This window comes from Schistocerca piceifrons, chromosome X (assembly GCF_021461385.2).
Source record: "Schistocerca piceifrons isolate TAMUIC-IGC-003096 chromosome X, iqSchPice1.1, whole genome shotgun sequence".
Lineage (NCBI taxonomy): Eukaryota > Metazoa > Arthropoda > Insecta > Orthoptera > Acrididae > Schistocerca > Schistocerca piceifrons.
Genome location: NC_060149.1, coordinates 120,162,495 through 120,234,583, shown reverse-complemented (window position 1 = coordinate 120,234,583; position 72,089 = coordinate 120,162,495). Strand labels below are relative to the sequence as shown.

Sequence of the window (72,089 nt, the reverse complement as noted above, 5' to 3'; positions counted from 1 at the left end):
GCTAGTCGAACTCCGCAATGGTGCAATGGGTCGAGCAAACACAATGCTGAGGGCGCCACCAAACCATAAATCACACTCCCATAGTCAAGGTGGGATTGAACAAGGTGTAGCAGCACTACTGTTAGGGATAGGAAAAGACAGTTTTGGTGCAATATTTCGAAGTGCACAAGTTACAGTCAGGCGCAGGCCTGTTTACAGTGAGTTACGCTCGCCAGCAGTTGCAAAGTAAAATAGACGCCACACAGGCATAGAGCCACCAGAAAAAGTACACGCAGCGGTTTGCATGGCGCAAGTTACAGGCAGAAAGGGCCCACTGACCTACTTAGGTGTTATGAGTACGTGACCAGGAGTGGCGCATTAGCAAAACAGAGGTGCACAGCTGCATATAAATAGGTGCCGGTTCTCTAATAAGGCATTCAAGTGTGGCAGCTCTCCTGGATGGTGGGGTGTGTCACACAACTGGCTACACACAGCAGCAGATGGGGTGCCAGCATTCCAGTCCCTGGAAGGTCACTGGTTCGACCCTCTGAGGCTGATGCAGGATCCGTGGGCAGCCAGCGACGGGTCACTCCACGGCTGGCTACCGATGGCAGTCGTCTTGGCTCCCAACATGCACTGGAGACATCCAGGGCGAGGGCCACAGATTCAGACGCCGGATCGAGGGCACTTGTTGTCGCCGCATTCTTAGTCACACCAGCGAGGTAGCATGTCGCGGGTCACCTTGCAGCGGGCGGTGCTGAGGTGGGACACCGCAACTCCACTGCCGTACAATGCCGACACACAGCAGTGCGTGCATGGGTCTCTGAAGCAGCCATTCTGCACCAGGCCATTTCACAGACAGCGAAATGGTGTCCTCAGCATTGCAGGACCCCGTGACGCAGACCGAGAGGAACGGGGGCACTGTAGTTGGGTACAATAAATCACTTGGGAAGCTCAAACAAGTCTTAATACGGTGCCTTCTCCCCCTTCCTGCTACATTTGGTGTTGCTGTTACATTTGGTGGCAGAAGTTGCCGCTACAAAGGGCTCTGTAGAGCTGCAGCAGCATGGAGCAATCTGCACCCCAGTTGGTGTTGATCAGGCAGTGGGAGACATTGAGGTGCTGCCAACACTTCCATTTAAGCCGACGAAAATGAGGAAGCCAAGTCAAACGAGTGTTGAAAACCAGACCTAAGAATCAATATGTCTCCACTACAGTGAATGGATCGTCATTAAGGTAAAGTGCTGGTTTCTGATGAATGGCATGCTGCCTACAAATGCATGACACAAGTCTTCATGGCAGAAAACTGGAAGCAATGGACTAGAGCCCATGACTGCGCCTTGTGGATGGCTCCAACTGGAAGCCATGGACTAGAGCCCATGACTGCGCCTTGTGGATGGCTCCCTGTAGGCAATGCTCAACAATACCAGTACTGGTGGAGCAGTAGGAAATGCAGAAGTCGTCTGCATACAGAGAGGGTGAAACGGACAGCCCTACAGCTGCTGCAAGACCTTTAATGGCCACTAAAAATAGAGAGACACTCAATACAGATCCTTGCGGGACCCTATTCTCCTGGGTATGGAGGGAACTACAGGAGGCACCAACTTGGACACGGAAAGTACGGAGCGAAAGGAAGTTTTGGATAAAAATCGGGAGCAGGACCTGGAGACCACACTCATACAATGTGGCAGGGATATGATGTCGCCAGGTTGTGTCGTATGGTTTACATAAGTCAAAAAAGATGGCAACCAGCTGTTGGCTTCTGGAAAAGGCTGTTTGGATGGCAGACTCGAGGGACACAAGATTATCAGTGGTAGAGCGACCATGGCAGAAGCCGCCCTGGCATGGAGCCAGTAGGCCCCATGACTCCAGGACCCAACTGCCGACACACTATACATTCCAGCAGCTTACAAAGAGCGTTGGTGAGGCCGATGGGCTGATAGCTATTCACATCAAGCGGGTTTATACTGGGTTTGAGCACTGGAATGATGGTGCTCTCCCGCCATAGCAATGGAAAGACTCCATCGCACCAGATCCGGTTGAAAATGATGAGGAGATGTCACTTGAAGTCAGATGAGAGATGTTTAATCGTCTGTGGACCCAATCTGGCCCAGGAGCTGTGTTGGGGCAACGTGCAAGGGCACTGAGGAGCTCCCACTCTGTAAATGGGGCGTTATAGGATTCGCTGTGGCATGTAGTGAATGAGAGGACTTTCCCTTCCAGCCGCTGTTTGAGAATGCAAAAGGCTGGGGGGTAATTCTCCAATGCAGAGGCTCGAGGAAAGTGCTCGGCAATTGTGTTTGCATCAGTAGATAACACGCCATTTATGGGAACACCTGCTATGATCTGGTACCTGAAAAGACGTTTGATCTTTGCACAGACTTGGGAAGGTGACGTATGGCACCTAATGGTCGAGACATCTCTCTCCCAACATTCCTGTTTCCGCCTTTTGATAAGCTGGTGGATGCGGGCAAGGAGCTGTTCAAAGGCTATGAGGTGCTCCAGGGAAGGGTGCCACTGCAAAGCTCGCCGACGCTCCTTAATTGCTTCAGCGACTTCTGGAGACCACAAGGGGACTGTCTTACGCAGGAGGCACCCTAAAGAGCGAGGAATCACGTTTTCTGCCGCATAAACAATTGTTGTAGTCACCTGCTCAACTATGACATCGATGTTACCATGTGGGGGAGATTCACCGGTAACAGCAGAGGTGAAAGTTTCCCAGTCCGCCTTGTTTAAAGCCCATCTGGGCAGGCGTCCATGGCCCTGACACTGGGGCAGTGACAGGAAGATGGGTCAGTGGTCACTATCACACAGGTTGTCATATGCTCTCCAGTAGATAAAAATGGAAATGAGCGTTTCGCGTCTTTGGCCGGGAGGCCGCTTACGAGGCAGGTCCACCTGCCTTGGTGCAGGTCTTATTACATTCGACGCCACATTGGGCGACCTGCGTGCTGGATGAGGATGAAATAATGATGAAGACAACACAATACTCAGTTCCTGAGTGGAGAAAATCCCTGACCCAGCTGGGAATCAAACCTGAGCCCCTTAGGACGGCAGTCCGTCATGCTGGCCATTCAGCTATCGTGGCGGACTCCAGTGGATAGATGGGGGAAGTCCTGGGCTGCAAATTGATAAATCAATGGCCGAGTAACTATCATGAGCCACACTGAAATGTGTGGCGGCCCCAGTATTTAAGAGGTAGAGGTTGAATTGAGACAGTAAAGTTTCGACATCTCTGCCTCGGCCAGTAAGCACAGTGCCACCACACAAGGGGTTATGGGAATTAAAATCTCCCAAAAGGAGGAAAGGTTTAGGGAGCCGATCAGTCAGTGCAGCTAATACATGCAGGGGGTACTGTACCGTATGGAGGAATATATACATTGCAGACAGTTATTTCTTGTGTCGTCCTTATTCTGACAGCCACAGCTTCAAGAGGGGTTTGAAGGGGCACAGTGTCACTACAGTCTGAGTTTAGGACATAAATGCAAACTCCACCTGACACTCGATTATAGTCGCTACGGTTCCTGTAATATCCCTTATAGCTGCAGAGGGCAGGGGTCCGCATCGCCGGGAATCGGGTTTCCTGCAGGGCAATGCAGATAGCAGGTGTAAAGCTTAACAGTTGCCGTAGCTCAGCCAGGTGGTGGAAAAATCCGCCACAATTCCACTGGAGGATTATGTGTTCGTAAGACTGGGAAGGCATGGAACATTCAATGAGGCAGTTTACACCTCAGGGTCACTTGCTGCCACCGACTTATTGCCTGAGCAGTCTGTATCCATTGTGCCTGAGCGTCTGGTGAGATCTAGATCCTCAGCAGACGCCAGGATCTCCACTGCATCCTCAGACGCAGAGCTTGTAGGTACATCTACATCTACATGACTACTCTGCAATTCACATTTAAGTGTTTGGCAGAGGGTTCGTCGAACCACAATCATACTATCTCTCTACCATTCCACTCCCGAACAGCGCACGGGAAAAACGAACACCTAAACCTTTCTGTTCGAGCTCTGATCTCTCTCATTTTATTTTGATGATCATTCCTACCTATGTAGGTTGGGCTCACCAAAATATTTTCGCATTCGGAAGAGAAAGTTGGTGACTGAAATTTCGTAAATAGATCTCGCCGCGACGAAAAACGTCTTTGCTGTAATGACTTCCATCCCAATTCGCGTATCATATCTGCCACACTCTCTCCCCTACTACGTGATAATACAAAACGAGCTGCCATTTTTTGCACCCTTTCGATGTCCTCCGTCAATCCCACCTGGTAAGGATCCCACACCGCGCAGCAATATTCTAACAGAGGGCGAACGAGTGTAGTGTAAGCTGTCTCTTTAGTGGACTTGTTGCATCTTCTAAGTGTCCTGCCAATGAAACGCAACCTTTGGCTCGCCTTCCCCACAATATTATCTATGTGGTCTTTCCAACTGAAGTTGTTCGTAATTTTAACACCCAGGTACTTAGTTGAATTGACAGCCTTGAGAATTGTACTATTTATCGAGTAATCGAATTCCAAGGGATGTCTTTTGGAACTCATGTGGATCACCTCACACTTTTCGTTATTTAGCGTCAACTGCCACCTGCCACACCATACAGCAATCTTTTCTAAATCGCTTTGCAACTGATGCTGGTCTTCGGATGACCTTACTAGAAGGTAAATTACAGCATCATCTGCGAACAACCTAAGAGATTGTCACCCAGGTCATTTATATAGATCAGGAACAGCAGGGGTCCCAGGACGCTTCCCTGGGGAACACCTCATATCACTTCAGTTTTACTCGATGATTTGCCGTCTATTACTACGAACTGCGACCTTCCTGCCAGGAAATCATGAATCCAGTCCCACAACTGAGACGATACCCCATAGGCCCACAGCTTGATTAGAAGTCGCTTGTGAGGAACGGTGTCAAAAGCTTTCCGGAAATCTAGAAATATGGAATCAACTTGAGATCCCCTGTCAATAGCAGCCATTACTTCGTGTGAATAAAGAGCTAGCTGCGTTGCACAAGAACGATGTTTTCCGAAACCATGCTGATTACGTATCAATAGATTGTTCCCTTCGAGGTGATTCATAATGTTTGAATACAGTATATGCTCCAAAACCCTACTGCAAACCGACGTCAATGATATAGGTCTGTAGTTCGATGGATTACTCCTACTACCCTTCTTAAACACTGGTGCGACCTGCGCAATTTTCCAATCTGTAGGTACAGATCTATCGGTGAGTGAGCGGTTGTATATGAGTGCTAAGTAGGGAGCTATTGTATCAGCGTAATCTGAAAGGAACCTAATCGGTATACAATCTGGACCTGAAGACTTGCCCGTATCAAGCGATTTGAGTTGCTTCGCAACCCCTAAGGTATCTACTTCTAAGAAACTCATGCTAGCAGCTGTTCGTGTTTCAAATTCTGGAACATTCGATTCATCTTCCCTGGTGAAGGAATTTCGGAAAACTGCGTTCAATAACTCCGCTTTAGCGGCACAGTCGTCGGTAACAGTACCATCGGCACTGCGCAGCGAAGGTATTGACTGCGTCTTGCCGCTTGTGTACTTAACATACAACCAGAATTTCTTCGGATTTTCTACCAAATTTCGAGACAATGTTTCGTTGTGGAACCTATTAAAGGCATCTCGCATTGAAGTCCGTGCCAAATTTCGCGAGTCTGTAAATTTTAGCCAATCTTCGGGATTTCGCGTTCTTCTGAACTTCGCATGCTTTTTCCGTTGCCTCTGCAACAGAGTTCGGACCTGTTTTGTGTACCACGGGGGATCAGTTCTATCTCTTACCAATTTGTGAGGTATGAATCTCTCAATTGCTGTTGCTACTATATCTTTGAATTTGAGCCACACCTCGTCTACATTTGCATAGTCATTTCGGAAGGAATGGAGATTGTCTCTTAGGAAGGTTTCTAGTGACACTTTATCCGCTTTTTTAAATAAAATTATTTTGCGTCTGTTTCTGGTGGATTTGGAAGGAACGGCATTGAGCCTAGCTACAACGACCTTGTGATCACTAATCCCTGTATCAGTCATGATACTCTCTATCAGCTCTGGATTGTTTGTGGCTAAGAGGTCAAGTGTGTTTTCGCAACCATTTACAATTCGCGTGGGTTCGTGGACTAACTGCTCGAAATAATTTTCGGAGAAAGCATTTAGGACAATCTCGGAAGATGTTTTCTGCCTACCACCGGTTTTGAACAAGTATTTTTACCAACATATCGAGGGAAGGTTGAAGTCCCCACCAACTATAACCGCATGAGTGGGTATTTATTTGTTGCGAGACTCAAATTTTCTCTGAACTGTTCCGCAACTATATCATCGGAGTCTGGGGGTCGGTAGAAGGAGCCGAAGTCAGCGCCGCTTGCAGCTTTGAGCGAAGGGATGCCAACTCAGCCCTCATCCGAACACAGCAATCACAGTCCCTGTCCATTCTAATCGATGTTGAACAACAATTACTGAAACACGAGTCAGTGCCTAGATAACGCAAGGGAAACACGCAAAGAATATATTAACTAACCTGTACAAATGCCTAACGACTGCGCTACAATCTGCCTGAATTTACGATTACAGTAACTAAAACTCGAAATTACACCTCCTATACGAAACTCACACGCAATTTAAGTAAGAATCTACGAAGTAAACACTAAAGCGCGATGCTACAACTCTCAAATACTATAATACGCCCGAAATTTATGAATTAAACAATGCAAGTACCCAAAAAGACGCAAAGAAATTAAGAATTAAACTATGTAACAAATAAGTAAGCTAGGGTTATACGACTTGCTGCTGCAGCTGCTTATCCAACGGCGGCAGGGAGCACACTGGCTGTGACCAACCGGTGGTGTGGGTGCCACTACAATTTCCGTGGTCTTAGGGGTCTTCTTTTTTTATTTTTCTTGTTGCTCCTTGGGTTTCCCTGGCTGGGAGGACTTCACTGATTCAGTCTGTGGGACTCAGGATGAGCATGAAGCCCTAGAACCAGCTGCTTTTGAGCTCCTCAGTCACTGGCGGGTGTCTTTTTTCCCAATAGCAGAAACCTGGGAAAGGTGTGATCCAAGGGACCCCTTCCTAGCGAGAGAAGCCGAAGACGACTTACACTTTCCCGGCTTAGAAGTGGGGACAGACGTCCCTGATGGTTGGGGGGGTGTTGCTCCCAAATTAGGTGGTGTGGGAGCAACAGGGAGGGAAACGCCCCCCACCATCAAGGGGGCAGGTGTAGTCTTCTGGCTCTGAGAGGTTACTGGAGTTGGCAGAGCTGATGGGGCCAGAACGGTTGTAGCGGCGGCCTAAGATGATGTCATATGTATAGAATGTAGGCATTCAAATTTTCTCTTAGCCTCAGTGTAGGTCAGTCGGTCCAGGGTCTTGTTCTCTATGATTTTTCTTTATTTATGGAGAATCCTGCAGTCTGGCGAGCAAGGCGAATGATGCTCTCCGTAGTTGATACAGATGGGAAGCGGGGCACATGGAGTATTGGGATGTGATGGGCGTGCATAATCTTGACATGCGATGCTGGAGGTGCAGCCAGAAGACATATGGCTGAACTTCCAGCACTTAAAGCACCGCGTCAGGGGAGGCATATAGGGCTTTATGTCACAGCGGTAGACCATCACCTTGATCTTCTCGGGCAATGTATCACCCTCAAAGGCCAAGATGAAGGCACCGTGGCAACCTGATTATCCCTCGGATCCCAGTGGACACGCTGGACGAAATGTACACCTCGCCGCTCTAAATTGGCGCACAGCTCATCGTCAGGCTGCAAAAGAAGGTCCCTGTGAAATATGACACCCTGAAACATATTTAAGCTTTTATGGGGCGTGATGGTTACAGAAACATCCCCCAGCTCGTCACAAGCAAGTAGCACCCGTGAATGGGCAGAGGATGCTGTTTAGATCAAGACTGACCCAGATCTCATTTTGGACAATCCTTCCACCTACCCAAACTTGTCCTCTAAATGCTCAACAAAAAACCGAGGCTTCATCATCATGAAAAATTCCCCATCAGCTCTTGAACATACAAGGTACTGGGGCGAATAAGATCCGCTGCCGTCATTAGCCTGACATTCCTCCCACGGTGTGGCCAGGGAGAGGAACAACTTGGAGTCATACTTCTGTGCGTTGAATTGAGCTCGTGAATGCTTAGAGACTGCTGGTGATTCACCACCAGCAATAGATGATGGACTACGCTTCATCGCATGTCGTCCGCCCTGATGCCACACACTCTGACCAGGGGCCCTCCCCACAGATGCCACCCAGCCACAGCGAAGGCCACCTGGCATTATGGCCATTGTCGAGAGACCCAATGCCCCAGGGCGATGGGCATCTACCCCTTGGCATATGTGGGGAGTTAACAGCACAGGCATCAGCAGAGTGATCTCTGTGTGGTCAGGGGGCTACAACCAACAGGGTACATGGTGAACCCACCACAACGGACTAGCTACCGTGCTGGATATCAGGTGCAAAGAAGTCCATGGTCATCATCTACGCAGGAAGTGACACTGCATAGTGCGTTGTGGAAAACACACCCAGGGTGTCCTCGCCTAAGAGATGGAGAATGAATGGGACTGATATGCGACGATGAGAAAGTGGGCTAAAGATCTCAATGGACGATGGACACGATGCACTATGTAAGACGCCCTTCCCCAATTGGCTTACTCTTTGGGAAAATTTTGAAGAATGGAGGTCAAACCCTACAGGGGACCATCACAAAGGCCGAAATATGTGAGACTTCTTTTAGTCGCCTCTTATGACAGGCAGGAATACTTCAGGCCTACAGGCAGGAATACTTCAGGCCTATTCTAACCCCCAAACCCCCCAGGGGGGATGGGGGGGGGGGGGGGGTTAGGCATGTTGAGATGGTGTTCTGTCAATCAACTGTTGTGCTGAGCTGATCATGAGAACAAAATTGTTTCCAGTTCTTCATACAAAACACTCACAATGGGATGGAAGGGCCATATGGGGGACAATACCTCCCACTCCTCCCTCTGGAGACCAGTGACTTGTAACAGCACTAAATACTTTAGATAATGTTTCTGATTGCGAAAAGAAAAAAAAAAAAGTCTCTTGAAAACATGTATTAGGCTAGCTAAAATTAGTAAGCTCAGAAATGAGGTACTCTTCATACAGACAGGACTTGGTGTCAAGTTGCAGTTAAATTTCCAAATTAAATGAAGATTACCAAATTACGAGAGCATGCTGAAAAGTAATACCTCAAAATTGTTTGCTCCATTCTCCATATCAGTTGCAGTATTACATGTGATGGATATTACTCAGTTAATTTTCCTGCTTCGCTGACCAAAGTTGCTACCCTCTGCTGCCAGAGGGCTCCACGTTGGTGTGTAGCGTAACTATCAGTGCGTGAGAAACAGTATGCTCTAACAGATTTCCTAACTTCAGAAAATAGGCCTCCAAATGAAAGTCATAAAAGAATGGAGGCTGTGTACGATGATTGTATCAACATCAGTAATATGACATTGGCTTGTTTGTGCTCAGATCAAGAAAACGGTGGTGCTAACCTCCATGTGTGCGACAGCTCTGACTGGATGACCACTATGGCAACAGACAAGACTCATCGGAATCAGGTTGATGAACTTATGAGACAAAATTGTCAGATAATGCACATGCAGCTCTCAGGTAAGTGTGGCATATCACGAGATCATTTACAGGCCATTATTGCAGAACATAAAACAATGTGCATGGTGGGTGTCTCAATTGCTCACTCCTGACAAACAAAGGAGAGTGGGCATCTGTCAACAATTTCTTTTGCATTTTGAGCATGAAGCATGAGGGTGATGGGTTCCATAACAACATTGTGTCATGATGAAAGCTGTGTTCACCATTTTGATCCCAAAAGCAAGATCATCAATGGAGTTAGACCACAAATGATCACTGATGGGGGGGGGGGAGGGGGAAAGATTGAATTCATGCTGGAAGGCACTACCATAAACTCTACAAGATACTGAGAGACCATCAGAAAACTGAAGCACAAATTCGAGGTCATCCACGCACAAGTTCTGCAACACTCTGGCACCTCGTGTTCACTGTCATTGATCATCCCCCATACTGTCCTGACTTGGCCCTATCAGATTTTCCATCTGTTTCCAAAACTTAAAGAACATCTTTGAGGACTTCTCTTAAATAGCGATGAAGTGGTGAGGTTGTGGCTCTGTCAACAAAGTTATGCAGTGACAGTAACAACAAACTGGTGTCTCCCTGGGAGAAATGTATTCATTGCCAGGCTGACTGTGTTGGGAAAGACGTAGAATGTCAATAAAGTTTAAAAATAAAGCTCTTGGGTTTTCACAGAAATTCAGAATCATTTTTCTGCCCACCCTCATGATTAAAAATATTTTATTTGAAAGAACAAAAAATGCTACTTGGTCACATTAAAGTCTGTGTTGCTTGGATCCTCCTTGGCATGCTGTCCACGAGGCAGTAGAAACATTGCTACTTCAGCCTGTCCCTAGATGGTAGGCTTGTGGGTCTCTGAGATGATCTGCTGCAAGTTTCAACCTGTTCTAACTATGCTCAGGCCATTTCTTGCAAGCAGTTACTACTACTACTACTACTACTACTACTACTACTACTACTACTACTACATTGTTATCATCATCCTATATTCGGCAGTGAAGAGAAGCAGACTCCATTGATGCCATGTTATTACTAGTGAGGTGACGTTCTATTGCAGATGTGCCCTAGCCCACCCTCATGTACCATTTTGCTACAGAGGTTTGTTCTATTGTTAGTAATGGGTCAACACAGGCCTTCTTGCCACCTCCAGAAAGACAGTGCACAGTTCTGTCTGAGGTACGTGAGACCATAATTTGTAGGTGGTGTCACCTAATGTTGATTGCAGCCAACCATCACTTGGCATATCTTCAGTATTCTGTGTTTCACAACAGGAGTTGATTGAATGTTGTAGCTGTGGCGTATGCCAATTCTGGGTTAACAGTCCTTACTGTAAAGTCTAAGCTTCAAATTATCATTCGAGGCCTGGTAACAGACTTAACATTGCACATAAGCTGTATCGTTCCATTCTAAATTGGAGATGCAGTGCACCCTACCGAACTATTGACAATCCAGGTTTACTCCTGCCTCCATCAAACAGATGGATTAATGCAGTGATCTCTTAAGATCATCTTTGAATTTCATCTGCCTGAAGGTGACCATTTCCTGACTCATGGACTCAAGTTGTTATCATTCTTCTCCCTTATGGGTTGCATGGGTAAGATCTTTGAGCAGATGGTCAACTGTTGCCTTATCTAGATCTTGGAATCCAGGAAGTTCCTCTGTCACTATCAGTTTGAGTGCAAGATATATCACTCCACTAGTGGGAACATGGCCCTGTCGAAGACTGTTGCACGACCTAATTTAATAGTATTTGGAAACAACATTCGCCAGTTACTTCACGACATAGACTTCAAATTGTGTCTTTCCATTTTTATAGTCCTGCTATTTTAAACACAGAGACTACGATATCCTGTCTGACTGCTTTGATAAAGAGAATGGAATCCCTCTAGGCAGTGTTTAAAGTGTGACTCACTGAAATTGTTGTTGATGGTACAATGACCACTGTGAGACGTATTGTCCAGAGTTGCTTCTTTGTGGATGATTGGATCTGACAACTAGGAGGCTAAAAGAATGGGCAGAGAAGGTTTTTCTCAACTGAGCGCAGTTGCCACATTCAGGTTTCTTTTTGTTGGGGCAATTGTGGAAATTGGGAATTAATTTGTGCGAATAGTCCATGAAAATAAATTTCAAATGTCAATTCTACAGCACTGTAATTGACACTCAAATTCAAATAAATAAAAGGGTGTGCCCATATCTATTGCCACTTATTAAATAAATACACCTTTCACCTTTACATAAGGAAGTACAGTACATTTCTAAAATGAGACAAATATATTTTTAGTTTCTTGTATAGATCATTACTTCCTTTGCATAATCACGAACATGTTGCCCACTCTTCTGTCATTAACACTGGCATCACATGTGATTCTCATTAAGATAAAATAGTAACTAAAATAACAGCTGTTTGGACACTGTTTACTTTATTTTGATGGCAGCATCTCCTAAGTTTAGATTTCAGAAATACCTCGTTATGTACAACAAATGCTGCTTATGATCTTGACATGAAAAATATGTAGATCCTGTTAGCCTTCACAAAGATAAGTAGGTTACTGATAAATGAGCTTTTCTTGAAGAAACTTGGCGAGGGAGTTGTTTGGCAGTGAAACAGGTGCCTCCTCCTAAAGTGAAAGTTTACTGCATGATTCACACTTTCTTAATTTGTTTTTTGTGGGTGCAGTGTAGAATAATAATTGAATAAGTAACACAGATGGACATTGTAATGGTTCCACATCAGCTCTTACATATATTTATATAGTTTTGCGCAATTCGCAATTTGTGGGCAACATGTCACAATACTGTATATCACACTATTTAACTGCAGAAATGGTAGTTCTGAAAATGGTCAAAATTGACCAACTAAGTGAAACTAAATTGAACACGTGTAAGCAACAACCAAGGTGGAACCATTACAATGCCCTTCAACAAATCTAAGGCTGTGGTACCAGACAGGAAGAAAATGATTATAACACAGTATTTTATGATAACGGCATACACGATATTTATTACTGTACAGACATTCCATGCAAACATACATCACTGATAAAAACAACTTCAACAAATAATTTTCAATTATGTAATAACTGTAGGTTTGTCACGTCCAGTAAATTCTTGCAATCGAGCCAACTCCAAAGCGAGTGAGATAAGTGGCTTGAGGACAACCTGAAATCAAAATAAGAAACTATTATAAGGCAACAGCAGCAATGCTTTTAAAATGACTACACTGAGGATATTAAGACTGAGTGGATTCTGGTCCACTGTCGCTCATAGAAGACATACAATCTAAACTTTTATTAAAAAATTTTTGTTGACTACCGTAAGGACAGAACTGGCCCTATGATCCCCTTTAAGAAAGGATGTCTTATTTTTAATACAACTGGAGGGAAGGCCATATGTGGCTTGAAACATATGACATGTTGCATTTAGAAGTGATCTCAATACATGGTGAGAACAGTGGAGTCTTGCTAGAGCTTTAGATTTTTACAGTTCTACTTGTTATCATTTTCTTGCTATCCTGTACATATATTTGTGTTTATGCTGGTGTGGATGTGCAGGAAAATGGGTTCAGTAACTCGTTACTGCTTTTTTTCCTTTTTTGGCAAAATATACTTTAAAACTGAAAAGTTGACTGCTTGTTCAGTATTGTTGTGAACAGCATTAATTCACACAATTCTCACACCAAAAGTGAAACATTTCACAACATTTTCACCGACATTGTTGAAAGACTCGTGGTTTGAAATAGATGATTCTGAACACTGAGGTGTATGTTAAAATACAGTTGTTGACAACCACGATGTCAGTGGCACTGATTGTGATAGTAATGATAGAAACCTCCAGGTTTGGGTGCAGATGTCAATCTGTGGTCACTTGGGTACTGTATGATGTTAGTGGTAGACATGTGAAACAGATATTATAATAAAAGAAAACTTTGCATACAACAAGATGCTTCGAATCACTCTGTTTGCAATGTATTTTACAATAAGATGATTAATTTGGTTATGACTGAGGCCAACAGAAATACTACACAGAGGACAACCGTGCAAGCCTAACCGAAGTGACTGTCACATTCTTGAATACAAATCATGTTTTGAATAACATTTTGGCAACAATAAAGGGAAGAAATTACTGTAACGCTTTTCCAGTATTCGTGTTTCACTGAGATGCCATTGTAAGCAAAAAAATTTTCACTAGACTGAGCTGTAACTTCTGTATTCTGATGGTGAAATGAAATGATTTTATTTATATTATTTCCAAGTATCTTGTTATTGTAATGAGACACAGCAGCGAATCATCAGAATGCTTGTCGTACTAAACATGTTAAGCAATGTGCAATTAATAGAACTGGTGGAAAGATTTCCACGGTGATCCTCCAGATGCTCCAGTCACACCACTGAACAGCAATATTTCCATGGATCCAGTTTAATGATTGTGCAGTGGGTTTCAGTGAGACTCAGTATGTATCAGCTAGCATAGTGCATATTTTGCATTTGGAGCTTTTCATCCTTTCATAGTCATGGCATTATGTTGGTACAACTAATTCAGAAACAAAACGAATTGTTTTGAAAGCAATAATTTGATCTAGATACTTAGCAACAGTGGCTACCAACAGAAACTTTCTCATATAAAATGCCTCCCACTGCACCTACTGCCATGCATTCTGTGTAGTGTTCGGATCTGTTCTTATGGCACACAGATCAGTTTGCAGTTATTTGATACTATCACACTTAAACCAGTAACAGAGAGCTGGATATTTGGAAGCCTGTGGAAACATGCTTCATTTTGGTAGCTCAATATTAGAAGTCTTGACTAGTGATGGAATGCAGTTCTGCGAATTGGCCTTTATGTAAAGTATCAACTATGTGTCTTAATTTTGAATTAGGCTAATCCAACAAAAATGAAGTGAGATGCAAAATGAGTCTACTTGCAACACAGAAAATGCACAGCATCTTCAAATCACAACTGTAAAGCTGAGGTAGGATATGATATGGTGTAACAGGAGAAGGGTAAAATCACTGTCTGGCCATCAGTTTTGGGTTTTCTTAGGTTACTCAAAATCTCATAGGGTAAATGCCTTTCAATTTGTTGCTGTATCGGCAGCTGGTGTGTCAGCTTCGGTACTTGGATATTCATGCAACTTCTCATTTGGCATAATGAGGCTATGTGGAGCCCGTACTATGTCATTACATAAAAGGAATGTCTTGTGTGGTAATTTAACCTGGGATCTCAATGTAACTAATCAGTGAATCTTATTACTAGACTAAAGACATGACAATACCTTCCCCTCATTGATTTCCAATTGATCTAGGGGCTCTCTGTAACACCTCACTGTTGGCACTAGTTCCCCAAAAAAACCAGAGGAACTGGTATGCAAAGGATCTTGTGCCATCAAAACATCTCATCACTAAAGCAGCTAAGATTTGAGCCTTCTTAAGGGGACCACTGACAACATAGGACACTGCCCATGGGGATTGTTTTGAACCCTTAAAAGTAACTGCATCTGTGTACCAATTACACCTGGGAAAAAATTCCATTAAACATTCATGAAGGAAAATGTGAAGATGGTAAATGGATAGCTGTTGAAGTGCTGAACTTCAAGAAGTCATGGAGAGAAGCATTTGGAAAACCATTACTTTGTATTCATTTCTCAGAATCTTCAGAATGATGATTTAACATAAAAAGCTGGTACATACACTGCACCCTGAAGGGGAGAAGGTATTGAAATGAAACTTCACAGGTTGAGAGGGTATGTGATGTTATTTAAGTGATTACAAAATCGAGTCAAATGTATGAGTAACTTGATAGTATAAACTTATTTATCAGTATGATGTTGCACCATCTATCGCTGGATATATGCACCAACTCAGCTGGGAAGAGGGTCATAAAACCATTGTATCCTTTCCTAAAGCAATCTGGCTCACATTGGGTACTGCCACTGGGATAGAGTTGATACCTGAGATGGTCCCACACATTCTATCAGGGACAGATCTTACCGGCCATGTTAGTACCTCAAAATCCACAGGCGACGACAGGTCATAGAGACATGTATTGTGTGGATGAGCATTACCCCGATGCAAAATAGCACCACCTTACTTTCAGACGAGAATGCAGTATGTTCGTGGCATATAATCGAGCTGCCCTAGTTCCTGCATTCACTACCAACTGTGACCTGCAAGTCTTAGTCATTTATATACTCGTGTATTCATCCAACATGATAGATTTGTGCATCACTTTTCAAATTAATATTCATTCTTATGCATAAATTATTTCACATCAGGGTTTGTGATACTGCAATGATTGAACATCATAGCCCTCTTAAAACTGAGATATCAAATTTAGTGAAACTTAGAAGTTTGAAGAAATCTGTATAGATGAGTGGGTTGTCGACAAATCTGAAAGCTCCTCACGAAGCAAAATTAATAACAGAGGACACCATGAAAACTAGGAAATATATTCTGCTCTACTGTGCAATCCCTTGCCTCTAATACCACTTAATAATTGACTTACAATGTATGTATCCTCAATGTAGTCCTTTTTCATGCTTTTATCAGGCAAAATTGGTTTACTATTTGTATGATCAAACCCATTTATGTCAACCACAAATGTAACATTAATTAAAACCTGCAGCTGCATAATAATGTAACTAAAGATACTTCATAATAATCCACATAGTTCTGGAAAACATGTTATGTGCCTGTAACTAATGTTTTAGGAAACAACTCTTCCACTACCACACTTTATTTATTAAGTCACAACTAGTTTCACGGCTGAAGCCTCATTGTTAAGTTCTCATGCAAGTTGTTATCATGTTATGTGGCATATATATCAGTCAGATCACAACTAACACATATTTCCTAACTAGTCAACAGCCAGACAAAAATCAATTTTTGTAACGTCTGTTTCTCCCACTGTAAAAAAGAATTGTATTGTTTTGGTCATTTAGCTGTTTGAACTCAAGAACTCTTAATATTTTTTGCAATGAAGTTTTTTTGTGGTTCACTGCTCTTTATTTACATGTTTGATAGTGTTGCAAAGAAATCTGTTACTACCACATTCACAATCACCTCAAATATCATTCCAACGATATTTTTTTACCATTTTCCAAAAATGAATGCTAAGAACACAGCTCTGTAGAAACTGTTGACAAAATAATTCATAATTTAAGGTACAGGTCTAATTAGTCTCAAGAACTGTATATGTGTTTTATGTGAATAAATTGGAAGTAAAATCGGTTTTTCATGAATGACAGAAAAATTACTCAAATCACCAATCTCCTTTTATTTATGAATTAAAGTCCAATAATTGTATTCTGAGATACAAATATAGGTAAAATATGATGTATATTTCACTTTTTCTCTGTGCCTCATGAAATCATGACAGATTCATTTAAAAAATAAATCATCTTTCTTTAATTCCATAATATGGTATACACAAAGCCAGAAAATATCTAATAAGAAGAAATTACAATAATTTACAAGTATAGTAAATATATTACTTACCTGAGGCTCTTCTGTGTACGCTTGTGGCTCATAGCTCTCAATATACACTCTGACAGTAGCACCACTACTGCCAGTACCACTAAGACGATACACTATACGTGACCCATCCTCGAAAAGAACACGGATTCCCTATGGAGACATCAACACACAATACATTATATTTCGGTGGAAGGAAAACTTGGCTAATATTAATAACTTATTTGTGAAAGTTATCACATATTCATAATTACTAGAGACCCGAAAATTCACATTAGCTATAAATACAAACACAACGCATATTCTGCCTCAAAATGCAAATTTATGTATAACAAATGTTGTTTCATAGTTAACTGCATCCAGATGAACAATTTCATGAGGGATGGTTTGAAATTTCTTTATTTTCTCAATGTAAACATCGAAACAGTAATCAGTTTGTGATTAATGGTATAGCACAGCATCTGGAAAAGCCAAACAGGAAAGATAATGTGTGTAGGAATGTGTCTCCAAAATAAACAGCACACCTCTGCATGAACACAGTGACTTATCAGCGTACTCCTGTAAGTTATGCTCTGGAGCCACGTCAAACAATGAGTGGGTACAAGTTGTGTATGGCAGTGCAGGACTCAGCTGTGGGACATACCACAATAGAACAATGAAATGCTCATAGCTGCATGTTGTATTCTGAAAAATTACACCACTTTAATGTGGTAATTTTAGATTTGGAACATTTGAGCGATTGTTGCACAAGGTAACGGTAGAGGTTGCGCCTAAACAACTTCATTTACAATGCTGTCAACCTTGCCAAGCAACTGTACGGTAGCCACTATCAATTGCTTTTTACACTTGGCTTTTCTTCGCTCTGTGCATAGCTCATTTTCTTTTCTTATTCTAAAATGACTAAAAACACTGATCTTGATCCATTGCAGATTTTGTGTATGCCTCTCACAATACCAGAATGGATCAGCAATTCCTACAACCACATGTCAGTTCTGCTTTCGCAGAAACAAAGAACACAGGTATAGGCTGGGTGCCCTGTCGGAAGGAGGTGGGGCTTGATCCCCCGGCATCGCCCCACACCTCTCAGGTGGTCAAAGTCATTTGTTTATGCTCACGAACACCTGCCATGTAGTATTGGTTGCAGTTTCCATACTACAATGATCAGAAAAACATAACCTGTCAACACATTTCGATTAAACCGAGAATCTTCCTGTAAAATGCAAATAGAGCTATTTCAATCCTACTTCTACTTCAAGTACTAGTCAGTTCTATCTGTACCATTGTCAAGAATTGGTCATATGGTTCATAAAAGGGCTCTGCAGTATGCTTCCCAGAGCTTGGTTGCAACAGATTCGAAATTACTCTTCTCCAAATTTTGCAATTATCACACTGGATGTGAAAAGAAAGATAACCGTTAAGAAAAACTTTAAATTAAAGAAACTTTGTTCACTGGTGAGAAAAAGCTGCTGCGTCTCAACAGAAACAATTATCTGTTGAAAGCCTACTAAAGTAGAAAACAAGCAAAGACTATTCTGGGGAAAAACTGGTTAAGTTTTGGAAAAGCAAATATTCCACTCAGACACCTCTTACTGTAAAGAACAAAAAGTATTTATTCTCTCTTATCATCTCCAGTCAGTGTTCTTTTATTTTTACAATAATTTTTCATCTTCAGGCACGTAATGTGGCAAACTTTTAAAAACTATACATCTAATCATTCACAAATAAATGATGCTACATTGTCAGACAAATGTTCTTTCTTTTCACGTGAATACTAATGTAACTCGTCATTTAACATAACAGTTTAAGCAGATAAAATCATAGCTAAGAACCTTTCAGTTGAGTGTCAAGTTCATAATCTTCAGAACAGTAGCAGCAACATTATTTCAGCAGTAAAGAGTAGTGCCAGTTCAAAGCAAACTTCTAACTGTTTGGAATAAATGTAAATCTGTAATCAAGTGGGAGGTTGATTTGGATACCAATGTGCTTCACTAGGCAATAGTCCTTTTGGTGCAATCATGGTTTCCTCCAATAACAGAGAAACTTAAAATTTAATAAGGAATATGGACCACAGTTCAACTTGGCATTTTTCACATATATGAAGTATTTATAGAGGTAAAATAAGTGATACTTCAGTTGAGAAAAGTGTTAAAATTACAAAGGGACAGAAGGTCTGACCAACACTTACCTTCAGGAGGTTCAATTTTGCTGGGACCACAAGTAATAAAACCTATAATTATATATATAATATATAAGTCCTATATAATTAAAAGTTTACTACATGGCTTCTTTTTTATATAGCAATGGTTACTACTAAACAGGTCAAGACATGAATGGACACAGAATAATTGACCAACTTAGGAAGGAACTCAGTTACTGAGCATGCACTACCAGGTGTGTTCAACTTTTGAGGTCCCTGACTTTCTTTCTCAAAACCAGAAGCAGAATGAAACCTTCAATTTTGCTTAAACGACATGGACACTTCTTGTGTGTGAAAGACACGGATGGCAGCACTGTACTGCAAATATGATTCTAGGCTGTGAGTGAGGAGTGACTTTAATAGCACAAATGATTTTTCCATTACAAGAACAGTGAGTAATCATTCATTTCCTCCACTTGCAAGGTGTGATACCAGTTGAAATTCATGGCCAGTTGAGATAGATGTGTGGTGACAGTGTCATGGATGTGCATTCATGGGTGTGAAAATTCAAAGAAGAAAACAATTTTGCCTTCACAGCAACTGGTCTGGTAACATGGTCACATGAGTCAAAACTATTGTTTTGGAAGATCACAGATTGAGTGTGAAAAGTATTTTGTGGGATCTGTGCACAGTCCTGCATCATGACCTGAAAATGTGGGAAGTGTCCTCCAGGCAGATGCCATGAATACTGCCCTATGACCTCATGGCTATGTGTGAGGCATTTTGCTAGGTGATACTGATACGCAATGACAGCTTGAGTAGCACTTTAATTTCAACAACGACAATGGATGCTGTTTCACAATCCTGAAACAAAGTGCCGTTCAGCTGAGTGGAAGCACAAACATGCACCATCACTGAGAAGTATGGTACTGAAGTGCCTGTGTTATTCTGAATTTCAATGCAATGCTCCTTTGGACATGCATGCATGTCCAAAGGAACATTCCTGTAATGACTACAGCCGTTATGAAATACGTGAAATGTATTCGTAATTGTGAATATGGGCAACCATCAGGTATATAATGGAATGACAACAAAGAAAATCTGTGCTGGACCAAGACTCGAACCCAGATTTCCCACTTATCACCAGTGGTCACCTAACCATTAGACAGTCCTTAATTGCGAAAGTGTTGTTGATGCAGGATTTTATGCATAAACTGACCTTTCTAATATGCCACATAAATGTTTGATGGGATTCATGTTGGGCACTCTGGGTGGCCAAATCATTCACTTGAATTGTCCAGAACGTTCTCCACACCAATTGTGGCCCCGTGACATGACATCTTTGTCTGGAAACAAAGTCCGTCAATGGCTGCAAATGGTCTCCAAGTAGCCGTACATAACCATTTCCAGCCAATGACCAGTTCAGTTGCACCAGAGGACCAAGTTCATTCCATGTAAACACAGCCCACACTATTATGGAATTACCACCAGTCTGCACAGTCCCTTGTTGAAAACCCGGGTCCATGGCTTCATGGAGTTCATGTCACACTCAAACCCTACCATCTGCTCTTACCATTGAAATTGGGACTCATCTGACCAGAACACGATTTTCCAGTCATCTAGCGTCCAACGGATATGATCACAAGCCAAGGAGAGGCATTGCAGGCGATGCTGTGCTGTTAGAAAAGGCACTCATGTTGGTCGTCTGCAGTCATAGTCCATTAACACCACATTTTTTTCTGCACTGTCCTAATGGATACATTAATCGTACGTCCCACACTAATTTCTGCAGATATTTCACACAGTGTTGCTCATCTGTTAGCACTAACAACTCTATGTAAATGCCGCTGCTCTCAGTTGTTAAGTAAAGGCCACCGGCCACTGTGTTGTCCATGGTGAGAGGTAATGCCTGAAATTTGGGATTCTCGGCACACTCTTGACACTTGGGATCTCTGAATATTTAATATCCTAACAATTTCTGAAATGGAATGTCCATGTGTCTAGCTCCTACTAACCATTCTGTGTTCAGAGTCTGTTAATTACCGTTGCACAGCCATCCATGTTGGAAACCTTTTCACACGAGTCACTTGAGTACAAATGACAGCTTCACCAATGCAACTTGTGTAAGTGATACTATCGCCATCTGTATATGTGCATAGCGCTATCCCACGAATTTTGTCACCTCAGTATAAAGTGTTCACCACCCTGAATCAAATCAGAAACCATGACTGAATAAAAACTTTACTAAACAGCAATGTTTGATCCATGAGCAGCTTAGTTCCTGCCTACTGTCCACACATATGACAACCCATAATCAGATACCAGAGCCCTCATCAATTTCTAAATCTAGTAATAGCATATTTGAATTATTTCAGTTCATCAGTGTGTGAAATGGTCCTGGATCATCATCTGCAATTGGTTAATCAAAAGTGGAAAAATATTTTTTGAATGAGAAAGGTGGTGACTGCCCAAGGATTTCAGTCATGCTGTCACTTAGATTGATCATTTCATGATGAATACAGGTTTGATTATGGCCGCATGTGTTGGAATCAGTCATCTTGTAAAGGACTTGTGTAGCTGTGACTGCAAATAAATTGTGCAGAATACCAAGTACTGTTACTGTCTTCTTAGAGGATGAATATTCTGATGTAATGTAATGTGATAAAGTATCTGTGCACTGATGTTCCTCCATCACTTTTACTTCTAGCTGACAGTTTTCTTACAGCATATCTCTTTGGTTATGTCTGCAGCTGCAAGTAATCCAACACATCACTATTTTCTACAGTTTCTTACCCTGTGTTTTACTGACATACAAAAATACAGGAATAAATAGTGGCAGTGCTTAACTCTTCCTACTCGGTCACAAAAAATAAAATATGGGTTGGAACATTTCAGCTTATCTTAGAAACATTACAAATGCTGAAGTCACTATGTAAATGTAATTGAGAGAACTGTATGAAATTCAAAGAAGGATAAAAATGGTAAGGTTACGTTTGAAAGCCAGTGATTGAAACTGGCAAGCACACATTTTTAAAGCTAAAGAGAGATATATAGTTATGTTTACACAACTTTTTATTACCTGTTTTGTTGCAACACTCCCATCAATCAAATCAGTGAACTGAAAATTGTCACCAAGTTTGACAACATATTTCCTTCCATTGGAGGAAAGTTCTTTGCCCTTGAAGGCTCCAGATGTAACCAGGGCTTCTAATTCTGCCATCATTTTGTTGCAAGGATCACTTTCACAGTTTTCATAATCATACCTACAAATAATTTAACATAAAAAGTAATGAAGACTGATTGACACACACACACACACACACACACACACACACACACACACACACACACACACACACACACACAACCTAATTAAATTAAAACTATAATAATTTCATTCACATCATAAAAATTGTGTTAAAATCATGTTGAAAATACACATTATCTAAAAAAACTAAAGTAATGTGTCACATAAATGTGGCTGGCACAGCACTTAAAAAAAAAACTAAATGAGGCAGACCCCCAGCAAACATGTTAACATCCTATCCCCATCAATTTAAGAACACCAGACCTAAAAAAGGCTTTTACAATTCTGTTGCACATCCTCACTTTAAATTAAGGTCACATTCCTTCGAAAAACCTGCGGTTGCTATTTTGTCTAAATACAGGATGACTTTTTCCACTGTGTACAAACTCTAGGGCTGATTGATGAGAGGACACAGAACAAAAAAGTTCTAATGAACTTATTTCTGGAAATGCATGGTTTTCATGCTAGAGACCATTTATTGAGTCACTTTGTTACAGAGACTGTGGTCTAATACACGCTGTACCATGCAGCCACAGTTACAGTATGCATGGTTTCCTTCTAGAGGGTGGTACTGTTCCTCATACGTCACATCCTAGCACCCTCTCCTGCCATAGGAATTGGTAATATTGAGTCCGATTCAGTTACCTTGGTGGTTCACCTCACCTTGTAGTGGATGTGAAAAAGCATTGTACATGATAGTTGCGTATTTGAACCAAGAGCTGGCCGACATGGTGTTTACTTATGGAAAGGCAAATGGCAACGAGCAGCAGGCAGCAAGGTTGTATCATGAGACCTATCCATACCGACCACAACTGCAGCATTCAATGTTTACAACAGTGTTTCGCTGTTTGTCTGAGAGTGGGTCATTTCAGGAAACAGGAAATCATGAAGGACTTACCTGAAATGCTAAGACACCAGACTTGGAGGAAAACATGATTAACACTGTTGAAGGCAACCACAGTGTCAGTATCAGGCAGTTGGTCCACCAGAAAAGTGTAAGACAGATGACCGTGTGGAACATTCTCCACGACAATCGTTACTACCCTTACTACTTACAGTGTAAGCAGGGCTTACTAGCGACAGACTTTACACATCGGGAGTGCTTGTCACTGGTTTCTTAACCAGGTAACCATGATTCTGGGGTTTGTGTCAACCATCCTATTCACAAATCAGGCCACCGTTACATGGAGTGGTATCTTCAACTTTCATAACATAACAGTCATCTATGGGATAATATGGAGAACCCCTATGATATGGTGACAGAGAATCATCAGCATCGGTGCAGCCAGGATGTGTGGGCCAGCATAATTGGTAACCCTATTTTGGGAGCAGTCCTCCTTTCAAGTTGCCTAACAGGCTGGAACTATCTGTGTTTCTTGCAGGTGACTTTTGCCTCTCTTGCTGGAAAAAGTGCCACTGATGATTCGAAGGTCTATAAGCGTGCTATATGATGGTGCTACAGCCCACTTCGCCATTAATGTCCAGATGCATCTCAATCTTGTCTTCCCTGGCCGATGGATCCCTGGTCAATAGATCAGACAAGCGGGTCCAGTTGCATGGCCTGTTCATTCACCAGATCTCAATTCATGTGATTTCTGGTTACGGGGCTATCTCAAAAGTATTGTGTATGCAGAGCCCATTCCAGATGTGGAGACACTGGAGCAGCATGTTCATGCTCCCTTTGAACTGTTCGGATGCAGCCTGGCCAATGTGAATGTGTGAGGCAGAACATGCTATAGCGCATACACACATGCATTTAGGCACATGGAAACCATGTTCTACACACACTGTAACTGTGGCTGCATGGAACAGTGTGTATTAGACCACAGTCTCTGTGACAATGTATAATGGAATAAATGGTCTCTAGCATGGAAACCATGCATTTCTGGACATAAGTTCATTAGACTTTTATGTTCCATATCCTCTTATCAATCAATCCCTATAGTTCGTACATGGTGAAAAAAAATTACCCTGTATAAGACATTCAGTTAAAATATGAACTGAACTGCTTAGTCAGTAACACTATAAGAACAACCTGCCATTTTATCCTCTTGTTAGAGGAGATGGTCATGTTTCATCAGGCATAAAAGTATAAGGAAAACCCCATTCATCAAAACAGCTGAAAAAGGTAGGTTCAGAGGAAAACACTTTGTTTGCCATCTCCAGCCAGTCATTCTCCCACATGAAGATGATTTTTAGGCACACACTCCCATTTCAGGAATCAGAGCAAAAGTTTCAATAATTTTATCCACCAATGCGTTCATTCAGAGCATGTAATTCTGCGCTGTAAAATGAATCTTCTTTAAAAGTTGCATACTGAAAACTACTGACCAGCAATCCCTTTGTCTCATACAATGTGGCACTCAAGAATACTGATCGCAGTCAGAGCTGTTGCTTTTAAACATTGTAGTCAAGTCAGTTTATCACTGCAATTAAATCCCTGATATGTCACTGAATTTTTAGAATTGTTCAAACGGCATTCATTCAGGAAAGCTTAAAACACTTTTATTAAAATAAACACACCTATTCCTGAGTCAAAAGTTACAACCTGTGTTCTCCGTAAACTTCTCTAACTTCACTGTCAGCAGTCACTGATAAATTTTTGTAAGAGTGATGGCAGAGGGGCTCAAAACAGAAAAGACATCTACAAATTAAAGGCAAGGCACAGGCTTCCTTTTGTTGGATATTATATACTTTGGACAAGGAAATACCATTTGTGGTACTGTCTACATATCTTACACCAGCATGTAGTATTGAAGACAGCCTCCTCAAAAACAAAAAATGTAACTATCGGACGGTTAATACATAATCAAGCATAATGTAAAGTGAGGAGTGAAACCTTCTGTGTTCATACTGATAGTGCCTATTGAGATACTTTGATTTTAATGTCTAAATCAGGCAACAGTTCACCACTAACTCCAAGATATTTCTTGTGATACCAGTGAAAGCAGCAACTGCTGGGGTTAGTATGAACCTTTCAAAGTTTAAGTGAGATTTAAAATTACTACTGCCAACAATCTAGAAATGTTCCAATCACTTATAAATATCAAAGAAAATTCCCTGTGCGGTGTTGCAACATGGTTTATTATTTCTTACTGACAGCAGGTGTTGTGCCTGGAACACCTACCTCTCTTTCTCTTAAGGTTGCAGGTTTTATTGTAAGTTATAGAAAACCCAAGAGGCATTCCATTATAAACATACTTCATAGATTTTAGAGTTCTTACCAGTCCTTGGTGTGTAGAAGACAGGTAATTTTGGTTGGTTGGTTGGTTTGTGGGATTAAAGGGACCAGACTGCGACGGTCATCGGTCCCTCAGGTAATTTTGCAAATCTCTTCTCTTTGACAATGTAAGAACTACTACACAAAATATGTGTTGTACCACTTTTTGTAACAGATTTTTCACCAAGAGGGTTCTGCTGTTGAATTCTCGATACGTGGGGTGTTACAGCTTCATTACAGCCTACATCCCTAGTTCCTGGTAGTTTTTTCAGTTATTATGACCCATATTGAGTCCACAAAATGCATGAGAAATAATGATCAGCGCAAGGCCTGGGCAACCTTAATACAACGAGAATACAGCAGGAGCCTCAAGGATTGTCTTTTACTGGCAGCAGGATTCCTAGGGATTGTCCACTACCAATTGTTTTGTATCAATAGCAGCCACCTCATTGGTGTGCAGCTCACCTTGTGGCTGAGATTTGTTTCATAGAAATCTTACCATTCACATGTTCTTAGCGATTACACCAATGCTGTACACACAGTATTCCATCATCATGCTCTACTGTGGAACGTAAGCATGTCCAAACCTTACACTGGTAGAGCACTTGTGACAATGGCCAGCACACAGCTCGAAAACCCTGGCTTCTTAAAGCATAATGCAACTGCTGTGAAATTGAGAGAGATGAAATTTGCTCTCACTTCTAGTTCCAGGTAATATTTTTCTTTCTTTCTTTCTTTTTTAGCCTAAGAATGAAGAATTTTTTAAACTGAAACTGCACTATTAGTCACAATAACACTAAACACTACACCAACAAGTGAAAAATAAATTAAACATTGTATCTTGCAGTTGTGCATGTATCAAAGCAGGCATCACCACAAATAGCAATGTAATTTCCTAACTTGTCTACAAATATCAAAATAATGAAGTAAACTGGCATGTCTCACTAATTAATTCTAGCAGTGCAAAATTCAACTACAGCTAAAGCATTTCTGCTTTATCAAAATGAACATTGAGCTGACATTATAAAACTAAACCAGGCCAACCAACTTACTTATTACATCATTATTATAATAAAAGAAGTTTACCGAGTAAAATAGTTTCGTCCATATGTTGCCCAGTGATCTTTTAGAATCTCTTCTACTGATTTTTTTAAATTTGCGATAACTGAAAGCCAGGCAAGAGCTGCCCACACCCCATCCTTCTCACGGATGTGGTCTGAGCCTGTCCTGAAACAAAGCAATAATTCGCTTTATAACTTATATTCTAGCAAAAACAGTAAAAACATACACAGGTCAGAATACTTTCTTTTATCCGAAAGTACACCCAAATTTTATTCCTCCCATGCATCCCTTATGGTAAAATCAATCCCAAAATTTACTCATCCATTGCAACAATGAAGTCCCCTTCAAAGTAACAAGACAATTGCAGTTTTAAATCCTTATATATAATAAATACTAATGACAAAGAGGAATAAATACACAATATTTTGCAAACATCTGCTGCAGATTTGGAAGTATACTTTTTAGTGTTTTAAGCCTTTCTTCTTTTGTTCCTATCACGCATCCTTTACCGAGCCAATGTTGGCTCTGGATTGGTATCGTACTTCATCTATTTTTGCAGACCACCCACTTTAATCATATATAAACTATTATTATTATGGGATCATCACTCCCAAAGGGATTTTTTAAAGCTACAGCCAGCTCCTCTGCATTATAAAATGTGACGTGGTACAAAATGTTTGCACATTGTGTATCTGAGGAGATAGCCCAATATTCACCTAGGTGGATATGGAAAAACACCTAAAAAACACACCCAGACTGGCCAGCTCTCCAGTCCCCATCATTAATCTGGAGAGCCGATTTGATCTGGGACTAGTGCGCCTACCCATGTTCCAAAGCGAGCACTCTAATGCAATCGGCTATCTGAGCGGGTAGTGTTTTACTGTCTTCTGTTATTATTGAGCCTTTGACGTATGAGAATTGTTCCCTGCAATTTGTACCATACTGTACCTTAAAATATTTATTCCAGTAGTTTTGATACTTGCAGAAAGAGGACGTACATTTTCTCTCCCCTCAATCTTTTTTCACTTTTCAGAGGGCAGCAGATTATCACAGTTCTTACAATGAGGAGGCAATGTCAATCTTGCCTCATTATACTGCTCTTACCGAACCTGTTGGTCTGTCTCCTTTACTATATAGAGGAAGTGCACAGTCACACATTCCACACGTCATATAGCAACTGTTTGTAAGGCTACACAGAGCAGTAGATATGTAGCTAAAGATCTCATGACTGAAATAGCCATTCCATAATAAATACTTCAGCTGCTAACTTGCAATATCAGTATCAAATGATGCGCCAGTTAATAAAATGGTAAGAGAGATCTTGCCTGGACATTTGTTATAAGGAAATGGTCAGAGTATTTTCAAAAAGGAAGTGAGAAAATTAGGGTTCAACATCACATGAATGACAAAGTCATTACACTAGGGAGCAGCGGAAGTAGTGGCTCATGGGACAAGTGTCAAAGGTCCTCCCTCCACCTTTTCTGCACACCTCAGTTACCACAAGCCGGAAGTCTTCTGTTCCTGTAGGTTGAGCCAAATCTGGCAAACTATACCACAGACAATGCTGTCTGGCACATTTCATTACAAGGTGCTCAATTTGAAATGCTATTTAAAATCAGCAGATAGCACACTGAAATAAAGATTTTATATCCAGAAGCAGGTAATGACTTATTAACAATTTATTATGGCTCTGAAACAACACAGTATTCTCATTGATTTCAAAGGTATATTACAGCCAGATATATTGTTACTGCCCATCTGTTAAATTATGAATCTCTTTCAGTTTCAATTCTTTGACCATTAAAGCATTACTCTGCTTTGCATGTTAGTTTTAACCTATTCTGTTGTTGTTGTGGTCTTAAGTCCAAAGACTGGTTTGATGCAGCTCTCCATGCTATTCTATCCTGTGCAAGCCTCTTCATCTCCAAGTAACTACTGCGCCCTACATCCCTCTGAATCTGCTTAGTGTATTCATCTCTCTGTCTCCCTCTACTATTTTTACCACCCACACTTCCCTCTAATACTAAATTGGTCATCCCTTGATGCCTCAGAACATGTCCTATCAACCAATCCTTTCTTCTAGTCAAGTTGTGGCACAAATACCTCTTCTCCCCAATGCTATTCAGTATCTCCTCATTAGTTACATGAAATACCCATCTAATCTTCAGCATTTTTCTGTAGCACTATGTTTCAAAAGCTTCTATGTTCTTCTTGTCTACACTGTTTACCACCCATGTTTCACTTTGATATGTGGCTACACTCCATACAAATACTTTCAGAAAAGACTTCCTGACACTTAAAGTTATACTTGACATTAACAACTTCCTCTTTCAGAAAAGCTTTTCTTGCCATTGCCAATCTATATTTTATATCCTCTCTATTTCGACCATCAGCAGTTATTTTGCTGCCCAAATAGCAGAGCTCATCTACTACTTTAAGTGTCTCATTTACTAATTTAATTCCCTCAGCATCACCTGATTTAATTCGACTACATTCCATCGTCCTTGTTTTGTTTTTGTTGATGTTGATTTTGTATACTCCTTTCAACATACTGTCCATTCCGTTCAACTGCTCTTCCACGTCCTTTGCCGTCTCTGACAGAAACTTCAAGGCTTTTATTTCTTCTCGCTGGATTTTAATTCCTACTCTAAATTCTCCCTTGTTTCCTTTACTGCTTGCTCAATATAGAGATTTAATAACACCGGGGATCCCTGTCACACTCTCTTCTCAACCACTGCCTCCCTTTCATGCCCCTTGACTCATAACTACCATCTGGTTTCTGTACGAATTGTCAATAGCCTTTCGCTCCCTGTATTTTACACACCACCTTCAGAATTTGAAAGAGAGTATTCCAAAAAACATGATCAAAACCTTTCTCTAAGTCTACAAATGCTATAAATGTAGGTTTGCCTTTCCTCAACTTATCTTCTAAGATAAGTCATAGGGTCGGTATTGCCTCTTGTGTTCCTACATTTCTACGGAATCCAAAATGATCTTCCCCGAGATTGGCCTCTACCAGTTTTTCCGTATCTTACATGGGGAGGCCACGACATTGGGATCATGGATGCACTTTCTGGCACTATTTTGATTTAGCCAGGTCTCATCATCAACATAAATAATAGGTCAACAATGCTTTTCTTTTCTGATTTTGTGCATTTTTCTCTGAAGAGTTGCCCTAGTTGCTACAATACAAGATCTCTCCGTCAGAATGTGTCTTCCATTGTTGTATTTTTGTATTCTAATATGAAAGATCTCAGAATGGCGGCACCCTGTGAAAGTAATCTTGTCATATGAAGCATCTGCTATTTTTTGTCTTGTAGGATACTCACCACAGTTATAAAAATCAATATAGTGTGATGAAAAACTGTCTTTCTGGAAACTGTCCAAATAAGTGACGCTTTTTTTGCCACTAATATCTTTCCTCAGGGATTGAAACTTTACTTCCTGAACACAGGTTTCCACTGCCTGTGCTTCTGTATGGTTTACAATGGAACATTGCCCATCTTCGCTGCTGCAGCCTGTGATGCCGACAAGATTTTGTACCTTCCGGCACTGTCTTCAAGGTCACAAAGAAATTCGTACATCTTGTATATGGCTCCCTTTGCTTGGCTTTGTGAATTTTCAACCCCAATCATCTTAGATAAAAAATTAAAACAGCAGGACTATGTGATGAAAATCTCTACTCTCTTCACAAATGTACAACATAAGTGAATGCTGGGTAGCAACAAATTTGCAAATGCAGCAGCATGAATGAAATGCAGTATTGCCTCATGAACCCTGTTAACAATAAGAGTTCATTTGGTACTCATTGCTACTTATGATGCTACCCACATGGCAACAGTGAGTGTGTTTTGCTGCTACCTTGTATAGTGATGGAGCACAAGCTCAGATTGGGGAAGGATAGGGAAGGACATTGGCCATGCAATTTTGAGGAAACCAACACAACCTTTGAGATAAATAACAGAAAACATAAATCTGGATGGCTGGTCAGGGATTTGAACTGCCGTGCTTCTGAGCACGAGTTCAGTGTCTTACCACTAAGTATTTTGTCACAAATGATGAGATGTAAAGTAATAATTGGCAAGCAGATAATGCAGACATCCTAAACCGTCAAGGACAAAAATGTTATAGTGACAAAGTGACATGCACAAGAACAATAATCTTTTATGTCATGGTTTCCTCTAATATGCACCTGTGCGTATTTCTTTACTGCAGTCACAGGGCTATGTACCAAACAAATTTGCCACCCCCCCCCCCCCCTCTTTCCCACCCATCCACTCTGTTTTAATATTCACATCCTGTTTCTCTTTAACATGTTTCAGAATTAGACAGTAACTTACCCAAAACTTTCTTCGCCACACAGTGACAGTTTTCCAGCATCCATTAAGTTACCAAAGTACTTCCAGCCAGTGGGGACCTCATAAACATCTTTACCCAACTTCTTGCCAACTCTGTAAAGATAAACAGTACATTCAGAATTGTGAACCACAAATGAAACTTCAATAGCACACTAACAGGGAAAAAAATGGACTGGCATTCAAGCTCTGATTTCAGATTACTTCAAATGTGGCCACAGAATCATCAAGCACTGCAGATAACACATATGCTAAATAATCATGTGACAAAAAAATTGCTTAGGCATCAAATTATTGTAGTTAGTCATAAACTGAGGTGATAAAAGTAATCGAATATCTCCTAATGTCATGTAGGACCTCCTTTTCCCAGGAGTAGTGCAGCAACTCAGTATGGCGTGAACTCAACAAGTCACTGGAAGTCCCCTACAGAAATATTGGGCCATGTTGCCTCTAGAGGCATCCGTAATCATGAAAGCTTCAAACTGTCCAGAATGTTCTTCAAACTAGTCGTAAACAACTCTGGCTCAGTGACATGGCACATTGCCATACAAAAATATTCAAATATTCTATTGTTGCTTGGGAACATGAAATCCACAAATGGCTGCAAATGGCCTTCACCTAGCCGGACATAACAATTTCCAGTCAATGATTGGTTCAGATGGACCAGAGGATCAAGTCCATTCCATGCAAACACAGTCCACACTATTATGGAGCCACCACCAGCTTGCACAATACCTTGCTGACAACTTGTGTTCATGGCATCATGGAGTCTTGTGCTACACTCTCACCTTACCATCTGCTCTTACAAACTGAAATTTGGACTCATCTGACCAGACTACAGTTTTCCAGTCTCTAGGGTCCAACCAGCATGGTCACGAGCCCATGAGAGTCACTGCAGGCAATGTCTTATTGCTAGCAAAGGCATTCATGTTAGTTGTCAGATGCCATAGCCCAAATTTCACCGCACTGTCCTAATGGATACGTTCATCGTACATCCCACACTGATTTCTGCAGTTATTTCACACAGTGCTGCTTGTCTGTTAGCTCTGAGAACTAAACACCACTGCTCTCTGCCATTAAGTGAAGACTGTCAGCCACTGTGTTGACCTTGGTGAGAGGTAATGCCTGAAATTAGGTATTCTTGGCACACCCTTGACACTACAGATCTTGGAATAATGAATTCCCTAGTGATTTCTAAAATGTAATGTTCCATATTTCTAGCTCCAACTACAATTTTGCATTAAAAGTCTTAATTCCCGTTGTGCAGCCATACACATTGGAAACTTTTTCACATGAATCACTTGAGTACAAATGACAGCTCTGCCAATGTACTACCCTTTTATACCTTGTGTACGCGATACTATCATCATCTGTATACATGCATATCACTATCGCCAGACTTTTGTCACCTCAGTGTAATTCAAAATACATATGTCTTATAGGGTAGAATTTTATTAGTTTTCCCACACAGAAGAATCTAGTCACTGTAATTTGTCATCTTTCAACAGCAAACTTGGATACAGATTAGTCTCCACAGTACTGAGGCAGTGTTGCTACACATGAAGGTTCCAGATGCATCCAACATGGGTGTTACTTTAAAGTGTGCTGTTACTGTAAATATGCATGTGCTACATGTGCAAAATGTGAATATAAGAGTAATGATAGTGAATAAAACTGTACAGGAAATTAATCAAACTGAAATCAGTGTGCAATGTGTATTTAGAAAAAATAGGATTAAAATTTATTTTTAAAATAAAAAAAAGGAATCCTGAATCAATAGACAGGTTGAGAAGGAAAAACTACAAAAAAATATCTACTAGGACTCTCAGTGTTTTGATTTCCATTGAGTAAAACATACCTAGTTTTACATTCAAGCCTTCACTTTTACTGCTTTTCAAAGTCATGTGGTATAAAATATCACAAAACAGATTAGTTTTATTCTGCTGATAACTGTGTCATTGTGACAGCAATCCTGCTCAGTACATGAACAACTGTTGAATTCAACAACGTAACTAACAAGGGAAACTCCCCATTGCACCCGTCTCAGATTTAGTTATAAGTGGGCACAGTTGATAGGCCTTGAAAAACTGAACACAGATCAATTGAGAAAACAAGAAGAAGTTGTGTGGAACTATGAAAAAAATAAGCAAAATATACAAACTGAGCAGTCCATGTGCAAGATAAGCAACATCAAGGATAATGTGAGCTCAGGAGCGCCGTGGTTCCGTGGTTCACGCAAGCAGCTGAGGAACGAGAGGTCCCTGGTTCAAGTCTTCCCTCGAGTGAAAATTTTACTTTCTTTATTTTTGCAAAGTTATGATCTGTCCGTTCGTTCATTGACGTCTCTGTTCACTGTAATAAGTTTAATGTCTGTGTTTTGCGACCGCACCACAAAACCGTGTGATTAGTAGATGAAAGGACGTGCCTCTCCAATGGGAACCAAAAACATTTGATCGCAAGGTCATAGGTCAACCGATTCCTCCACAGGAAAACACGTCTGATATATTCTATACGACACTGGTGACGGCATATGCGTCACATGACAGGAATATGTTGTCGACCCACCAAACTTGTACCCTTGGCGAATGGTTAAAAAGATTCTTCTACCTTGCCCGATTTAGGTTTTCTTTTGGATGTGATAATCACGCCCAAAAAGTGATGAAAACATAAGAGTTTGTCACATAAACTGCAACAGTTTCACAGTCGCACAGTTTTCCCTGTGCTCTGTCAAAACATAAGTTTTTAACTTTTTCAAATTTTTCTGTGTATAGACTGTCAAATCCTGCATATGTCCAAGCAAATCTGAACATGTCCTGGAATTTTGGAGAGTGAAGTTGATTATGTGTGAGTGCCTGAACTTTGATAATTGTCTGAAAATAAAAAATTAAACTTTTTACTCGAGGGAAGACTTGAACCAAGAACCTCTCATTCCACAGCTGCACACGCTAACCATGGGACCACGGCGCTCTTAGGTTCATACTCACCTTGATGTTGCTTATCTTCCACATGGACTACTCGGTTTGTATATTTTGCTTATTTTTTCATAGTTCCACGCAACTTCTTCCTGTTTTCTCGATTGATCTGTGTTCAGTTTTTCAAGGTCTATCCATTGTACTAACTTATAACTAAATCTGAGGGGGGTGCGATGGGGAGGTTCCCTTGTAAGTACCATTATCTGTCCAGTGAAAAAGATCTAGAACTACCTATAGTTGAAATATCAAGACAAAACACATTTGTGTGCACAGGTCACCAGATGGAGACAAAAAAGTATTTCACAACCACATGGAGGAACTTTTGGACGAAATTCTCTCTCCCAATAAAAATATAATTGTATGTTGTGACTTCAATGTTAATTTCTCAAAATCCAATAAATTCAAAGACGATTATTTCAAAAAAACAACAACCTCTGCAGACCAGATTTTGTTAAATATACGCAAATCTGCCTATAACATACAAGTGGTAAACACAGGTTTTCCTGATCACTAAGCTCAAATTCTTACAATGAATGCTGCAGGAAACTCAAAAACTCAATGGAATAAGATGCACTGTTAGGAGTTTTCAATACAGAAAATGTGGAATATTTTTTGTTTTCCCCTGAAGAGTAAAAACTGGAATGATGTATGAGGGCTGTTCTAACAGTAAAGTGACTTTTCAAATTGCACGCACTACGTACATTTGAATATCGATTTATTTTTTATTTTTTTGTTATGTTGGTACACATGTCCCAAACATATGTTTACAGTTTCAAGTGTACAGCATACTATGTTCGTTTTTGACAGATCGAAAAGTTGAATGTGTTTTAATGTGATCGGCAATTTTCAATTATTATAAAAAATGGAGCAAAGAATATGCATCAAATTTTGTGTGAAAAATGGAATCAAGTGCTCTAAAACACTTGAAAGGTTGACAGTGGCATATGGTGAATCTGTTCTAAGTTTAAAAAAATGTTTACAAGTGGGACAAGCTCTTTCAAGATGGTCAAGAAGATGCCAATGACAAACCTCGCTCTGGATGCACTGCACATCAACAACAGATGATAACGTCGAAGCTGTGAAGAAAATTGGTTTGGAAAATCATTGAATTACCATAAGAGAAGTTGTCGAGGATGTAGTCATATCGGTCAGCTCGTGTTGTGCAATTTTTTCGGATGTTTTGGGCGCCAGATGTGTGTCAGCGAAGTTTGTTCCAGAACTTCTCAATTTCGATCAGAAGAACCATCGCATAAGCTTTGCTCAGCAGCTATTGAATGACGTCAATGATGATCCTGATTTGCTCAAGAGGGGTCATAACTGGTTCGAAACATGGGTTTACAGTTATAACGTCAAAATCAAAGCCCAGTCGTCCCAATGGAAGCATCCTGGAGAACCAAGACCGAAAAAAGCACACCAAGTTTGATCAAATGTCAAAGATTTACTCACTGTTTTTTCCAATTACCGTGGCATAGTGCGTCATGAATTTTGCCTGAAGGTCATACGGTCAATAAGGAGTATTAACTTGATGTTGTGCGCCGTTTGTGAGAAGCAATATGCAAAAAATGTCCGGAATCATGGAAAAAAAAAAATCACGGCTTTTGCACCATGACAATGCACCTGTTCATTCATTGTTGCTTGTGAGGGAGTTTTGGGCCAAAAGCAACATGACAATCATGCCTCACCCATCATATTCACCAGATTTGGCTCTCTGCTTCCTGTTCCCAAAACTGAAGAGACCTATGAAAGGACGAAGATTTTCAATGATTGAAGAAATAAAAACTGCATCGCTGGAAGTACTCAATGCTGTACCAAAAAGTGCTTATGAGAAGTGTTTTGAGGATTGAAAGAAGTGTTGGCACAAGTGTATTGTATCTGAGGGGATTACTTTGAAGGGGACAACATGAATATTGATGAATAAATAAATATTTTTTCATAAAAATATAGTTGCCTTATTTTTTTGAATACACCTCGCATACAACTGTAATGATACCAATGAAAAATATGGTAAGTTTATGGCCACATTTAAGACATTTTTTAAAACAATAGCTTTGCCCAAGAAAACAACAATTAACTCTGTTCAAAAAACAAACAAGTTGATTATGAAAGGGATAAGAATATCACATCAAAATAAGAGGAGGTTGTATGAGTACTCCAAGAAAAATAGTAGTCCTGATATTGATACCTATTTCAAAAGATAGAAACAAATACTAACACAATTTATTTCAAAAGCAACAAAAACTACAAAATGATAAAATAATGTGTAATCCCAAGAATAAAACTACAGCAACTTGGCAAATTATAAGAAGATAAACAGCTGCAAGGTCAGTTAATCATAGTAATTTACAGCTGATTATGAGTAACAAAAAGCTAACTGATCCCAAACACATGGCTACCGCATTCAACCATTATTTCTCAAACAAAACACAGCAGCTGATAAATACACATCATGACACAGCAAGACAGTGGACAGTAAATTCAGATCAAAAAATTCAAGCAAATACATTATTATGTACCCAGAGACACCAGAGGAATTGTTAAAAATAATTAAAGAATTGTGTAATAAATATTCTATGGGTGCTGATGAGATATCAGTTGCTATCACCAAAGGTAGTGCAACATTTATTGTGGAGCCACTAGCAGACATAGTGAATACATCATTTGAGAGTGGTGGATTTTCAAATAGTCTCAAAACTGCAAAAGTAACACCTCTGCATAAGCAGAGTACAAAATATGAAATTTCCAATTATAGGCCAATTTCAGTTTTGTCAGCCTTCAACAAAATTATTGAAAAAAGTTCCTTAGAAAATAAGCAGGCTTCTTAAATAAAGAAATGTTGATAAATGACCCACAACATGTGTTCAGAAATGGAAATTCAACCCAGTCAGCAAACTGACATTTTAAACGAAATATTAAAAGCAGTAGATGATAAACAACATGTATCTGGAATATATCTTGATCTCAGTAAAGCCTTTGATGTTACTGATCATGAAATTCACTTGTGTAAGTTAATTTATGGAATTAAATGCCACTCTGAAAGATGGATACAATCCTACCTCAATAATCAACGAAAAATTACAGAAGTAAAATAAAAAGAGAGTGAAACATAAAAAAAAGTCTTGTTTTTGCAGGAAAAAAATAAAGTCTGAAGTCCCCAAGGGTCAGTGCTAGGACCTGTCCTATTTCTGCTTTATGTCAATGACTTGGTTGATAAAATACATGATGGAACCATAGTGCTCCTTACAGACAATGCAGATATTTTAATTAAATCACACAGTAAGGAAAATCTGCAAGAAACTGCAACATCAGTTATGAATAGCATAGCACAGTGATTCAAGACCAATAGGCTCATTGTCAACTTTGAAAAAATGTGGTAGGTGACTTTCAGACCACGTAAAATTTCAATCCTGCAAACCTTGTTTTCATCACTAAAGGAAAAAACGTCTCAAATATCAGTCATACAAAATTTTTAGGCTTGCATATTCAGGAGGATTTGAAGTGGGAGATGCATCTTACCAATCTAAATAAAAAGCTGAATACACTAATGTATGCTCTTAGGATTCTCATTCAAAATATAAGATGCTCATCAGTGGTTACACTATACTATGGTAGAATACACTGATCATCCAGAACATTACAACCACTGACCTACAATCGATATAAAACTGTCCAGACGATAGCTGCATCACCTGGCGAGGAATCACTGTTAGTGCACACACGCACGGTGCACGCAATATCAGCGAGCATACTGCCCATGTATAGAATGGGGAAGGCATGCGATCTGAGATCAACCGAGGGTAGATTGTGATGGCCCATAGGCTTGGCACGAGCATTTCATAAACTGCACGACTTGACTACTTGTCTGATGTTCAAGCAGTGCTGTGGTGAGTGTCTTCAACATGTGGTGAAACCAAGGTGGCACCTGCCAAGACGCTATGGCGTTGGACAGCCACTCCTCATTACAGACATCAAACTTCTTTTCTGATTGCATCCTAGTCACTGTGTCTAAAGTCTAACGATTTCTCATTGCATATGATTCCCTATGTTCCCAACAAAGAGTTCGATACACGGCATGTCCAAAGTAAGTCACTTGTTTATGGCTCATTAGTTATAGTTTTTACATAAGTTCAGGTGCTGCTGCTCCTATAGTCATTATTATTTAATCACTCAACAATAAAGTTATCAGTAACATTATTATTAACATAATTAGAGATGAAGATCTAAAATTAGTACATAGGTAATATGTAAACCTAATAAGGATCTCATTTGCCTTTTCTCAAGCACACCCTTCACATTTGTTAATTGGTAATATAGTTGCCATAGAAATATAATAAGGGTAACAGAATGTATTTCTTTTATTGGTCCTGTTGTCTACATAGCAGCTTATGCATAAGACATTGGACAAGTCAAGTTATAAATATACAGTCTGAAAGTAATTTCAAGGCATACATATTTAAGCTTACAATAATACACTTTACACGTAAGTATTTATATAACACATTTCATAAATTTAAATATTCTTCAATGGAGTAAAAGCAGTGATGCTGTAAATATGACTTTAGAGATTTTCCAAATGTATTGACCTCAGTGATAGCTTTTATGTTTTCAGGAAGTTTGTTATAAAGCTTAACTCCCATGTGAAAAGTACCTCTTTGGCACAGTGCTGTGCTGATTTGAGTGATATGTAAGTTTCTGTTTTGTCTGGTAAAGTGCTCATGTATATCACAGTTTTTTTTTTGTAGTCTCTGGTCCTTGCCTATTACATTTAATTTAAAGAACAAAAGTGTTTCCATAATGTATACACATGGTAATGGGGGAATACCAGATTTCTTAAACAGGGGTTTACAAGAGTCTCTAGGCTTGCACCCAAACAAGATTCTAATGGCCCTTTTTTGTAGTTTAAAAGTGCTATTCGCTATTTTAGAGTTTCCCCAGAAGGTGACCCCATATCTAAGACGAGAATGAAAGTACGCATGATATGCATTCAATACTGTTTTCTCACTACAGCATGATTTTAATGAACAAAGAAGATAACCTGTTTTGCTCAGTTCTGCATTGAGATATTCAATATGCTTATTCCATCTGATGTTACTCTGCAGCCAAAGTCCTAAGAATTTGGTTTCAGTACTGTTACCAACTGGTTCGTCATTGATAGAGACTGATGGGATAAACGTCCTTGTTAGGAACATTGTGGAATTTTAGAGCAATGGTTTTTTTACTGTTTATTACAAGCTGATTACTCTGTGCCCAGCTGCTAAGTTGTTTCGTGACCGTGTTTACTGTCTGCTGTAACTGTTCATCGTCATCTCCTTTTAGTAGAATCGTGGTGTCATCTGCAAATATGATTGATTTGTGTGCATCAATATTTAAGCTTAGATCATTTATGTACAGAAGAAACAGAAGGGGTCCCAATACGGATCCTTGGGGTACACCACATTTTATTTGTTTATAGTCAGATAAGTGATTAGATACAGTTTGTAGTTCAATATTTGTGTGCTTGACACATACTGCTTGCATACGATTTGTCAGGAAGGACCTGATCCACTTGTTGGACAGACCTCGAATACCATATCTTTCTAGCTTTGATAGCAGAATTTTATGGTCCACCATGTCAAAAGCTTTTGACAAGTCAATAAAGACTCCTATAGTTTCCTGTTTTTTGTCCATCAGGTTTAGGATGGAATTGATGCACTCATAGACAGCAGTTGTCGTTGACCTCTTATTTCTGAATCCATGTTGTTCATTACATAGGATGCTGTTTTTATTTATAAATTTCATAAGTTTCTCATACATAACTTTTTCCAGTACTTTAGAGATGCAGGAGGAAATTGTGATATTTACATTGTCTTTATCCCCTTTTTTATATACAGGAATAACTTTTGATGTTTTTAACACATCAGGGAAAGTGCCTGCCTGAAGTGAGCAGTCGCATAAATGTGTGAGTACTTCAATTAGGTTTGATGCGCTCTTCTTTAACATTGTTGCAGGTATACCATCAATACCTGCCGATTTGGAATTTTTTAGTCCTTTTATTGCTTTAGCTACTTCATCTTGTGAAACAGAACTGATGTACATTGATCCTCTACAAGCACTTATTTTATATTCATTTGCCTGGATGCTCTTAAAGTTTGATTGTAACTTATTTTCAGCAACACCTGTGAAAAAGTTGTTAAATGTGTTGGCTACTTCTAAGGGGTTTGTTACTTTTTTATTTTTATGTGATAGTGTTATATTTTTCCAAGGTTGTCTGTATTCTCCACATTCTTTTTTTATAACACTCCACATAGCCTTTGATTTATTAGCTGAATTATAAATGATTTCATCATTATGCATTATTTTTGCTGCTTTTATTACTTTTCTTAACATTTTGGAGTATTTTTTATAGTATGCGCGTACTACAGGTGAGGAATTTTTTGAGTTACATATTTCATGAAGTAGTCTTTTCTTCTGGCATGAAACCCTTATTCCCTTTGTGATCCAGCTAAAATAATAAATCTGGATTGTCTCACTAGCTCCTCCTTACTTAGTAGAGGGCATGGCATAAATGTGTGGTGAAGGATACTTTTGGTACCACTATCATTTACCCACTTCTACACTGCCTCACAAAAAATGTGAAGCACCAAAAACACGTGGTCAGATGTCAGTGTAACTTCATACATGTACGCACCAATGGTGGGTACGTAACTTATTGTTGCTACTCGCTGTGACAGAGTGCATTAGTTTTGTTATCAGGCTTGGTCGGGTATATATGGAACGTGAACAGCATCACTGAGTGATCAATGTGAAGGACATGGAGAGGCCACATACTCATATGTGGCAGTGTTATTAGAACCTTACAGTGTTTCAAAGAGGTCTCATTGTGGACTATTAACCCTTTGGCTGGTACAGACATGCTTGAAACACGCTGAACTGAATGCTGTGTTGTTATCACCCAATCTACCTGTGCTAAGTAGCATGCAACTGGGCTTCTTTCATGACTGACGCTATCCGAACGACCTGTCTTGGCCTGTACTGAATATTTCTGGAGTGCTATCTGCAATGTCCCCAGTCACTAAGATTTGTCACCACCAAGAGGAATATAATTGTGAATGTAAAAATTAGTTTCCGACTTTGAGGGTTGTCAGCAATTTAACTGTTATTAAAAAAACTACAGATTTAAAACCTGCTTTTTTCTCCAATGGTTTCTTATGCCATTTTGATAGCCCATTCTGACTGTTACATGTCACTTTCAATATAAATCAGTAGTTCTGTGTTCCTTCATAGCTATACATCAATAATACCTTCTGTACTGCATGTGCTATTTGCTCCAATAAACAAAGAAATGAACACATTTGGTTTTAGTTATGCTGATATTTTTGAATCATATGCTGATGGTTACTTTCTGTACATGTGCAAATTTTACTATTTTGTTACATCTGAGGGATGAAAGCCATCAATGACACAGTTCTCTTTTGTGGTGGTTTGTAGTTAAGATCATCCTGTCACTTCGCATGGCGAACAAAATACACTAACCATCTGTGACATCATTCTCATCTATTGGCATTCACTCTGAACTACATTAAAAACTTTTATTGTATCATGAGATTATTTGATAGTCTCATGGAAAATTTTTCACCAGATTAACAGACTTCTTAATCATTGGAGGAGGACACATTGCATATCCGTAATAAATACAATATGTAAACAGTGCATCTATGGAACAGCTCTCATCCTGTTACGAAATTTGGCAATGCATTTCTTAAATTTCTGATAACTTCTTGTCTATCGGAAATGGATAGCATACTTCTCTGTCATGCAGTTAGTAATATTTCATAACTTTAATGTAGCTTTCAAAATCAGGCTTACATAATCCAAAATGTTTGCCCTTTCTTCTGTGTTTTCTGGCGCCACCATTCGTCCATTGACTGCCACAAAGGACATGGTGCGTATGAGCCTGGACTGATTATGGAAACATATGAAAACAGTGTTTTGTGTACAGCTATGCAAGAAAATTTTCAAGGCACTGGAAATCAAGGTGTATGGATATTTTTTGTTGGTATATGAATAGGGCAATATCTGTAATAAATGACCATTTATTATTTTAGTGTGTCTGAAGCGATGTGTGTTGCATTTTTAATTTCATGCACTTCACAAAAGAAATAGACATCACAGGACATCAAACTTACAGTCTGTGTAATTGTCAGCACACAGTATCTTACATGAAGAATGACGGAATGCTTGGATCACAGCCTAATTGACAGTCAAGTCCGGAAGGCAAATCATCAAATGTATAATATGCAGTTGAAACTAATTTTTTTTTCCAAGGAAATGTATCATGTAAACTGTGACATCTACAGCTATTTTGATGCTGACTAATTCAACCTCACTGCTGCTCATCAGTAGCTCCATGATCTGTTCCTCAGTGAAATAGTTAACAAGAAAACACTGTGATACCAATCCTGATGAATAACAACAACCAAAGTCTGATGTGTGCTTAAATGCATCAACAGCACATAGGGCCCAGAGCTGTGACATGACTATACCTGTCAATAGCGCTCGAAGGATGGCAACGTCAACAGTGCTCAAGGAAAACCCAGAGGCCATGCTTAAACTTACCAACAGTACCCTGGGGAGCACAGGTGCCTGTCAAGTTAACTCATCAATGGAAAGCAAAGGATTTTAATCATTAATGCAAGGATGTTGTCCTGCAGCAAAATTCCACTGTTTGCTGTGAACTTCTTTGGATGTTTTCTTCAGATAGTATTATATGTGTGATGAGATGATGCTCACGGGGAGTAAACTATTTTGGCCATAGTCTATCCGTCTTGGATGAATTTATAATAAACGAGTGCTGCTCAACAAAAACAGTAACGGCACTTTTCTTTTGCTTTTGACAATGCAAAATCCCACATCTTTTGACAAATTATTATGTTCTATTTAACAAATCCTTTGTCTCACTTTAGAGCCGTAGAGGAATGTCAGGTTTCATCATAGTTTTCATAAAGTTCATATCTATGTCTGCTATTGCAAAGGGATTGTTTGCCATTTAAGTTTTTTTGTTCAGTAAACTACATTGCTGGAAACCTGTGTTAAATAAATTTGATACATTTTCAAAATATTATCCTGAATGCTTTGAACACTCCCATGTGATACACATAAGTGAGATGCAACCTCAATGAATCTTTTGTCATCTGTCTGCCTGGATGATTTTATGACTAGAGTCAATATTTCTGTCACAGATAAAGTAGAAAGATGGCTGTACAGCTACAATCTTTGTGCCAGTCTAACATTTGAGGAATTTTTATTAATTAATTTCTGTAGGCTCCTTTCTATATCCTCTGTATAGTGGTTTCTGTAGCAGTATACTGAATATGATGATCTCATACCATTTAGTAAAAGACATTCCAAAATACGATGATGCAAAAATGCTGGTATTGCTATGGCACTGATTACTGGGTTGCTTTCATCTGCACAGTACTCAAAATCACCGCTGCAGTCCAAGAGTTACTGATTTGTGGAGTATGAAATCCCAGTTGGTGATCATCCTATCACAATTTGTACACTAAGTTTCACGAACTTTTTGATTTTTACTATATATGCTCTGTGGGTGTCCCCATAATAACATATCAGTACAAAATACATTTTCAAGTGTTCAGTTGTGCTACAGATTCTATTTATGACAATATTTCAAAGAATGCCAAAGTAATAATCTTCTGGTGCTCAAAATGATTATTTTGATGTGCTCACTGTCTGGGCTCCAACCAGACTGATGGTTTGTCATTTCTGTCTCTTTCTGGTGGGTTAATACGTAGTTGGAATCACATTTAAAAAAAAAAAATTATACAAATTTCTTACATTAATGTGAAAATTATTATATATTTTATCCAAGATCCAAAAATAAGAGCTAGTTTTATATTTCTGAGCTCTTAGTCCTATATGAGCTCTATTCCAACTTTATATACTTCCACAGTCCAGTATTAACACAAATTGGACTTAATATAGTACAATGGAAACCTATAGCAAAAAGAACTGAACTTTAATTAGAAACCAAAGGTATCTCAAGGCCATGTTATTTCTCACAGGAGTAAGACATCATTGGCAGTATAATTAAAATTATTTCACCGAACTATTATACCGGCAGAAAAAGTGAATCCAACAGGAAAATAGACCAATTATAATATTCTTCATCAAATCCCTGAAATCCCTACAGTATCAGCCACTCCAAACAACAGCTGTCAGTGTTGAGAAAATCTATTCTGTGGATGTAATTACCTTCCACTTTCCCTAGGGACACATGCTTACAAAGACAACTGTAGCAGCAAACGAGTGAACAAAAGCATAAAGTTCTTCCTGCACTCTGAAGTGAATATCCTCATACACATCTTATCCTCACTAAAGTACGGTATGGAAACTACACAATAACCACACATTGTACAAAATTTTCTATTTGCAAGGTATTGTTTGTAATAGCAGAACTAATCTCCTGCCAAACACAGAAAGAACACTGTTCCTTCTCATACTTCTCAGTACCAAGGCTGAAAACAAAATTGGTAATATTGTTTATTTTTATGGTCTACTTTTTCCAGATATCTAACATCAATTCTCACTGTACACCCTTAACAGTCTACATGAATGTGAACTGTAGTAAAAAATAGCAACAAAAACTGTAATAAATAATAGCAACAAAGACATTATCCTGGAAATCTAAAACTGCACAGTTATGACATGAGACTTCACATTATGCTATGAACAGAAATTTGTGCAGTATAAACATAGCTTAGTGATTACCTGTCAACCGCTGCTCCAGTTGGCATACTTCTTGCAAATCCCTTCACACCAGTGCGCTTGAAATAAGGTATACATTCTAAGTTGGCAGCTAATACAGCAAGGGAGTCTGAAGGTGTAACAAAACATGCTTTTTTCCCAAGAATCATGTTACGGTCCTAAAAAAATTGTAAGTCACAGTTACTTGTAAAGTACATGTTGATATATACACTCAAAATTTCAGGATAGCTATATGGTACTTACCCCATCACCATCAAATGCAGCTCCAAAATCATATTCTCCTGCTTTCATAGCATTCACCAAATCAGCAGCATAAGTAAGATTAGGATCAGGATGATGCCCACCAAAATCTTCTAAGGGGACTGCATTCACTACACTATCTGCAGGTGCTCCAAGTTCTTTTACAAATATCTGGCTAGCATATGGTCCAGTAACTAGAAAAAAATCATAAGAAAATAAGCTAACCACAAACTCTTTCCACATAAAGGTACAGAACAGAGAACTTAATCACCATACCTCCATGTAAACAGTTGATGAGAATGCTGAAGGGCTTCCCAGTACTGTCGCCTTTAATCAGTGCTCTCAAGGCAGAGAAATCAAAAATTTCTTTCATATAGGTAACATAATGCTCAACAGAATCTATCACTTCAACTTCAAACTTTTGGTTGTCAACCTGTGAAAAATATAAGTAAACGTTACTAACAAAGAGGTAGAAAACAATAGTCCAAAATGTTAAACTCCCAAAAATCAGCAAATTGTCGATTAATATTGTTTTATGACCTTGTGACACAGATACACTGAATTTGCGAATAAAAATAAACAAACAATTTTCCTGTCGAATAATATAGCTCCTCCAATCATTCAGATACAAAACATTCTGGGACACTATCTGACAAATACAGGTAATCCCCAGTACTCATTAAGACATTCTGCAAAACACTTTTTTCCATGTGTATGCAGCATTCCTTTTACATTTTTGATGCTAGTATTTGTCTGTTCTTATATTGTATGTACTTTTTCAGTTCTTCATCCTTAATACATCTGACATCCTTCATAAACAATTTTATGTATGCAGGGTGAATTACCTAAAACTTGCACTGTGGATATTGCAAAATGGGAAGTGCTATTCATGTGCAGTTTTCACAGAATGGATTGGTAGTCAGGGGCCTGTACTGCTATCCTGTAAACAGAGTGCAATAACACTTATGAAGTGTATTTTTGTGCAAACAAACGCTTTTTACATGGAACAATGCCTACTGACATTAACAAACTAAATGTACGGTAAATTAGAATGTCAGTGGCGTTTGATGCAGAAGTCTAGGGCAAGTTGTTTATGAGGCATTGTACTGCATAAAGTTTCCACACTGACACTTGTACAATACCTGTGGTGGCACACACAAAGTCAATACTAGTGCATACCCTAGCTATGTGAATTCTGACCACTAACAAGACAACTGGTTGTATTCAAAATGAACACTGGCAGCAGCAATACAAACTTCCAGTCTGATACGAAATGACTGCTGCACACGTGCTAGCATTTTATTGGAGAAGTCTGAGCAGGTTCTGTTAATACATCATTGTATATTTTTTGGTTCAGTTAGTATGTCCTTGTAGACAGCAGTTTTCAGATTTCCCACAGAAAAACATCTGGGAATTCTAAGTCTGTCATCTCTCTACTTATATTACACTGTGGCATTTGTTGCTGACAATAGTGAACCACTCAGAAGAAACTATAAAATTAATTCAGTGAACACAGGATGGAAAAATGAATGCATTTTGATAACAACTTCCTTAAGCATTATATGGAAGAGTGTGCATTATTCAGCAGAACTGACAAAACTGAATAATAAACCCCAGATCTTTAAATCTATCTTGAAAGGTTTCCTAGTGGCAGGTTTTTTTTTTCTTACAAGGGTTCCCCATAATAGTTGGAAACTTTTCTCTGTAATTTATTAATATACTTCCTCTCTTTCTTCCACGTTTTTTTTAATTCTTTAGTTTCTTTCTTTTATTAATTTTATAATTAGCATTCTTGAAGAATGTACTGACTCATTCCATGATTAAGTAACATTGGCTCACATGGCCCCACTGAACCCGATAAATAAATAAATAAACAAAAGTGTCAAAAATGCTAATCCATCTTCGCTGTCAGCTACTACATGAGAGGCAATAGCACATAACCAGCAGGTTTACAGTTAAAATTTCAGAGCCATATGTTCCAAGAGGAGACAAGGCACATATTACCTCCCCACCCATCTCGCAAAATGATGGTACCATCCGAGTAGTGTGATCTAATTTTGAGGGTAGCTTACGGTAGTTCTTCCTGCATATCATTAATGAATGGAAATGCAAGAAAGAAGAAATGATAGTAGTATACACAGTACCTCCCTCCCCCTTCCCCCCACACACATGCACACACAAAAACAACAAAGTGGTTCATAGGGTCTAGTTAATGCAGACCAGACTACTAAATAAACTGCATTGGCTATAGAGTCAATGTCTGTCTACAACAAAGCTGCAAATGGCAAGAAAGACAGTAAAATCTGTTGAGACTAAGAAGAAGTTCTTTTGTAACTAACTGCTAACTTTTAAGTTTTAATTACTAGAGTAAACAACATGATGATAAAGTACTATCCGTGAAATTATCATAAATATGGAAGTGTCATCTACTGTATATAACATATGACAAAATAAACATTACTATACTGATGATATTTCTTTTAAAACATCATCTATTTAGATAATTTTGATGTTTTGAAGCATGATGGGCAAAATTTATTAATCCATCATGCTACTGGTAATCGAATCTTTTCTTAGGGATCAATACTATAATTTTTATTAACAATAGAAATGGCAGTCAGCAGAACTTCCACTCTGCCCACTGAAAATAAGAGTATTGCTTACTTTAGAAGGACAAACTAGAATGCTATGAATAAAGAAACACTTCTGTGCTCATAAAATATCGTACTACCGTGACAGTATAAAGTTTCTAATGGCTGAGGTGCATAACACTTTTACTAATAGTTTTTTAAAAAAACTATCATACTTTTAACAGAAACATTACTTAGCTGTGTGTGCATTTATGCAAAACGGCATACAACAACTTAAATCACAGCAAAACCAATGAAACATTCTTTTTGTGCTAATTTCATACAAAAACTATGCATTTTCAGTGTTTTTGATTTTCAAGTACAACTCAGAGAACAAGGAAACTTCTTCATGAAATACACTACAGTTAAAATGTTGTAACTAATCAAATTCTGGCACAGTGCAAATTATCTGGAGTTTGGAAATAGATGATTACCTACACCAGTTTTTTGATGGCCAAATTTTATTTCAGTAAAATGTGAATGAAAGAACACAGTATAGTAAAAAACTTTAAAATTATGTATAACCATGGCCGGAACAATTACAAAGGCAATTATACTGTACATAAATTTAGACTTCTGGGGTGACTGGTAACTTCAACACTTGTGATAATTTTATATAAATGTGTTACTAACTGCCATGCAATGAAAAATCATGCACAGAAGTAAAGTAATAACTTACTGCGAAAGCCTGACTTCCACATTTTGAAATGTCAACCTTCAAGTTTGGGACAATACTGTACGAGCTTAAAGTTTTTGAAAGCTCAAAAATTGCATTTGTTACACCATCTGGTGCTGGCCCTGTAGACATAAGGAAATATGTGAATGAAACATTACTAAAAAATCTACTTTTCAGCTAGTTAAATAATTTGGATGAACAAGATCATAATATACGAAAAAAAACCAGGAGTGTTGTACACAAAGTTCTATCTATAAGCAAAATCACATGTCAGTCAAATAGCCAAGAACAGATTAAAAACACATTCATGCACATACAAAACAGCAAAAATTTTGTAAATAACACAGCATAAAGCTCTCATTTATGGTCTATGTCTTGGACTGTTGATCATTCAAGAGATACTACTTGATAAATATTAGTAACTATAATTACTCAGTTTTTTAGGAAATGGACGAAGGCAAAAAATGAAAACTGGAACCACCGAAAGATGGTAGACTTTTTCCTTGTTACACAAGCCATAACATTATCCCCTCACAAACAACATTCAAAGGTAATTTCTGAATCAGAAGCTATGCATAATCTTTCCCAAACTGTATTTGACATCGCTCTTACCTACTTTGTACAACTGAGCAGAAATGCTAATCATTTGCATATCTAAACACACACTGGAACACTTCTAAGCCAGTTACATGCTTGCTGCATGCCACCTTCATGGTGTTGCAATTTTAATGGCCAACAGTGCACATAGCTGCAATGGAGAAGTCTAGAGTATCACTTTCTTCAGTTAAAAAATAGTATAACTGGCAGATATTAGAGATGAAATATGGTATACTTGAGGATCAGTTGACTTACACGCAAGTATGTGTGTTTCAAAACCATATAAGTAAAAAAAAACCATGTAATAAACAAAAGGTACATGACACTTTATGGGAAAATAAATTTGAAATTAAGTTTTATGTTAAACTTGCTGGGAATTTCACCAGATGCTGAAACCATGTTGACCCTCAATTTTATGACAACAGTGTTTTAGACAATTCCTACTCATTATCTTGATTTTGGTGTCACACAGTTTAATGCAGTTGTTAACATTCAGTGTGTGCAATTGTTACATTCAGTTCATATTTTATAAAATTCTGTTTACAAGTACACTAACTTAAATCACAATGTAAAACAAGAAAAGTCGTATAAGGTAATAGAGAAACTGAAATGAATGCTTTTAGTGTTTCAGGAGGAAAGAGTCACGAGTAATTCGTATCATGGAAGCAAGTAGTTTTCAAAATCACTGATATGGAAACAGTCTCTGCCAGTCCATTTTTACACAGATGGTTGCACGACCGCAGCTGTTCAATATAAAATGTACAATCAAAACACCTTCAGCTGTCTAAATTTCCAGCTGCTGTTTTATTTTTATTTTGACTGGACCAGAGATGGGATTCTTCCTACCTGTAAGTGAGAGGCTTGAAGGTGGCATAATGTCGCGTTGAAACTGGTTGTTCGAATAAAATAACCACCAGAAATTTAGACAGCTAAAGGCGTTTTGGTTCGGCATCTGACATATGTTTCCCATGGAAAGTTGTTTTATGCATATTTAAAGTCCAGAACCAATTTGCCACAAGGTAACTGACTAATAGTGCCCCATGACACAGTGTTTTCTTCTTCTTCTTCTTCTTCTCTCTCTCTTTTTTTTTTTAATTAAAAAAATGGAAAAACAAGGTAATTTGTTACTCTGACTGCAAGAATACTCTGCCTTAAGTGTGCTTCATCTATGTAATGGAAGAGGTTGTAGGGCAAAAATATGTCTATTTCCTCATTCATGTGCATGACCTCTATGATTCTCTTTGCTGGAATAGCTGGGAAACACACAGGTAAACAACAGAACAACATGTGCCATGAATGGCACAAACACAAAGACAGGAAAAAATTTATAACAATTGATTAACAAACCCTATAAAATGTGTGTATAACACATACAAGTATATCAAGGCAGTGTGTGTGGATCTGTCAGACTGGGCAAATGTGGGTACTGAATGGATACTCAGCCAGACAGCAAAGATGTCAGTGGTTCTTCAAGTCATGGGACAAAGTCACAGTGGATCTGAAGGCGATATATTTACATAAAATCTTTTGGTAGAAAGCACTATGTTTGGCCTCTTAGACACACACAATTCAGACTGCCCATACTCTGTCCACAACAACCATAAACCACATTCTTACCTCCATTTGATACGTTGAACTTTATTCCAAAATCCTTATCTGGTCCCCCAGGGTTGTGACTGGCAGTGAGAATAATGGCCCCTGTTGCTTTGTGTGTCCTAATGAGAGCAGAAACTGCTGGTGTGGATAAAATACCATTTTGTCCAACAAAGAGCTTTGAAACCTAAAACAAAATTGATCAACATTGTGTCAATAAAATAGTAAAAAAACCTGAATCTTATTAAACATTAGTAATGTATCATAAACACCTTGATTTTTGCAGATCAATGAGGATATCAATAAATACAGAAACATACCAGCAATCTCAGCCATGTACAAATTTTTACTCATTTATATGATAGTAAATTGATGTGAACTTGTGCTGACTGCTGGTACATTAGTTCTGGTGGACATGCTTTGACAGTAAATTGTTATTCTTGTCAAGTCATCAACAGTTACTCTGCCCAAGTTCAATATCTTTCAGAATAAACCATCAACAATTATTACTGTATTTAGAATACCAGATGTCAGCACTGCTTTTGTGCATCCCCCAATACTAAGTCATAGGTCATGGTTACAACATAGTTCACTAACATTTTCTTCATGAAATTATGCAGTATTTCGTTACAATGTATTGGGAATGACCTGATGATCAGAGCAGCATGTGAAATTCTGAACACAAATTGAAGTTCCCACCACTGATTACAATGTACCTCTCATGAATTTCCTACTTTTGTTCTGGTCCATTACACCTAAATGTCTGCAGTAATATTACTTCAGAACGCTTATAATTTTAACTTTAATAATCAAATTTCAGTAATTTGATTTCAATAGATTACATTGTTGGTTCTCCCCCATCCTAGACACACAACAGAAACAGCATTCAAACAGGAGGGAAAAATGTGACGCTGTCACGTTATTAGAACGTATAAAATGTTGGCTACTGAAATAACAGATCGAAAACATAGCTGAATACATAACATATACGCTCACTGACAGTAGACTTTCTTGCCTAAATACCACTCATCTGCGAATTCCATGTCGGGCATAATTCTTAGTTACAGTAATGTCATTGTGAGCATGCAGTAAACATGACATACCACATGTATCACCGGTGCACTGTTTAATCTGCTACGAACCTTATTTGCTGCACAGATTTTGATGATCTTGTCAACAGCTTCTTTACAATAATACCTCCCATCTCCTCCAACGATTAACGTGGAACCTTGTAGTTTGTCGCCCAGGGAATTAAGAATACTCTGCACAAAATTTTCTGTATAATTTGGTTGCTGAAAAACTTTGACAGCTTTACGTAAACCACTTGTTCCCGGCTTCTGGTCGCTGAAAGCATTTGTTTTCACATTTTCCACATTTAACGACATCTCTGACCGCTAACCACCTTCACACTTTCACACTTACCGGCGCTCCCTCAAGTGCCTATATATACGCTCTCTCACACATACTTATAGCAGACACACACACAGTTTCTTATCTCATTGCGAAGGGCGTTTGAAGGTGATTTACCAGAGTTTGCACTAGAGGACGCGGACTGGTTCTTAATGTGAGTCTCTTCAAGTTCAAAATTGCACGAATATCACAAAAATTTGCGCCATGAAATCTTAGCAGAAATTCCGGTGCGGTAGTGTCAAGTCAGGTTGAACAACGCTTGGAGCCGCACTCTCGTGAATTCATACATCAAGGAGATATTGCTCTCACCAACGGGCTTACCAGAATAATGTGTGGTTATATTCTGAATTCTTTTTTTGTGTGAACAGCACGTTGATAAAGAAACTTGAAACTCACAACCTTGTAAAAACCTGACGAGCTTTCGAATTTAGCGGCATGCGCGTCAGAGCCGCTGACTATTAACTCAAGCAGCTTCCCAATATCATGAAAGTGGGTGACATCCCTTCAACTTTACTTCCGCAGAAAAAAAATCCAAGTGAACAATGGGAACGGAATCCGACATTTTCACATCAGTAGCCAACAACCCACGGAGTGAAGCAGACAAAAATTGAAATTATATATATATATATATATATATATATATATATATATATATATATATATATATAGGCTTGTTCCGCAATACCCGGTATCTGAAATTACCTAACAGACTTTTTATAAGTGTTTTATGCGATTAACGGTTTTGTTGTCTCGCTCTCACATACAGGGGTTGGACATAAAAAATTGAACCACCGCGAGAAACGCATGAATGAACATAGCCTAAATTCAGATGATAGCCAAGCGTGCACGTGGCGTTGTCATAATTTACTACGAATGGCACCTGTGCAATGTTCTCGAAACGTTGCAAGTGTCAGTCGTGGCCAAATCACGCACCGTATCGAAGATTTATAATGTATGCAGAGAAAGTGGAAAAACGTTATGTGATAAGTTACAACGCGGACGAAAGCCTATGCTGAACGATTACGACGGAGGTCATTGAAGAAAAAAACAAAATAAGAGAACGACAGTTGCAAAATTCACTGTAGCACTCGCGAACCCTGTAAACACCAAAACAACACGAACGGAGCCCCATAAGCAGGGAATTGCAGGGCAAGCTGGATTTCCAAATCCACTCATCAGAGATGCTATTGCCCCTAAGGGAGAAACATGGTGCCAAAGCCATAAAACCTAGACTATGGAACAATGGAATACTGTCATTTGATCAAATAAGTCTTGTTTCACAGCCTCCAGCTTCTGGCATAGGTTGCGCCCCAGGAGTGAAACACAGCGGAGGGTTGGTGTTGATCTGAGCAACCATATCATGGTATTCCAAGGGCCTCAAAAAAATGGTTCAAATGGCTTTGAGCACTATGGGACTTAACTTCTGAGGTCATCAGTCCCCTAGAACTTAAGACTACTCAAACTCAACCAACCTAAGGACACTACACACATCCATGCCCGAGGCAGGATTCGAACCCACGAAGCGGTCGCGCGGTTCCAGACTGTAGCGCCTAGAACCGCTCGGCCACCGCGGCCGGCCAAGGGCCTAACTTTTACTCTGCGAGGTCGCATTACTATCAATGACAATACGACAGCTTTGGCTGATAATCTCCGTCCCGTGGTATGATGTTTATTCCCCATTACTCAGTGATACTAACGTATTGCAAGATGACAGAGACCTTGTTCATACAGCTCACATGGTCCAGGATTGGTTTTACGAGCACAAGGATGATTTGTCGAATGTCTCCTGGCGACTACAGTCACCAGATGTCAATATTATTGAGCCTTTGTTGTCTACTCTTGTTGTTGGTTGGCAGCCCTGCAGCCAGGCGACTAGCGCGAGTTTTGGTGTCTCGTAAAGATAAGTCATTTTAGATTATAAAACATATAGTTTAGTACTGATTACGTGGTAAATAGGTGTATTAGTGTGCCTTTGAAGTATACCATTAAAGGTTTCATTAGCAGAAAACGCGAAAAGATCGTACAGTCGTATTTTCTGTTTACGTTTTTGCTGCAGCAAATCTATAGAACTTCGTTTAGTTGTTCCTTGATCTCTCCAGCAATATAACTTAGCGTACCTCTTCATTATTTAACTAGCATTTCCGGTAAGTAGCGTAAATTTGAAGTTGTTGTTTCAGAAACTGTGCAATGTTGTTTTCGTTTACGCACAGGCCAAATTTGTGGAACCATATTTTCGTGTTTATCTGTAATTTAACTGACTTATTCTTAATAAACCATTACGTTTATCATGAGTGAAAAGTGCTTGACTTGCCGTAGAATTGTTAGGTCGGGGCTTTGGTGTGATGGGTGCTGTAGTTTTTTCCATGTGGGCGACTGTAGTGGCGTGGGAATAGGAAAGTAAATGAGAGTCATCAGTGGTTTTGTAGGATTTGTAGTAGAGATAGGAAGATACTAGAACAGGAGGGGAAAATTGCCGCCCTTCAGGCTGAGTTAGACAAGGCCAGGGGAGATCTTGACAGGTTAAGGATGGAGAAGGGTAAAGAGAGGTGGGAAGTGGCAACAGGCAACAGGAGGAACAGGCCTACATCTACATCTACATCTATACTCCGCGAGCCACCTTACGGTGTGTGGCGGAGGGTACTTATTGTACCACTATCTGATCCCCCCTTCCCTGTTCCATTCACGAATTGTGCGTGGGAAGAACGACTGCTTGTAAGTCTCCGTATTTGCTCTAATTTCTCGGATCTTTTCGTTGTGATCATTACGCGAGATATATGTGGGCGGTAGTAATATGTTGCCCATCTCTTCCCGGAATGTGCTCTCTCGTAATTTCGATAATAAACCTCTCCGTATTGCGTAACGCCTTTCTTGAAGTGTCCGCCACTGGAGCTTGTTCAGCATCTCCGTAACGCTCTCGCGCTGACTAAATGTCCCCATGACGAATCGCGCTGCTTTTCGCTGGATCATGTCTATCTCTTCTATTAATCCAACCTGGTAAGGGTCCCATACTGATGAGCAATACTCAAGAATCGGACGAACAAGCGTTTTGTAAGCTACTTCTTTCGTCGATGAGTCACATTTTCTTAGAATTCTTCCTATGAATCTCAACCTGGCGCCTGCTTTTCCCACTATTTGTTTTATGTGATCATTCCACTTCAGATCGCTCCGGATAGTAACTCCTAAGTATTTTACGGTCGTTACCGCTTCCAATGATTTACCACCTATGGCATAATCGTACTGGAATGGATTTCTGCCCCTATGTATGCGCATTATATTACATTTATCTACGTTTAGGGAAAGCTGCCAGCTGTCGCACCATGCATTAATCCTCTGCAGGTCCTCCTGGAGTACGTACGAGTCTTCTGATGTTGCTACTTTCTTGTAGACAACCGTGTCATCTGCAAATAGCCTCACGGAGCTACCGATGTTGTCAACTAAGTCATTTATGTATATTGTAAACAATAAAGGTCCTATCACGCTTCCCTGCGGTACTCCCGAAATTACCTCTACATCTGCAGATTTTGAACCGTTAAGAATGACATGTTGTGTTCTTTCTTCTAGGAAATCCTGAATCCAATCACAAACCTGGTCCGATATTCCGTAAGCTCGTATTTTTTTCACTAAACGTAAGTGCGGAACCGTATCAAATACCTTCCTGAAGTCCAGGAATACGGCATCAATCTGCTCGCCAGTGTCTACGGCACTGTGAATTTCTTGGGCAAATAGGGCGAGCTGAGTTTCACATGATCTCTGTTTGCGGAATCCATGTTGGTTATGATGAAGGAGATTTGCATTATCTAAGAACGTCATAATACGAGAACACAAAACATGTTCCATTATTCTACAACAGATTGACGTAAGCGAAATAGGCCTATAATTATTCGAAAAAATGGTTCAAATGGCTCTCAGCACTATGGGACTTAACATCTATGGTCATCAGTCCCCTAGAACTTAGAACTACTTAAACCTAACTAACCTAAGGACAGCACACAACACCCAGCCATCACGAGGCAGAGAAAATCCCTGACCCCGCCGGGAATCTATAATTATTCGCATCTGATTTATGACCCTTCTTGAAAATGGGAACGACCTGCGCTTTCTTCCAGTCGCTAGGTACTTTACGTTCTTCCAGCGATCTACGATAAATTGCTGATAGAAAGGGGGCAAGTTCTTTAGCATAATCACTGTAGAATCTTAAGGGTATCTCGTCTGGTCCGGATGCTTTTCCGCTACTAAGTGATAGCAGTTGTTTTTCAATTCCGATATCGTTTATTTCAATATTTTCCATTTTGGCGTCCGTGCGACGGCTGAAGTCAGGGACCGTGTTACGATTTTCCGCAGTGAAACAGTTTCGGAACACTGAATTCAGTATTTCTGCCTTTCTTCGGTCGTCCTCTGTTTCGGTGCCATCGTGGTCAACGAGTGACTGAATAGGGGATTTAGATCCGCTTACCGATTTTACATATGACCAAAACTTTTTAGGGTTCTTGTTTAGATTGTTTGCCAATGTTTTATGTTCGAATTCGTTGAATGCTTCTCTCATTGCTCTCTTTACGCTCTTTTTCGCTTCGTTCAGCTTTTCCTTATCAGCTATGATTCGACTACTCTTAAACCTATGATGAAGCTTTCTTTGTTTCCGTAGTACCTTTCGTACATTATTGTTATACCACGGTGGATCTTTCCCCTCGCTTTGGACCTTGGTCGGTACGAACTTATCTAAGGCGTACTCGACGATGTTTCTGAATTTTTTCCATTTTTGTTCCACATCCTCTTCCTCAGAAATGAACGTTTGATGGTGGTCACTCAGATATTCTGCGATTTGTGCCCTATCACTCTTGTTAAGAAAATATATTTTCCTTCCTTTCTTGGCATTTCTTATTACACTTGTAGTCATTGATGCAACCACTGACTTATGATCACTGATACCCTCTTCTACATTCACGGAGTCGAAAAGTTCCGGTCTATTTGTTGCTATGAGGTCTAAAACGTTAGCTTCACGAGTTGGTTCTCTAACTATCTGCTCGAAGTAATTCTCGGACAAGGCAGTCAGGATAATGTCACAAGAGTCTCTGTCCCTGGTTCCAGTTCTGATTGTGTGACTATCCCATTCTATACCTGGTAGATTGAAGTCTCCCCCTATTACAATAGTATGATCACGAAACTTCTTCACGACGTTCTGCAGGTTCTCCCTGAGGCGCTCAACTACTACGGTTGCTGATGCAGGTGGTCTATAGAAGCATCCGACTATCATATCTGACCCACCTTTGATACTTAACTTAACCCAGATTATTTCACATTCGGATTCGCTAATAACTTCACTGGATATTATTGAATTCTTTACTGCTATAAATACTCCTCCACCATTGGCGTTTATCCTATCCTTGCGGTATATATTCCATTCTGTGTCTAGGATTTCGTTACTGTTCACTTCCGGTTTTAACCAACTTTCCGTTCCTAATACTATATGCGCACTATTTCCTTCAATAAGAGATACTAATTCAGGAACCTTGCCCTGGATACTCCTGCAGTTTACCAATATTACGTTAACTTTTCCTGTTTTTGGTCTCTGAGGACGGACGTTCTTTATCAACGATGATAATGTCCTCTCTGGTAAACCCCCGTGTGCACGCCACACGTACTCTGCTACCCTAGTAGCTGCTTCCGGTGTGTAGTGCACGCCTGACCTGTCTAGGGGGGCCCTACAGTTCTCCACCCAATAACGGGGGTCGATGAATTTGCAACCATTATAGTCGCAGAGTCGTCTGAGCCTCTGGTTTAGACCCTCCACACGGCTCCAAACCAGAGGACCGCGATCGACTCTGGGCACTATGCTGCAGATATTAAGCTCAGCTTGCACTCCGCGTGCGATGCTGGTTGTCTTCACCAAATCAGCCAGCCGCCGGAAGGAACCAAGGATGGCCTCAGAACCCAAGCGGCAGGCGTCATTCGTTCTGACATGTGCTACTATCTGCAGCCGGTCACACCCAGTGCGTTCAATAGCTGCCGGAAGGGTCTCCTCCACATTACGGACGGGACCCCCCGGCAAGCACACCGAGTGCACACTGGCATTCTTCCCCGACCTACCCGCTATTTTCCTGAGGGGCTCCATAACCCGCCTAACGTTGGAGCTCCCTATAACTAATAGGCCCGCCCTCTGTGACTGTCGGGACCTTGCCCGAGAATCGGCCACTGGCCCAACAGGCGAGGCATCCTGTGGTGGCTCGGAAACGATGTCATCACCACTAGGAAGCACCCCGTACCTGTTGGAAAGGGGTAAGGCAGCTGCCACGCGGCCAGATCCCACCTTCGCCTTTCAGCCAGGCACGCGCGAGCCCACCACTGTCTGCCATTCACCCTGGAGTGATGGCTGACCGGTAAGATGCTCACTGCCGGAAGACGCAGCGACATCAGGGGTTCCATGTGATTCCAAGGCCACCGAAGTAGGCATAGGTCTCACCACAGTTGCCCCAACGCCACTACGAGCCGACGCCTGCGCCTCGAGCTCGATGAGCCTAACAGACAAAGCCTCCACCTGCCCCCGAAGAGTGGCCAATTCTCCTTGCGTCCGCTCACAACAACCACAGTCCCTACACATGACTATGTTTACCCTACTCTATACGGTGACAAATTCCCAAGATAATCTTCTGATGAGCTACTCTGATAATCAAGAAACACTCACTGAAATACGAGACGCGAAAACTACGCTAGGTTTTCCCAGAAAAACTATTTAAAAGCTAAGCGCAGCAAATAAGTACAAAAACGCTTTATACAAACAGTACTCGCTGCTGCTGGTGCTCTCGCTCTGGCTGTCACAAGACAACTGCTGATTCAAGTGACTAGTGGCTAACGGCCGCGAAACAAACAAAAGACGGTTTTAGGGCGCTTTCTGTTCTAAACGATCAAGAAAACACTAAGAAATCTAACACGAAAACTACGTAAAGTTTTATCAAGAACTGTTAGTTACTATGCAGAGCAGATAAACACAAATAGAATCCCTTCCTTAGTGGATGGTCGTAAACAAAATGCAAAATAAACGCTTTATGCAAACAGTATTCGCTGCTGCTGGTGCTCTCGCTCTGGCTGTCACAAGACAACTGAACTTTGTCTGACAGCTTCGTGATGAGTGTGGAAAATAAATTTGACCTGTTGCTTCAGTTAGAAGCTGGTGAGCCTCAAGCAGTTGCAGGTGTAGACAGGGCACAACAAACTTTCAGCAGCAAATTGAAAAGTAAGAAAGTAGGGAAATCAGTAAAGAGAAAAAAGTGTTGTTGTTAGATAGTTCCCATGGAAGAGGTGTTGGTCAACTTTTTCAGGATGAACTAGGATCAGAACACCAGGTCACCAATTTTTTTAAACCTAGTGCTGGTCTGGAGCAGGTGACAGAGGATTTAGGATCACTTTGCAAAAATTTCACTAAAGAAGACACCGTGGTTATAGTGGGTGGGGCAGGTAACAGTATTGACAGAGATCCTGGGTACAGTATAGAGTGTAACCTGGTAAAGATTGCATCAGCATCGAAGCATACTAGTGTTGAGTTTGTATCTGTTCTAGGGCGCCATGACTGACCTCATTTGAACTCTTCTATCAAGAGAGTTAATTTTGAGCTCGAATGGCTGCTTATGTCTGGTGCAGGGTCACACATTGGTGTGGTTCCTGTTGATTCTCTCAATAGGTGGGATTATACTAGGCATGGCCTTCACCTCAACAGGAAGGGGAAGGGTAAACTGGCTGGGAAAATAGCAGGAAAGTTAAAATGGGGAGGCACTGTCATGAGTGGTAAAATACCAGTGGTTATAGGGTTCAGAAAAGACCCTTTTTTAGGGTAAGGAGGACAGAGAGGTTAGAACTGAGGTAAACCTTCAGGGTGAGAAAGAAACCAAAAAACATACTTCTAGCTTATTACATCAGCATAAACAGCTGTTGGTTAAGAATTTTCAACAGTCAACAGATATTTTAACTCTATCCAATTTTAACTCAGTCAATGTGAAATGTCAGCTATCTTTATTGTATCAAAATATTCGAGGACTGAGAAATAAAATTAATGAATTAACTATCTGCATAGATGAATTAGAGTCTTAAAACCCAGTGGACATAATCTGCCTCTCTGAACATTATGTGACCACTGGTATAGATCTTTTGTAGATCAGAAATGGAGAAAGGAGGAGTTGCCCCATTCATCAGGAACTGTCATAAATTTAAGAAAATAGACTTTCATATGTTTTGCCTAGAACAGCATATGGAAGCATGTGCAACAGAAGTAGAATTTCACAAAAAATCCTTCATAATATTAAATGTACAGGGTGATTCAAAAAGAATACCACAACTTTAGGAATTTAAAACTCTGCAATGACAAAAGGCAGAGCTAAGCACTATCTGTTGGCGAATTAAGGGAGCTATAAAGTTTCATTTAGTTGTACATTTGTTCGCCATTTCAGCCAATAAAGTTTTTGGTCCCTTTTTCTTCGAAGGTGCTACTGTAACTGGACTATGGTATCTGGAGATGTTAGAGAATTGGCTGTTCCCTCAGCTCGAACAAGAAGCACAACAATTCATATTTCAGCAGGATGGAGCGCCACCACATTGGCACTTATCTGTCCGTAACTACCTGAATGTCAACTACCCGAGGCGATGGATCGGCCGCCAGGCAGCCCATGACAGAGCACTTCATCACTGGCCTCCAAGAAGCCCTGATCTTACCCCCTGCGATTTTTTCTTATGCGGGTATGTTAAGGATATGGTGTTTCGGCCACCTCTCCCAGCCACCATTGATGATTTGAAACGAGAAATAACAGCAGCTATCCAAACTGTTACACCTGATATGCTACAGAGAGTGTGGAACGAGTTGGAGTATCGGGTTGATATTGCTCGTGTGTCTGGAGGGGGCCATATTGAACATCTCTGAACTTATTTTTGAGTGAAAAAAAACCTTTTTAAATACTCTTTGTAATGATGTATAACAGAAGGTTATACACTCCTGGAAATTGAAATAAGAACACCGTGAATTCATTGTCCCAGGAAGGGGAAACTTTATTGACACATTCCTGGGGTCAGATACATCACATGATCACACTGACAGAACCACAGGCACATAGACACAGGCAACAGAGCATGCATAATGTCGGCACTAGTACAGTGTATATCCACCTTTCGCAGCAATGCAGGCTGCTATTCTCCCATGGAGACGATCGTAGAGATGCTGCATGTAGTCCTGTGGAACGGCTTGCCATGCCATTCCCACCTGGCGCCTCAGTTGGACCAGCGTTCGTGCTGGACGTGCAGACCGCGTGAGACGACGCTTCATCCAGTCCCAAACATGCTCAATGGGGGACAGATCCGGAGATCTTGCTGGCCAGGGTAGTTGACTTACACCTTCTAGAGCACGTTGGGTGGCACGGGATACATGCGGACGTGCATTGTCCTGTTGGAACAGCAAGTTCCCTTGCCGGTCTAGGAATGGTAGAACGATGGGTTCGATGACGGTTTGGATGTACCGTGCACTATTCAGTGTCCCCTCGACGATCACCAGTGGTGTACGGCCAGTGTAGGAGATCGCTCCCCACACCATGATGCCGGGTGTTGGCCCTGTGTGCCTCGGTCGTATGCAGTCCTGATTGTGGCGCTCACCTGCACGGCGCCAAACACGCATACGACCATCATTGGCACCAAGGCAGAAGCGACTCTCATCGCTGAAGACGACACGTCTCCATTCGTCCCTCCATTCACGCCTGTCGCGACACCACTGGAGGCGGGCTGCACGATGTTGGGGCGTGAGCGGAAGACGGCCTAACGGTGTGCGGGACCGTAGCCCAGCTTCATGGAGACGGTTGCGAATGGTCCTCGCCGATACCCCAGGAGCAACAGTGTCCCTAATTTGCTGGGAAGTGGCGGTGCGGTCCCCTACGGCACTGCGTAGGATCCTGCGGTCTTGGCGTGCATCCGTGCGTCGCTGCGGTCCGGTCCCAGGTCGACGGGCACGTGCACCTTCCGCCGACCACTGGCGACAACATCGATGTACTGTGGAGACCTCACACCCCACGTGTTGAGCAATTCGGCGGTACGTCCACCCGGCCTCCCGCATGCCCACTATACGCCCTCGCTCAAAGTCCGTCAACTGCAAATACGGTTCACGTCCACGCTGTTGTGGCATGCTACCAGTGTTAAAGACTGCGATGGAGCTCCGTATGCCACGGCAAACTGGCTGACACTGACGGCGGCGGTGCACAAATGCTGCGCAGCTAGCGCCATTCGACGGCCAACACCGCGGTTCCTGGTGTGTCCGCTGTGCCGTGCGTGTGATCATTGCTTGTACAGCCCTCTCGCAGTGTCCGGAGCAAGTATGGTGGGTCTGACACACCGGTGTCAATGTGTTCTTTTTTCCATTTCCAGGAGTGTATTATGTTTCTTTCATTAAATACACATTTTTAAAGTTGTGGTATTCTTTTTGAATCACCCTGTATATTGAGCACCTACAGGTAACTTTAATCCGTTTGTAAACCACCTTGAAGCTGTACTGGCCCATTTAACAACCAAAAACAAAGAAATAGTGGTTGCTGGTGATTTCAATGTAGATTGCCTTAAAGACTCTCCCAATAAGAACTTATTTGAGTTAGTAACACTACCATTCAACTTAATTCCCACTGCAAAGTTCCCCACTAGAGTAGCCAATTGCTCACAAACAGCCATTGATAATATCTTTATAGAAAAGTCCAATGAACAATATTATATTACAAAACCAATAGTCAATAGCCTCTCAGACCATGACATGCAGTTCCTTCTGTTAAATGTTAATACTGAACAGGATATAAAATCTGTTAAATCTGAGCTCAAGAGGGCAATCAATAAGCCAAAAATTGATTATTTTAAGACACTCACTGGACTGATGTTTACAGTGCTCATGGCATGAATGAAAAATATGACACATTTGCTAATAAAGTGCTTACCTTATTCGAACACTGTTTCCCCCCCAAAACTTACCAAAGTTAGAACAGAGTCTACAAAGAAGCTATGGATTACTCAAGGAATAGGGGTATCTTGTAAAACAAAAAGAAAACTGTATCTGTCAATCCGAAACAGTTCTGACGTTGATGCTGTAGCACATTACAAGAAATACTGCAAAATATTAAAGACTGTAATACGGACATCAAAGTAAATATATTACAAGGAAAAGATAGACATATCACATAACAAAATAAAGACACTAATGGGATTCAGTGAAGGAGGAGACCGGTAGAACCAGACATGAAGAGGAACAAATAGCATTAAGAGTAAATGTTACATTGGTGACAGATGTGTATAGTGTTGCAGAACTTTTTAACAAACATTTCATAACTGTTACTGAAAAGATGGGGTTGTCAGGTTCGGTAGATGCTGCTATGGAATACCTCAGACTAGACATTTCAAGTAACTTCCATAAAATGAATTTGACCTTCACTACCCCAGTAGAAATAATGTCCATTATAAAATATTTAAAATCAAAAACATCTAGTGGGTATGATGAAATATCAACAAAGTTAATTAAAGAATGTGATTCTGAGCTAAGTAACATATTAAGCTATCTGTGTAACCAGTCGTTTATCAGTGGAATATTTCCTGAATGGTTGAAATATGCTGAAGTTAAGCCACTGTTTAAGAAGGGAGATAAAGAAATAGCATAAAATTTCTGTCCAGTTTCACTGTTGCGAGCATTCTAAAAATTTTTGAACAAGTAATGTACAATCGGCTTTATAGCCATCTTATCTCAAGTAACATTCTGTCGAAGTCACAGTTTGGATTTCTAAAGGGTTCTGATATTGAGAAGGCTATCTACACTTATAGTGAAAATGTGCTTAATTCATGAGACAAAAATTGCAGGCAACTGGTATATTTTGTGATCTGTCAAAGGCATTGACTGTGTAAATCACAATATCTTTTCAAGTAAATTAGAATATTAAAGTGTAACAGGAAATGCTGCAAAATGGTTCAAATCTGGCAGGAAACAAAGGGTGTTATTAGGAAAGAGACATGTATCAAGGTATCAGGCATCATCCAACTGGGAACTAATTACATGTGGGATCCCACAAGGTTCCATTTTGGTGCCCTTACTGTTTCTTGTGTATATCAGTGACCTTTCATCAGCAACATTACCAGATGCCAAGTTCGTTTTATTTGCCGATGATACAAACATTGCAATAAATAGCAAATCGAGTGTAGTCTTAGATAGATCAGCTAATAAAATATTTTTGGACATTAATCACTGGTTCATAGGCAATTCTTTGTCACTAAACTCTGAAAAAACACACTACATGCAATTCAGAACTTGTAAGAGGTGTCCCACAAGTATATGCCTAACATATAATGACAAGCAGATAGAAGAAGTGGACAGTGTTAAATTCTTGGAATTATGGCTTGATAATAAATTCAACTAGGAGGAGCACACCACGGAACTCCTGAAGTGTCTTAACAAATCTCTATTTGCAATGCCAATTGTGTCAGACATAGGGATATAAAAATGAAAAAGCTGGCATAGTATGCTTACTTTCATTCCATAATGTCATATGGGATTATTTTTTGGGGTAATTCATCAAGCCAAGCTTAAGTTTTCCGGGCACAAAAACGTGCAGTAAGAGTTATACGTGGTGTGAACTCGAGAACATCCTGCAGAAGCCTGTTTAGGGAACTAGGGATACTAACTACTGCTTCCCAATATATTTATTCCTTAATGAAATTTGTCGTTAAAAATATATCACTTTCTCACATCAACAGCTCAATTCATGGAATCAATACTAGATATAAGAATAATCTTCACAAGGATTTAAAGTCACTTAGTCTTGTACAAAAAGGTGTGCATTGTTCAGGAACACACATTTTCAGTAACTTGCCAGCAGCCATTAAAAGCTTAACAACCAATGAAATTCAGTTTAAGAGAAGCCTAAAGGATTTATTGGTGGCCAACTCCTTCTAATCCATTGATGAATTTCTCAGTAGAACTAATTTATTTGTGTGTATGCTATTATAACTTCTGCACAATTTCAGTGCAGTAATGTGTTCATTGTAAATATGTGTGTGTGTGTGTGTGTGTGTGTGTGTGTGTGTGTGTGTGTGTGTGTGTAGGTAAGTACAATCCAACTTCTGCACCGTTTCAGTGCAGTAATGTGTTCATCGTAAATAAATATTATAGTAGTTGTATTACATGTTTATTACCAACTGATTTGTGTGAGTACAATATAACTTCTGCACCATTTCACTGCAGTAATGTGTTCATTGTAAATAAGTATTATGATGAAATTTTCATCCCCTTTCACTATGTGAATAATTTCTTTTATCTCATCCTACATTTTTTCAATTTCTCGCCATTTGCGGAGCTATTTGGGATGTAAACTTGTAGTCGGTGTATATTTTGGCATAATGAATAGATTACTGATGTGGCTTGGTAACTCTGTGGATAAGTGTAAGACTACCAGTCCACATCTTTAGGGTTCAGTTATAATTGGGTCCTAGGACTTTTTCTATAACTTACTGCTCATTTCACCTCCAGAAATTATTTGGATGTGTGAAAAATACCAATTTTCGCCATGGCTTGGAGTTCACATATATTAATGGTCTCCCTCCAGAAATTAAATACAAGTTTGATATCATTTCCCCATTTAAGGAGCCTCTGACGCAGTTTTTGTGTCAAAGTCGTTTTAACGTTTGAAAGAGTTTCTGAATCACAGTGAAAAGCTCTCCTTTCGAGTTTATTTATGTGCTTATCTGTTTCTGCATTTTATTAAATGTGGATAAGTGCTGAGCCACATATGTATGCACAGACCAGTATTTGGATCATCAGGTGTTTAAAAAATCATAACATCGAGTGCTTTGAAAAGTTCTCTTCCAATCTACCTCACTGTGTAAGTACAAAAAGCATTACAAATATATCTTGTCATGCAGCGCTATTACTTGTAAGGCAATTAGCTACAGCAGCCTATCGTCATTGGCTGTTGTCATATATTCATTTCTTTCAGATATTGTAAGTTCGTGTGGACCATGATGCAAATATACAGAAAAGTTGTTGGGAATGCCCATATTTCAAATACTATTAAGAGAGCATGATTCACATTATTGCACAATGTAAAAGTGAATACACGTTAATGGCAGAGTTATACCCATTTCCAGTTAGGACCAGAGACTACTGTAATCCGTTTATACCTGATGTAAACAAACAAAAACGCGATGACTGGTCAGAAGCTGTAGCACACATACAATGGTGTTGTTATGTTCTTGGAAGTAGGACCTACTTATGTATTAGACATCTTATTACTAAGTTATGTTAAATGAAACTTTATTATATTCAAATGTATTAACAGCCATTAACGCTTTTCTTAATCACGCTTTAGCTACGTAGTTTTAATTAAAAAATGGTGTACAGCCACAGCCTCTGCAGCGTTGTACTCTGTCGCGCTGTTAATGTGCTGAACGAAAATGGTTGAGGCTGCTTTCTGTTCCGTAGTGAGATGCGCGTCGAAAACGGCTAATAAGTGCTGGGAAATAGGCTGTTCTTAATGGTTTTCATAAATTTACGAGGGTAATCGGCTTTGAAGTTTTTCCTGTGCTCTATATATTGCAGTTAATTTTCAAGATGTTAGATTTACTTTCATTCCAATCGATCCGTAGTGAGGAGGTCCTCCAGGATGTAGAACATGTCAGAAAAACAATAATACATGACAAATATTCACAACTGAAACTGGAATTTGACAGTAAGAAAAGGAAGAGAAGGAAAACCAGTGTTTAAATATGGACTGGGTGCAAGGAATGAAAGAGGTAGCGACTTGGTAGAATTTCGTATAGAGCATAATTTAACTATCCCTTATACTTGGTTTAAGAATCATAAAAGAAGGTTGTATATGTGGAAGAGACCTGGAGGTACCGGAAAGTTTCAGACTGATTATATAATGGTTAGACAGAGATTTAGGAACCAGATTTTAAATTGTAAGACATTTCCATAGGTACTCTGATCACAATTTACTTGTTATGAACTATAGATTACAACTGAAGAATTTGAAGAAAGGTAGACATTAAGGAGATGGGGCCTGAATAAACTGAAAGAATCGGGGGTTGTTGAGAGCTTCAGAGGGAACGTTATACAATGGTTGATGAGAACAGAGGAAAGGAATACAGTAGAAGATGAATGGGTGGCATAAAGAGATGAAATAGTGAAGGTAGCAGATGATCGAATAGGTAAAAAGACAAGGCCAAGTAGGAATCCTTGGATGACAGAAGAGATATTGAATTTAACTGATGAAAGGAGAAATATTAGAAATGCAGCAAATGAATCAGGTGAAACGGAATACAAACATTAAAAAAATGAGATTGACAGGAAGTGCTATATTGCTATGCAGGAATGGCTAGAGAACAAATGTAAGGATTTAGAATCATATTTCAATAGGAGAAAGCTACGTCGAAGTGCCAAAAAAAATGGTATAGGTATGCATATTCAAATACAGAGTATATAAACAGGCAGAATACAGCGCGGCGGTTGGCAACACCTATATAAGACAACAAGTATCTGGCGTAGTTATTAGATCGGTAGTAGTGGAGCTAGGAGAGAACGAGCGCATTTTGTTAGTGGGGGTTGCCTACATCAGGGTCAGGTATGCACTCAGGGGCAAACCTATTGTTCTCTTTGATTGACAGGTACTTAACCTATTGTTCTGTTAAGTGCTTTGCCATGTTACCTCCATTTTCTTTTGACAGACACTTATCCTATTGTCCCCCACCACCACCTCCTCCCCCTCCCCCAAACACCTTCCCACCCCTCGCTGCTACAGGTACACTTTCAGGTCTGAGTTATTGGAATAGTTCTTCTCACTCTTATCAGTTTGATTGACTACTTAATTAAGTTGATCAATTAATTAACTTCTCACACACTGTCAAATCCCCCCTCCTGCCCCTGCCACACCCTCTAGGTGGGAAGTTCAAATTCTATCAGGACAATTCAACATCTACTATCCTAAGAAAATGGCAGGAAGATAGGTCTCTTGGCCTATCTCCACTAACCTAAGTCATCTGACCGCCACTTCTTCCTAGGAAATGGTGGGATGAGCACTCAACCTATGCTGGACATAAGTCTTTACTTTGCATACACTATTTATTTAAGCAATCAGAGGCAGTACCTCCATCCAGTGTGTTAACCATGAGGTCTAGAGTCTAACTGACCTAGTACACAGTACAGCTACCAGAGGATGGTGTCATCCATTCTGTGACGTAATCCAAGATAGTGGGTAAAATGGCGTGAAACAGTGTAGTAGCCATGGGCTCCAAAATCCAGCTGACCTAGTACACAGTACCGCCACCAGAGAGCGCTATTGTCTGTTCTGCGACGTAGTCCAAGATGGCTGTCTGGTGGTAGAGAAGAAGGGTTTCGTAACAGGAAATTCAACGGTATATTGTTTATTTGTAAAAAAATCAGTTTGTGGGAGTTGGACTTCTCTTGCTCATCATTCTCTTCTGTTTGGAAGCATGTAGTTCTTGAAAGAAGTAATTACATGGACGAAACATGTTGCATAATCTAATTTTCGGCACTGTACTCCAGCTTTCTTAACCTAATGTTTGGCGCTTTGGCGGCACTTAACCTGTTGTTCTGTTAAGTGGTTTTCCATTTTACCCCCATTTCCTAAAACTATTCAATCGCCTTTGATACCAAATTAAGTAATTAGTTATGTCATCCCACTATTTTCTGGTACACTTTTCGAATTTCACATGCTTTTGAACGTCATTTCTGGCGCATTCTTCTTTGTCACTCACACCCTTAAACTACTGTACTGCATTTTACTTAAAAACAATGCAAATTAACCTAGTGTTCTGCACTTAACCTGCTGTTCAGCTCCATGTCACCCAAATTAATTAAATCGATATTTTCCATATGTATGGGGTAGTTTCTTTTAATTCGCAGCATCCTAGTGGTCGGTGAAATCGATGGAATACAGTTTAAACAAAAGATTGCTAATAAAGAACACATCCTGCCACGCCGTCACTGCTGCGTCCAGTCCCAACTCCACCCCTGCCTCAGCAGCCACAGCATCGTTCTGACGTCCATGGGCCGCCCTCCCTTGGGCTAGCGGGTGAGGACTGCAGAAACCAGGCTGCTCACAGTGGCTGGATTCCGCAGCGTCTCCTCCTCCACCATCACGGCCTTGCCGATCATGTGAGGTACAGGACACACCACTGTCCACCTCGCCGCAGAAACCCAAGGTGCACTCACAACGATCCCATATATTAAACGCCTCCGGGAAACACATGTGTTTACCGTTGCTGATGATATACCTGTGGATACTGATGTCACAGATCGCAGTATAGAAATCTGTTCGAGAACAGCACAGACTGCTTTTTCCCTACCTATCCTAACGGAACATACGAGCTGCGTCCAGCTGTGCTTACCTGCCGCAGTGTGACTGACACTTCGCTGTGAAACGTCCATGTGGCGACTCACCATCTAAAAGATTCTCAGACGTCACGTGGCTATGTAAAGTAAAAGCCAAGTCGACCACTCGGAAATTGTATATTGTCCCAGATATAGTTAATGCTCGCTTTCTTGATGTCTCAGCTTGCATGCAAGGAGATTCTTGCCCTAACAGAACCTGTTTACGAAAACAGCACGGAATAGCGCCAAATGCATTCTTCCTCGCTGTCCTAATGTGGCACCACGTCAATCATGTTTTACCCTTCCTGCTTTCAAGATACACAAATGCTCTCACTGCTATGTAGAGCCTACTATATCCCAGCACAAAGGATGTCTTGTTAATGAATGGTGGATTATGATTGGCTCTTATAGAATTTACTCGCCGAATTACTGATGCCGCCAATGTGGAAGTACCGTCTGCATTTTGTTTTTGTTTCTGCAGATGAGACTTCCAGAGGCAAAAACTATTTTACACTGATTGCCATATTGCACCGACAACTAAACTTTGCAAAGTGCTCTACATATCGTCAAATACAGAAAGACTCTTACTCAGTTACACTTCTCTCCCACTGAGGACAGGAGCTTGAGTATTAGAATGTGAAACCGATCTCTGGCCCATCAATATGTCACTGCACACCATGTCGATCTAGTAAACATACAATTTACGTATCCTGTGCCATACAAAGTCAGCCCTCTTACATCATTCGTACAGATACTGTGAAGACAGACAGCACCGTAGGTATACCTGTGGCACTAGATATTAACCACGAGGTTGGGCAGGCATCCACACGTGACGAGAGTGCCCTCAGTAACTGTCAGAAGTGTTCTACAATTTGGGCCTCGTTTCCTCCTTTGACACAAACACATTACTGTTTGTGGTCCAGAGCTGATTGCTCGATTGCTCGCTTTTCGACACCCATATCCAGACTCTGGGATTACAAGAACATATCTAATTTTGCATGGCTTGCTAGAATATCATACCATTTTCGCGGTACTTCTCGATATCAAGCACACAGCAGTATCCTACCGATCGTTAGTGCAACATAATTCCGAAGATACAGACTGGAAATTATTTCTCTATAAACCTGACACTTGAGGTACGTGGGGCATCCTGTAAACCACGGACTAACTAGAGACTTATCATGCCTGCGAAGACATTTGCGCGGAAACTCGAAAAAAAATAGACAAACTGATATTTTCACTCGCGAATACCAATGTTGGTGATGTAGCAGATTCCAAATCATCCCTATAATTTACATGGTCAACCAAGGTGTTTCTCATGTCTAGAGAACCGGCAAACGTGTCTTCCACATGTTAGATGCACACACCTCAATCGATCTTCTCTCAACTAAAAAAGGCGTGAATGTAGAAGCAGTCAACCGAACAATTTACATAGGAGGGAATAACGGTCCAGCACAAACACACACACATCTTAAATCTTCTCAAATTTCCACGCGATCATAAAAGCTATCCCACACATACTAAGTATTAGTTCGCTATTCTATCGTCTAGAGGACAACGCGGTTAAGTCATTTACATTCCTACACTCCAACAGGCCTCTCCATTCAGATGGTTCCTACCATTAATGGGAAACGTGAATCATCCCTGCACAGGTCACTGGCGCCGCACGCCAAGCACGCACAGGTAGAATCGTCATCTTCAGAAATCGGTCACATATATATTTTATTCCTGTACTTACAACTATTGACTAGAAGAAGGGATCGGTTGGTAGGACATGTTCTGAGACATCGAGCGATCACCAATTTAATACTGGAGGGCAGCGTGGAGGGTAAAAATCGTAGAGGGAGACCAAGAGATGAATACACTAAGCAGATTCAGAAGGATGTAGGCTGCAGTAGGTACTGGGAGATGAAGAAGCTTGCACAGGATAGAGTAGCATGGAGAGCTGCATCAAACCAGTCTCAGGACTGAAGACCACAACAACAACAACAACAACAACAACAACAACAACAACAACAACTTACAACTAAATGTTACAACCACGGTCTCAGCTGAACGACGGTCAACAATGAGCAAAGTATTGGAAATACACCCTGTTGACGGCTGTGGCCCTGCAAATAGAAATATCAGTGCCATTCTTATGACTTGACATACTCTTCCCTTTGCTATCATATCAGTACTCAACGTCAAATCCATATGTTCCTTATGAATGGACATAGTCACTTCCTTTGCACATGTCGGAACACAAACACATACTTTATAAGCCTGATGTTCAAGCCGAACTTATCTCGCACCCCCTACTACTAAGTATAATGCCTCGCCAATAACTGATTGCTGTCGATACGAAATAATACTGACCGAAAATCAACGATGGGTGGACATGTCTCATACGTTTTTCTTGCGAGTGCTACTACTGTGTCTTAGGAAGAGAGGTTTAATCGTCTTACAAACAGCCAGATGTTAAGGAGAGATGGAAGACAAGTCGGCTTCAAAAATTCGATTTTTAGATTTTAGCATATTTGAAATGTCTGGTCTTTCCTGCGTGAAACAGTTTCTGTTTTATATAAATACGACAATTTTTTCGTGAGATATGATGATTTTTCTGACGCACGGTATTTGCCCGAATGATCCTGACATTTGGTGCCAGTACACGAGAAGTGCCATATATGACCACAAA

The 72,089-nt window shown here is 40.2% G+C and overlaps 1 protein-coding gene across 1 annotated transcript; it reads right to left on the bottom strand.

Annotated features, from left to right (window-relative positions):
* Nucleotides 1-12,582: 12,582 nt before the first annotated feature.
* Nucleotides 12,583-52,109, bottom strand: LOC124721525 (phosphoglucomutase). Its single transcript, XM_047246543.1, has 11 exons — nucleotides 51,771-52,109; nucleotides 50,653-50,815; nucleotides 48,442-48,560; nucleotides 45,409-45,565; nucleotides 45,136-45,326; nucleotides 44,896-45,050; nucleotides 31,145-31,255; nucleotides 26,829-26,969; nucleotides 22,295-22,478; nucleotides 17,103-17,231; nucleotides 12,583-12,768 (listed from the first exon to the last, which is right to left on the bottom strand). The coding sequence occupies exons 1-11, from the start codon at nucleotides 52,011-52,013 to the stop codon at nucleotides 12,679-12,681; spliced, it is 1,683 nt and encodes a 560-aa protein (XP_047102499.1). The 5' UTR covers nucleotides 52,014-52,109; the 3' UTR covers nucleotides 12,583-12,678.
* Nucleotides 52,110-72,089: the final 19,980 nt, after the last annotated feature.

Coding starts and splice junctions, on each gene's coding strand:
- LOC124721525 (XM_047246543.1), bottom strand. CDS start 52,013: ATGTCGTTAAATGTGGAAAATGTGAAAACAAATGCTTTCAGCGACCAG. Junction 45,051..45,135: donor CTGCATTTGATGGTGATGGG/GTAAGTACCATA, acceptor CAATTTTTTTAG/GACCGTAACATGATTCTTGG. Junction 26,970..31,144: donor TGTGGCGAAGAAAGTTTTGG/GTAAGTTACTGT, acceptor GCTTTGTTTCAG/GACAGGCTCAGACCACATCC.